We start from the raw sequence: 71,893 nt of genomic DNA, 5'->3' as shown, positions 1-71,893 counted from the left end.
GTTGTTAAAAATACACTTTTTTCCAAATGAGAAATGGCAGCAAGCAAACACAGGGAATGGCTCTTCTCTGGTTCACAGTGTGTTTGCTTTGTCCCATACCTTTGTTTTGGGAGATGCTGTTTTTGTAGAAAATGAGTCCAGAGCTGCATAAGTCTAACTCAGCTCGTTCTAAGTATGTGTTCTGGGGATTATCACACTGGATGAAAAACAAGCTACTTCTCACAGCCAAAAATGTGAACTGAAAATGAGCTCAAGGACCATTGATTTGGAGATAAGCAGAAGCTTTTCAACTGAGATTGGCCACGGTGCTGTAGGATGACTATTACTGGTTGGACACTTCCTGAAATGCAGTAGTGCAAAAATTACCAAATTTTTTGTAAAATTACCAGCATTTCTGTGGGGTTTTGAAAGTAATTCTTATTCTGTTCCATCAGCTACTGTAACAGCAGTGACCAGTATTTCTCCCTACATTGGTACAAGGGGAAATAACCAGAAGAATAGTCAACAAGCTATTTATAAAGATGTAGTGCAATGCACACTCATCTGCTTCTGATGAGTGGGTCTGGCCATCAGCAAAACCATGAGGGATTAGAGGAGAAAATGGTTTTGTGGTTCTTCCTGTACTTTTCACTGTTAATCTACAGCATTTGATCTGATGCTGTTCCAACATCTGAGCTCAAAGCATTTGTGAGGTGAGACTCTCCTTGACTGTCTCACCTGACTGCTGAGGTGGAATGAATGGATGGAAAGGTTCTGCATGGCACATTGGATAATCACATTCCCCATGTCCACTCACAAGAAAAATATCTTTTATTTAAGAAAGGACTTTGTGTGCCATTCCCTTTAACATCCCTGCAACTGAACAGTATACATTATTCCTTTTCCATAGGCTGCAGAAGTTGTGATTGTTAATCACTAATCTCACTCTGCTCTGTTGGCTTGGTGGTCTTGTAACACTTTGAAAAAACTTGGGAATATTTAGTAAGTTTTTTTTTTAAATGGAAAAAAATATTGACTTCAGTGAGAATAGACAACCCTTTGTGCTGCCTGAAGTTGATAACCCTTTTCTGTGCTAAACTAAAGGTATTTGAACTACTCTCTCTGGTTTGTCTAAGACAGTCATTTCATGTTGCATCCATGTTGGATAGTTCAATCTGCATCCATCTTTAGAAGTAACTCTTTTATCCATTCAGGTAGGAATTGGTTAAACCAGGTAGACATTGCCATTGTGGTGATAAAGAAGCAGTGGGGATTTGCCTAGTGAGGGCCCTGCTGTGCTCCCATCTTTATGCACACTCAGATTTATCAAAGAACAAATGAAAATGTCTTTTGGCCTTCAGGCTGTAGTATCTTCTCACACTGGGATGGAGAGGCTTGGGTGGTTGCTGGGATTTGCCTCCTGCCCATAATTATCGCTGTACACAGTACCAAACATTATCTTGTGTCTATAATCAGGACATAACGAGGACTGCCTGTTACCTCTGCTCTTGGGGAATACAGAATGAGCCAAAGAAGTTGCGACTGGCACCCCAAACCAGGTCCCTCTACATCTGTCTCACTCACTGTTCCTCAGCTGGGACCTGGGGCTTTCCACACTGCAGCGTGAGCAGAAGCTGCTGTTCTGTGAGGCCACTGTGCATGTATGCACACATGTCAATGCTGTGGTGATCCAGATGCCCTCCTCCAGACAGCTCTCTGAAAAAAATGACTTCATATAGGAAAGATGTGTTTTTCACGTCTGGCTCTTGAACATTGTTTTTCGCTTACATGGTATTTTCTGCAATTAGCAACAAAAATTCAGGCACAGGAATATAGTGTGTGTTTGTTCCATGAAGAGCTGAGACCATTTTGATATTTTTCAAAAAAAAATATAAAAAAAAATAAAAATGAAAAGCTCATTTAATACCAGCCCAGCTATTTATACCTCTTGCACAAACTTAAACATAACAAAAAGTGCAACATAACTCATGAAGCAAAGGAGCGTCTCTGCCAAGTGTAATATTTGTATTTGGAAACATGGTCTATATTGTATGAAGCAGTAGCCTTCTAACAGCCTCCAAGGTTTCTTTTGGCTGATGTTTATCCAAACAGTCTTGCTCTTCATTCATTTTAATGGCTGAAAGGGAGCTGAGTGTTTTTGCTCGGTGGGACTGGCACGGCTCAGCCCCTGCTCCTTCGGCTGGCGCCGATGCCCGCTCCGAGCCCCTGCGCTGCCGCTCCTCCTTTGCACCTCGCTGGAGTCTCCTCCTCTGCCTTTGATATTGCCCCATGTTTCCTGTGGATCTGCCACGATGGGAATGAGTCACAGCACCCTTGTTTAAAGGAGACGCTGCCCTTTGCTGTCATGGCCATGGGTGACCTGGGAAAACCTGGCAAACCCACTGGATTTCTCCCAGTGGGTGAAGCACTTGCTCCGGAGCCTCAGGGAGTCTGGGATCAGGAAACATCCATGGGCTCCTGCTCTGAAGATGACAGAGCTCAGGTAGGAAGTAGGAATTGTGTCCTCCTTGTGTTTTAAATACCTGATTTTGTAAAATGTGGGTGCTGCCTTATCTCATAAGTGAGGCTGATGTCCTTGTCATTCTTTCCCTTTTAGAAGAGGTTCACAGATTTACAAAATATTCTGAGTTGGAAGGGACCCACAAGGATCATGGAGTCCAATTCTCAAGTGGGATTGAGCTCACAACCCTCGTGTTATGAGCACCGTGCTCCAACCAACTGAGCTTATCTTGGACTAGGAAATATTCCCTAGCTCTTTATTCCCCTTTTTGAGTTCTCTTTTAAAATTAATTATAAAAATAAAAATAAAAGTAACAACAACAACAACAACAATAATAATTCATCATCATCATTGTGATCAACATCACAATACAACCTGGACTACCAGGCTGCACTTAAGCCATTCCCTTTGGGTAAGATGAATTAATTTAGGGACATACAGATTAAGTTAAATTTATACCTAAATGACTGAAGTGGAAGCTCTTCAAATCCATGTCCTGAGCAGCCCAAGATATCAGAATTTATTTCAATAAGTCCCTTAAACACAAAGTAGTAAAACTTCTGAGAACGGTGAAGTTAGGAATAAGGTACAGTTGCTACACAAAGCAGGGGGAGCAGCAAGTGGGGAAGATGCAAGTCATTCACATGTGAGTCAAAGGGGCATGTTAATAAGGGAATATTAGGAATAAACAAAGACCAAGCCTTGTTTTTCCCTCTATTTTTCCCATCTGTCAGTTATATAGCACATTACCATTGCCTCACTGTTCAGGACACTATCACAGCAGCCATTTTTTCATGTGGATGAGTTGTTCCTGAAAAATGCAGTTGGCACAGACCACTCTTATTTTTCACACAAGGAATGTAGGTCTTCCTGTTCCACATATTTTTCTTCAATGAGCGTAGTTATTGTTGTCACTGGGAGGAAAATCCTCCGTCTGTCTGCTAAAATACTTGAGAGGGGGAGATAAAGCATGAAATCTTTTTGTTGTGGTGGAGGATTTCCTCTGCAAGGCTCCACTTCAGTGATTCACAACTCTTCTCCAAAAGAAGTGCAAATCTGGGATGGGTATTAATTACAATTTGCAGCCTGGGGCCACTTCTGTGGCTGGTGTAACTCAAATACCCACGGGCAGCTATGGGGGAGATTTGGGCTGGGTTGGTGATCAGAGCTGGAGTAAATGCCACTCCTCATTCTGCTCTGTGCTCAGGGATGTGCCCTCATGCTGCCTCGGGAGCACTGCTGGATGCCATCGGTGCTGAGGGCATTGCCAGCTGTGGGGCTTAATTCAGGCCTTCCCTTTCAGGGTTTCCAGGGCAAAGCTCAAGCCACTACCTGAAAACTCTCTTCAAAAGTCACCTCCCAATCCATATCACAGCATGGAGTCTGCTTCTGTGTTCTAGTGCAAGAAAAGATGCACTTTTCCCACTGATGGAATATTATTATTAATATTATTATTATTATTATTATTGTTGTTGTTGTTGTTGTTGTTGTTATTGTTATCGTTATCGTTATTGTTATTATAATATTTATTTATTTAACATGTAGTATATATTTATATAATAATAATAAATAATAATAATAATAGTAATAATAAATGTTGGCAGTTTTGAAACAAAAAAATAAGGGCAAGTGTTCTGATTTTTCTCTTAAGTTAGAGCTATTGTTCATCTGGGCAATTTTTGTGTATGAAATGAAGGCAGAGATCTGTGTTTTGGGGGAGAGCCACACTGTGGATAAGTGCAAAGGAATTCTGCCACAGCTTTGCCGTGAATTATATGTTGTCTGAGGGATTTAACAATATCACAAAGTTCATGGAGAACAGGAACACTCATTTTCCTATCTTTTCCTGCCAGCAAAATGAACAAGCGATTGAGCTTCCTTAAAGAAATTCCAGCCAGTAGCCGTGCCAGCTCTGTCTTCCTCATGTTCGTGTGCATTTGCTTTGTTCCTGAGTCCCAGATGGATTTCTGAAAGTGGCACGGGGTTGCCAAAACGCATCTGAAGACACATATCATCAGTATGCACAAATTGTAAAGAATGCAGCCCCTGGAGCGATGGGTGATTTCATCAAAAGTGACTTTCCAGCTACGCTGAAACCTTTCATGTCTCTTGTGCAATCTGCAGTGCTAAAGCAAACAATTCCAGTGCCAGATTGTCATAAGGATATGAATACTTCAGCTTATTAAAGGGCCACAATCTTATCAAGTCAGAGAAGAAATGAAATCTCAAAGAAGGTTGAGCTGCTATAAATACAACCAGGTAGATGTAATTGATTTCTCTCCCTACAAATAAAATCCCCAAACACCCAAACTCTTATAAATCTCTTAAGGAGTTTCAGTCTAAGCGCCAAGATCTACTCATCAAACTTTTGGTTTTCTGAGACCTTGAGCCACATTTTTGGTGCAGTGCTGTGCTTCTGGTGATGTCAGGAGAGTTTTTCAGTGTCTCACCTGGGAAAGAGTGGGGAGATTTGGGATTTTTGAGGGAGCTATATTGTATTTGATTTTTTTGTTTGTTTTTGGATATGGGAGTCTGTATCTTCTTTGGTTATGACAATAACAACAGAGGCAAATGGACTCTGAGTGAGTTGTGGATGGTTTTCCAAAGGGTGGGTTGACAACATGAGAGTGTGTACTGAACCAAGTGCAGGAGTGTGTTGGAACTGTGGCACATTGGGACAAAAACATGTCCACAAAAGTGTACCCTGGAAGAGAAAAACCACATTTTGTGGAAAGTGAATAAAAATGGGGAAATGAGAAGAGAGCAAGAGAGAAAGTGCAAGGAGGTACAAGATTAAGGGCTTGGAATAGTGGCAGCCTCCAGCTCCAGCAGTGCGTGGAGAGAGGGAAGGTGTTCCTGTGTCTGTCATCTGTAGAAAAGGGTGCCTTGGAAGTGGAAAGGAGGAGGCTTCTGCAAAAACCTAGTGCTGAGGAAGATGGTTTGCTCAGGTGTGGAGTAAAACCTCCAGCAGTAGAAACTTCTCAAGATGTATGGAACAAATATCTGCTAGAAACAGTATCTGCTAGATATGGAAAAAAACATGGATATATGGAACAAATCTCTGCTAGAAACAGACCAGTTTTCCTCTCACAAGCAACACTGCTGCAGCTACTGACTCCTGTAGTGTCTGAAAGAAAGCAGCATCTCAACACAGGGATTTGGATATGGTGCCTGCGTTTTCCCCCCTTCTCTCATTTTCCAGGCTTTGGGAACAAATCTTGAGTGCTCATCAAGTTTCAAGACAACAAATTAAGTAGGTCACGTCACAGCTTTGCCAGCTGATTTATTTTAAAAGAGGAAAGGAGTGATGAATTCCATACAGCCTCTTTTGGTAAAGGCACCATCTCCTCCACAACTCAATTTACGGTGTTAGAAGGTTGGTATTTTTGTGGCACTTCTCTTCAACTTAAAAGGAAATTTTTATGAAGACACTTCAATTACTTTCTTCTATTTTTTTTTAAAAAACAAATTAGGAAGTTTTTTGTGCGTATGTGTTCAAAGACAGTGCTTATATTCTGGTTGGAAACTTCTATTTTTTTTTCCCCTTTCTGAGGATTTCAGCTGGATCAGCTTCCTGAATTGAATTGCTGAATGAACACCGGGGTGAACGCAAAGGCTGGCAGGAGAGAGGCAGTGAGCACATCTGGCTGGAGGCAGGGGGTAAGGAAAAGAGACAGTCTGAGCGAGGAGAACAAAGGGGATCCGACCCCTGGTTGCTTTTCTGAGGATTTACCTACACCACCAAGGGCGGTAACAGCCGTGGGATGGAAACTTGTGAGCCATGGTGATGTAAAGGAACAGCTGGCCCTGGAGCTGATTTTAAGTTGTAGCTTTTGTTTTCCTTCCAGACCCTGTGGGGATACAGCAGGTTCCTCTCTGAGGTCAAGACATCTCTGCCACAGCAGCAGCAGCAGCAGCACCCGCAGGTGTTTGCTCCCCCTTTCCTCTCCCCTGGTGCAGCTCCATGGGCATCCTTGTTTTTCCCAAGCACGAGCCAGTCCATCAGCCCAGTGCAGAGGAGAGGCAGGAACCTGTCCTGCTGTGGCTCCCATGGTGGGGCAGGTGTTTAATCCCAGTGAAGGCTTTGCAGTCTGCTGAGCAGAGGGGTCAGGAAAACACTTCCCAGCTGGAGCCAGGACGTGCTGCAGCCTGTGTTTCCGTGGGCTCTGCACCCCACTGGCAGCTCTGTTTGCAGGCTGTGTGCTGCAAAGGTGTCCTGTGCCGGCAGCTTCTCTTGGGGGAGCTGTAGAAGCACTCATCCCTCTTCCCCTCCCTTTCCCATTTCCTAATTCATCTTTTAAAAGGGGTTTGAGGACAGACTGTCTGAGTGCTGTCTGGCACCAGGCAGGAGGTGATGGCTGGGGCTGTGTCCCAACCTGTGCCCATCCAAAGGGACCCAAGCAATCCTCTGCAATGGAATCCATGTCCTGTGTGCTTCCATCATACGTGTGCTCACACAACTGTGTGTGACTAAGGGCTCTGTGACTCGCCCTTTTGCCTTCTGCAGTTGCATTTAATGAGCTGAGGGTTGAAGTTTCACCCCAGAGGGAACAAAGCCCTCCTGGATGCAGGACAAGGTGTCATCTGTGAGCAGCACTTTGCAGAGAGGCACTGAGACCAAATCCTTCACTGTGTGCCCTGTCTGCATCCACCCATTCCCAGTTCTTTGAAGGATTTGTCTGTGCGCTGCTTTGGGGTGTGCAGTGTTTAACATGGGCACAAACTTGTTCTTGCCTCAGCCTGGTGGCTGCTCAGTTTCTGTCTAAACCACTGGTGGGTATGAGACACAATTACCTGAATCTTCACAAATATCAGCATTAATGCCACTTGTGTTTCAGTGATCTTTCATAGTAATAATGCTTATGCTTTTAGAAATAACATGGGGCCCTATGGGAAAAGGGATTTGCAGTCAGGTCTCAGTTTTGCCACAGCCCTTCCTCTCTGACTTTAACCAGATTAATTCTCTTGACACCATGAATTTTCCCAGTATAACTATCACACTTTAAAAGCTATGGGGAAATCAGGTAACGAATATTTGCTGAGCTGAGATCCCCAAGAGGGACTTAGAGATGTTTTATAATGTAGCATAGAAATGTTCTGAGTATGGAGAACCACACCAAGGTATGGTTGTGATCCTGCTGCTTAAGCCTGTCCTGTCCCACTGTGTAGAGGCTGACCTATGGCTCTTAAGATGCCTCGGTAGATCATTAATTTTGGTATTAACACAATGAGAAAGTCTGTGTTAGTAGAAAGGCCTCAGCTCCTTTCCCATTTTGACTGGAAATCCTGCCCATGGTGGAGAATATGTTTTACTGTGATGCCTTAAGTTTTACCTTTCATATTTTTCATATTTTTCATATTCTGCATTGCTTAGGTGTAGTTCTGAGCTTCATATTAAGTGTTAGTGAGCTCTCTTCACTGAGTAGGTAGACAAAACAATTCCTTTTCTAACCTGAGAGCAAAGACAATTGTTACAAGTTTCAGGCCCCAAAGCAGAAACAATTGTGGACTGAAGAGAGAAAACAAGAAGGATGGGACTTCATAGCCTGAATCTGTGATTGGACTATTAACCCTGATATGCAGATAGACCAAAACTTATGAAAATGTGAGACCTGGTGACCAGTCATCCATTTTGTGACCATTTTTAGGTCCATCTTGGGTGTAGCCCTGGCCAGGCTCTTGTACTGCCCAAGGTGTATCCTTTAAGGGCTTTCAATAAATACCTACTTTATTCTTAACCCTGTCTAGCCTCTGCTCCAGGTCAGTCCTCTCAAGGCATCAAATAGACATGGAGGTATTTGGTTGAAGATTGGGCCTGATGATCTTTTCCAGCCTTAATGATTCCAGGATTCTGTGAATACTCTCAGGAAGGGTTCTGCTCTAGAAGTAGAAGTTAACAGCTTAACCCTGAAACCATTTGGTTACGTGCCAATAACCTAAGGAATCTGAGTTACCATGGCCTATGGATACAGGCAAGTTCCTCTGCATAGAAGTCCTAAAACCTCACCCATATGTGTGTGGGATCCCCCCAGACCAGCACAGCCTCCTGTCTGCTCAGGTTTTGAGCCCTTTGTCTACAGTGCTGGTTACACCTGGCTTTTGCAGCGGGGCTTGAACAGGGACCCTTGAAGGGTCCCGGTTAGCTATGGTCTTCTCAGCAGTGGTGCCAAGACACATGATGCTGTTTTCCTCCCAGGAAGAATCTGGAATACTGCAAAATGTGCAATGTTTCTCTTCCTATGTTTTCCTCCCTCAATGACCCCATCTCATTTTTCTCTCTGCATTTCTCTCATTGCCGGGGCGCGGTGCAGCCGGGGCGTGCAGGTGAGGAGCTCCAGCTCCAGGTGAGGAGGTCTGCTGGGCTGACATCTGTCCAAGGAGGGCACGGGATCAGGGAGCCCAGATATTGGGATGCTGCCTCAGTTTTGTTATAGGCTCCTCTGTGACCACCAACAGCTCTGGAAACTGTCCTGTATTTCCAGTTCGTCGTTTCCTAAACCATTTGCTTTGCAAAACTATTGCAGAGCTTGATTCACAAAAGTGCTCTGAGGCCTTGGGTGTGAAATATTGTGACAAAAGAAGGCATTCCAGCTCTTTATTGCATCACACATTTTAAATCATGGAAAGTTGGACAAAAATACAGTAAATTTAGCATAAAAAGGACTGCTTTCCAATTGCCTGTCAGGATCCCTTCAGCCTCATAACTGTTTTCATGTGAAGCAATGAGTGTAATGCCTGTTGATAGTTGTTTGTTCCCTTGCTGTCTTGAAGTTGCTGGAAGCAATTTACAAGTTACTCTTGCTTAATGTCTAGGAAGAGGAAAGGATGGAAAATGTTTCTTCTTACTAAAGAGTTGATTCCCGAAACAGCAGATTGGGCTATGGATGACTTGAGCCTTGTTGGCTTTGGAGGTTCAAAGGCCCTGGCCCTTTGTATCCCCACTGCTTGCCATGGGCAGAAATATGGGTGTCAGGCTCAGGTTCCCTTGCTGTGCCTGTGTATTTCAATGCCATTTGTACCACTCCCATTACAGGAAAGGTTATTGTTGACACAGATATTACCTGGAGGACTGGATCATTTACTCTTTGGCACCATGGGTCAGTACAGAGCGTTTTCCCTCCAGTGTTTGGTGCAGTCCCAATCACTGGATCTGCTCTCCTGCTGCTTGTGCCACTGTCTCTTTACTGCCCAAACACAGAGTTTTGCTCACCTTATGCAAATTTGAAGATAATGTTCAATCCCTTTTTGATCTGTCAGGGATTGTTTTCACACCTTGCCTTCCTGCATTGACTGGCCAGGGTGGATGGGGGCCTGAGCAACCCATCTGGGGTGTCATCCCTGCCCATGGCAGAGGGGGTGGGACTGGGTCCCTCTGAAGTCCCTTCCTATCCAAACCACTCCGTGATTCTGTGTCTGAGGAATGGCATTTGGAACTGTAGTGCAATGAAAGAGTTTTGAAGGTTTTCTAAGCCACAGTCTCCCTTCACAACCTGTTCAGGGATGACAGCTAATGCTGTGGGATCATCTCCTGGGGACTGCACAGCTCCCACAGCACAGAAAGCATCACAGTTTGTTCTGTTCGATTTCCGCCAGACGGTCTAATTATATGAAAGAGTGTCGCTCTCCATTTGGTCAGAAGATGTATTCTGAGCTAAGTTTACCTAATGCTTTCCTGATTTGTGTGGTTTTTTGCTCTTTTTTCTCCCTCCCTTGAGCTGGACAACAATGTGGTCTTAGTCCAGGAATCAAACATGAAAGAGAGCCCATATGTATAAAGTACCCTCCTCATGCTGGAACTTAGCCAGAAGAGACAAATTGTCTTCATACAGGGGGTCTGGATTTGTCTCTCTTCCCATTAAAAGAAGAAAAATCTGGCATGAGAAGTGGGATAGAGGCAGTGTAGTGGCCATTGCCAGTGGTGCCGAGCTGTGCTGCCAGACCCCAGAGCTCAGGGATGCAGTGAGGCCTTTGCAAAGCCAGCACCAGGCAAGTTCATGGTAGGAGAGGGGCTGTCACTTGTCCCCTGTGCCCCAGGGTTAGCAGCAAAAAATATTGGATTAGTGTCTCCTAGAGAAGGCTTTCAAGCCTTTTCATTGAAGTCCACTCCTGGCATGACCTGAAAAACTCCGGCAGTGGGCAGCAAAGCTGGGAGCGCTGGTTCAGAAGGGGCCTGGCAGCTCTTGGTATTTTTGGGGGTGCAATGACATGGTGGTGACTGAGCTATGGGGGAGGAGGTCATATTGCTGCTGTTTCCCTTCTAGGTTTTGCTGCCAATGAACCTTTCAAGGCTGGGTTAGATGGAGCTGTGAGCAACCTGGTGCAGTGAAAGTTGTCCCTGCCCAAGGTAGGGTGGGTGGAACTAGATGACCTTTGAGCTCCCTTCCAGCCCAAACCATGATTCTCTCTAGAGGGCTCTGGGTTTGAAGATGTTGGAGAGCAGCTCTACATCTGCTGAAAGCGTTGGGAAGTTTTGCAGAAGGCAATCTGTGGGAGAAATAGGTGGATATTCTTGAGAAGAAAAAAATTTCACAGTTTCTATTAAATTTGTTATTCAAGCTATTCAAAAACCTATTCAAGCTCTGTTCAAAAGGACTTCTGCAGCTCACATAGAATTGCCAGCCTGGAGCAGATAGTCCTGTGGGATTCCCTGGCCTTGCAGATCTCCTCTACGAAAGCTGGAATTATGTGGCCTCACCTCCTTTCAAACACAGACCAAACACACCCTGACAGTGACTTAGACGTCAAATCTGGGCTCTCCTTCCACATTCTCCTCTGGCCCTAGCTCCCTGTGTGGCTGCCTGGGTGCTGCTTCCATCCCAGGACTGAGATTCAGATTGGCAGCGCTGGCTCTTGTGTCCAGCTGGATCTAAAAGCACACAGCTCTCGGGGCTTCCCACCTTCCTCCTCCCCACCAGTGCTGAGCGCTCAGACACGGAGCACGCCACCGCTTTCCCTCTGGCTCTCAGGCGGAGCCCGCGGGGCAATCCCGCCGGCTGCAAAAACAGCCCTGCCTTTCCAGCAGGCCACCCAACCCAGCAATGATGGATGCGGTCGTGTTTGAGGTTGAGTCAGCTTCCTCCCCTCCACCTCCAGCCGCCCCGGTGGCTCCGTGCCTCCTGTCTGTGTGCTGGGAAGAGGAGGCCAGGTCCCCCTTTCCTCGTGGGAAAGGAGACCCAAGCCAGTCCCCCAGTGCTGTCAGCGGTGCTGGGAGGGGGGCAAACCCGCTGGCCTGGGGCACTGATATGGGGGTCAGAGGAAGGGGGTTGACCTTTTGAGCAAAAGCCACACTAAATTACAGGAGCACTGAGGGCTGTGCCACTATGGGCAAGGGCAAAACACAGTTATTTGTCAAGGTTAACCACCGCCATGGAGCTGTCGCAGGCAGCTGGGAGCTGTGGTGCAGCCACCGCTGCGCCGCGGCCTCCCCGAGCACGCGGCCATGGGCGCTGTTCTTCAGGAAAGCAGCTCAGGAATGTTTCCTCCCCTCACACCTACCAGCTACACCTTTTAATTTGGCTTCTCTGGGATTGTGTACCTAGTGGTGATTTAACACATGGTGCAATATTTGGGGAATGGCTCTGTCAGTAGACCAGGCAAGGGCAGTCCTTGGCGTGCTTTGGACGTACACACTGTGTTTTCTTTGCTCAGCTCCTTTTCAAGATTTGCTTTGTTTTTTCTGACTTGCCCCTCTCTGAGACCACCCTCCTTCAGGATATCATAATCCACATGCTGATTTAAATTGGGATGACACTTAATGAGGCCACATTGTAAATCAATGCACTCCCCATGCTGGCCAGAGGTTCTTTCCATTCCTGTTACTGCATCCTCTCAACCCAAAGAGACTCCTCCTGTTTCCACACTCTTTCTTGGTGTTTCCCAGGCAGGCTGTTAAGATGAGGGATGCATAAGGAGAACTGATGCACTGAATTCAGGGTGTTCAGATGTGGTTACTGCTGCAGGGCAGTAGTGGCAGACCTTGCTGTTTCTCCAAGTTGTCATTTGCTGGTTGTCCTGGAATAGCTGGGACATTTGCACATGAGATGGAGCTGTGCTTCTGCCTCCTGGTGGGAGCTGGCTCCTGGATAGAGTTGTCATGCCAGGCTGGATCTCCTGTCCTTTTTGGCATAACAGGAACTGCAGCAGTCCTGGAGCACTGCTCAAGATTTGCCCTGATAATTTTTGGCAGGCAGGATGTACAAAGCCAGGCTGTCCTGTGGTTAGAAGGTGCTCCCTGTTGACTGCTTGGTGGTAAACACTGCCAGAGACAGTGGGACACAGGAATCCCTGTGTCTGCATGGTCCAGTTCATTTGCACCTCTCCCATTTCCTTACCTGGCTCAGGGAGCCCTGCTCAGGCAGATGGGGCTTTCCCAAGGCCAGCTGTGTCCTAGCTCTGTGTTTCAGGGCTGAGCAACATCCCCTCAAGAGCTGCCCCTGAGAAGCGTGGAAAGGGGAATGGTTGCAGCTTGGATTTGGGGATGAAGGAATGGGCTAAGCATAGCAAATGGGTTAAGCACAGCTCTGCAGAGGCAGGAGCCAGCCTGGAATATGGTGCCTGGAGTGGAAACTGGTTCCCAAACCTTCTCTGCTCCCCAAACTTTCTGACTCACATCCTGTATCCACCACCATGGTGTGCACATGCTGTCCCTTGCTTCAGGCATGTTTCAGAGCCTTACCAGAGTCCTCCTGAAATCCATAAGTGAAGCACTGTTCCACTTCAAGCAAAGCATTGGTCAGACCCATAATAAACAGCAAGCTCTGACATTTAACACATGTAATACTGTTTGCCCAGTTTTAAAAAGGAAATATTATCTAAGCGCTCCTCTGAAGACTAGAGCCACCCACACTTTAGCTGTGTTGGGTTTGGCCACTCTGACCTGTGCAATATTGCTATCACTTCCAGAATATAACATTCTGAACCCCTTATAAATTGTGCAATGTACTGAATGAAAAGTTTCTCTGTATGTTTAAAAATCCACCCCCACTCCCAGATTCTTCTTGTGATAGAGAATAAATAAGGAAAAACTTTATAACTCCCTGAACTGATAGAAAATTAGCACAGTCATAAAAGGCGTCTGTGGCTTTAGCAGTGCAGCTAAAAAGGAAAAATGAATAAACCTGCCACTCATAAAGTAATGAGCTGAAGAATGACTGCTGCCATTTTAGCCTCCTGGCCCTTCTACCCCCTGTGCAAGTGCAAAAAGTAGCCTCATGCCCTGTGCAGGAGGCAAGGAAGTGCTCTGCCCTGGGACCCTTCCTGCAGGCACCGCTCGCCAGCGAACCGCTGTACAGCACATGACTAGAGGATATCCTAAATTAATTTACATAGACATATAAATATATGCATGTGTGTGTTTTCTGTATGAAATATGAAACCAGTGATTTCTTAGCCAACCCCTTAATTTGTCTGAAACAGCACAGGCATAATGGAAACTGCCCACACATTTTTCCATTAAAAGTTACAAAGGGAAAGAAGCAAGGAATTGGTGATAGAAAAACACATGCTCTCTCAGCTGGCACAGAAATACCATGGAGCCAGGCAGCAACACACACTCACTGCAGTTAGCTGGGAAAGGTGTCATCTTCATCCTGGGGGTCTTCCTGTTGATGCTCTCCCTCCTCAGCATGTTGGGTTCTGTGTGTTTGGAGGGGAGGGACGTGGCCGTGCTGGTGCCTGGGCAGGTGGATGCCATGAATGTGAAGAAATCCGAGTTTGTTGTTCTCTGTTTTGCAGGTTTCCTCCTCTGGGTGACAAAGAGCCTTGCCATGGCACTGCCCCTTGAGTGGTGCTGCACGGTCCTGTGGGTGACAGTGGAGCTGCAGAGCAGCTGTGCCTGGCTGGGCTGTGGACAGGCTCCCTGCCCTCGCTAGGAGCAGCACAGAGTCTGTCCAGCCTGAAGGTGCCTTTCCCCAGGGATGGATGAGTGTGAGACTGCTGCTGAGCGTAAGCCAAAGCCGAACTGCTGTGAGCCATGTTGGCTGCTGGGCAGTTCCAGGGGTGTCCTGATGGAGAAAGAAGGAAGGGGAGAAAGGGAAGGCCTGGGGGAGCACTGGTGGCTCCTCAGAAGAGGCAGCTCCCTGGGCCATCCCTCAGCTCTTCCTCACTGCCTTCCCGCCAGGGAGACACCACAGGTAAGACACCGTGGCGTTAAGGCCCCACCATTCAGGCAGGGCAGATCCTTCAACAGGAAAAAGTAGCTTTCCCTCTTTCCTGCCTTCAGCTGGCCTGGCCCCACTCAGATATAAGTGTCAGGTGCATCAGCAACTCATTGCAACCAGCCCTGCAACCTCACGGTGATCACTGTATCTGGAACAGCCCCACGAGCTCACCAGCATTTTTCCAAAGACTGCCTTGTGTTGACAGTGCTAACCAGTCTGCACAGCGGGAGGGGGGAAAAGCAGCTGGTAACTAATGCAGGGCTGTGGGGATTCATGGATGTGTGTATGGTTCTGGTTTTCGCTATATTGTCCTATAACCCATATGCATCACTGTGGGTTATGTTAGTGGAATTTTGCTGCTCAGCAGCTGTCCGGGCTATGTGAAGCCAGGCCCACTCCTCCTTTTAACCATCAAAGGTACAGTTCAATCCATTTATGGCTGCCTCAGGGCACTGCTCCACACATCTTTCACAGCAGCTGTGCCAGCTTAATGCATTCCCACCAACTTGACTCAGAAGCTGTGCTGCAATTTGTATCTGCTGATTGATTGGGGGTTAAAAATAAGTTGGGTGACTTGACTGGTTCCTTCTTTCAGTTTCTCTGTTCAGTTATGCTTGTTTCAATCCCCTCCCACATCTCTGGTTGAGTGTTCCAATATGCCTGTTCTGTGGTAGCATCAGAAACGTAAAAACAGCTTCTCCCAACCACCAACCTGTGCCTGGGAATGTGAGCCACAACACCTTCCTCTGGTCTTGCTCTAATATCAAGAGTTCTATACTTAAAAGATGGAGACAAATCTGGCCGTGGTAAAACTCCAGCACCTTGCCAAAGTCCACTACACAAAGTCATTTCATGTACAATATTGGTCTTTGGAAAGGAGAGAAAGAAAACAGAAAACAAGCAGCACTGCCCTGAATGGATCAGAATTTATTATGAAGTAGAACAGTCTTTGTTTTTAATAAAGACTGTTACTTAGGAGAACAGACTATCTCAGTCTGCACTCCAGGACTCATCCTATGAAACACCTGGTGGGTCCCATCAGAAGTTATTTGGCTCCCTCAGTTTCCAGCCTTGGCAAATTACGAGCAGTAAGACTCGAAACTTTGTGCGTCATTTCATTTATTAGAATAATTTTTCCTCTTCCCTGACACTTTACGTGCTATGTTCTGTATTAATAGTGTAGTAGTGTTTCTCAATAGCACCATAATTTACTAATCCACAAAGGGCAGGGATGTGTTTTATATTTCAAGAATTGTGACCAACAGCCCTCTCATCTCTCTCCCAGAGAAACCTGAGAATGTTGTTCCCCCCTGCATGGTAAGTAAGAAGCAGAACTTTCTCTCTGAAAATACCTGTCTTCCCTGTGAAGTGATCCTGGAGTTCCTTGTGCCTTTCATCCATCTGCTGTCAATTTAACTGGCTCCACGAGCAAGTGGCGCCTTCATATGACCTTGCAAGAATTTACAAAATCTGGTTTCTATAAAAAATAAGGGGTGATCCCCATGTTTACCCTCTTGCTCAACTAACCATGTTTTGTTACTACCAGCTTGTGCTAGAACACATCCACGTCTTCCCCACCAACTCAAGTCTGGCTCTGGGGTGCTCTGATGACCTGGCCAAGTTTCCCAGCTGCCGAGGTTACCTCAGCAGAGCAGAGGCTGGCGCAGATGCTGTGGCTGTGCCCTGGCTGCCGTGTTTCTGGAGAGCTGGAGCACAGCACCGGGGCTCCACAGCCCGGCAGAGCCTCCAGCACAGATCAGACTGGGTGTGCACGGCCCTGGCTGCCTCTGAAGCCTTGGTCTGCACCACCTGGGCAGACCAACAGCAGCCTGGCCCTGCCCAGCCCAGCGGGGTTGTTGTGCCCGTGTTTAATGCCGGAGCACCGCGCACGTGTCCGTCCGTGAGCTCGCAGTCAGCCGGACCCGAGAGGCCAGCAGAGACATGGAAAACATTTACAGAACCATAGGAGGATTTGGGCTGGAAGGGACTTTAAATATCATCTACGTGTGTCTGTGTGTAGCAGAGGGAATTGCCTGGTGTCTGTCTCGAATCTTTGAGCTCAGACTGACTGCGATGCTGGTCGGCTTTACCGCTGTGCGAGGTTCCACATGTGTGTGTCAGAACACATATCCCCAAAACAGGCATTTCTCTAGTGACATTTAGCCTTTGTTTTCCAAATGAACACACTGACTTGCAGCAAGGCAGTCTTTCACAGGATGGAACTGTAAGCATTTATTTACCCAGGGTGTAACTTTTATCTTTCATCAGAATGCAGATACGAGCTGCTTTATGACAGGATTACGTATTTAAACTTGCACTTTATAAAAATTTGGAAATAAAACCTTTGCCTAACAACAGTCATGTTCTTGGAAATCAAGTTCCATCTACGGAAGCCTTTCATGTTAGAGATATATCCCACATGTGAATCATTGTTACAATTCAATAAATACTTTACAAAAATAATGCTAGCTTTTTAAAAAAATTAAGACATTTTAAGACACCAGTAGTTCCTCCCAGAAAGCTTCCCTTAAAGAATAGCTACTTCTGTAGGACACTGTGCACTCAGCATGAAAAAAATGGGGGAAAAGAGCTGGTTGCATCTTTTATCCCAGGGAACTTGTGGATTCCACTTTTACTGTTCTCTAAAATAATAAACTTCTTCCTTTTCTTAAAAGAAAGAAACAAGCAGATCCAAACATTCTTCATATTAAAAACAGGGAAGGAACTGTGATCTTTTTGCTCTTCTAACATGCATTTCTTCTCTGCCCTCACTCCTCCAAAGACCTGCAGCATGCTCAGTTCACAGGTTGCTGCTCTGGAGATGTAAGCCCCGACAGCTGCAGCAGCTCTGTATCAGAGATGTCTCCAGGAGGGGGCTGTTTGTGACTCTTGCAGACACCAGGACATTTTCTGGCCTGTAGGAAAACCACAGCTACATCTTCCTGCAAGCCTACCCCAGGTGGACTGCAAAGACCTGAGCTAGAAGGTAACAGGAAGAATTCCAAGAGAAAAATTGCTAGGGATTTTCTGTATTCACTTTTGACTATTGCCCTCACAAAAAAATTTCTTCCTTCCTTAGATATGACTACTCATGAAACCAATTATAGAGAAAACTGATGCTGTAGGTGCATTAATCTCATAAACCATTCCCATATGGAAGAATACATTCTTCAATCCCATTGTTTATAACAACTTTTAAATATGTGCCTCCTCAGCTGGGGCCTTGGGGCCTGATGGTGATGGCAGCCACCCCCCACCCCCTTCATTATGTTACAGATGGGAAATAAAATGAAATGCACATTATTACATTAATGTTATTGCAGTATAAAATCAGGACAAGACTTATGTACGTCTGTATGCAAAAATAGGTGTGTGTGAGACAGAGAGATATGTGTTTATAAATTACACACACTGTGAAAAATACTTATGTATTATATTACAACTATATACATTCATTAGAAAGGAGCTGATCGACCCCTGTCGAGGAGCCAACGCAGCAGCCAACATCAGTTCTTTGGCATCCAGGAAACGAATGCTATTTTGCATCTGAAGAAAAGGAAAATCTCCTCAGTATTCCCTTGCTTCTTGAAACTGCTTGTAGTAGTCTTCATCTGACGGGTTTTCTGTACACTTCTGCCCATTGTTGGGAGGCCGGGCTTCATTGTAGCGGCTCCAGTCCCCTTTGCATATGATCCAGGGCAGAATGTCCACTTTGTAGTGGAGTTCTGCTGAGAATTCGATGCTGATCAGGTTGGGTGTTCCTGCCCCTTTGCCCCTGGTGATCAGCTGCATGTTGTCATCATAGCAGCAGTGCTGCGCTGCGAGCGTGGTGCTCTCCAAGGACAGCATGGAGCGGATGCAGTAGCGCGCCGTGGGCTTGTAGATCTCCAGCTTCTCCTTCGGACCGCTCGCGTCCTTCCAGCGGAAGTTCTTCCTCTTAAGTCGGTCATAGATCTCAGCAGTGCTGTAGGCAACTTCTCTGGGGTAGGAGCAGGGGCAGCTGGGAAGATCGTTGACCACTTTGTGCATGTATTTCTTCAGGAACTCGCTCTTGCAGCTCATCCATCTCTCACAGCTATCAGTATCTGTTTCAGGGCAGGAAATGGATACTTAAGATACATTAAGCAGCAGTTGGTGTGATCAGTGATAACAAGTGAGTAAAGTGTAGCTGTTCAGCACCGGTGCTCTGCTGCAGAAAGGAAGGGCGGTCACAGCTTGCTGCCCTGCCCACAGTGCGTTACTGCGCTGTCCTGTCAGGTAAAGAAGTCAGGTGTGACTGACTTCAGGGCCTCAGGCAGTGCCAGTCTGAGTTACAGTGCAGAGCCAGGCCAGTAGGAATCTGTGACACTTCTACCTGGCAAAATCCTATTTGGCTACTGATACCTGCATGCAGCGCAAGAGACACAACCATGGGCTGGCAAGCCACAGAAAAAGGGAAATCACAGTGATTTGGTGCCAGCTGGAACCCTTAGTCAGAACACACTCACCAGGAAAAAAGGCAGTCAGATGTTGAAAGATTAAGTTTCAGATGATGCTAGAGATTCCAAGATGACAAGCAAGGCCTGGATTACTCTTTCTGAAGTTCATTTTAGGCCCTAATTCAGTCTTTCTTTAAAAAACAAATAATTTTTTCTATTTGCTATCCACTTTCCAAAGGGATATTTCAAGCATCTGTAGTTCAAACGTGGAGACTGACATCTTAGCTGGCACATACAGCCCAAAGTGATTCAGGTTCTAAAAGGGCGTATGTGACACAACATCAGAGTGGCTGTACATCAGCAGGAGTTTATGGCACCAGAGCCATGACAGACAGCTGGGATTAAAGAGATTTGTAGACCAGTAGCATATTTAATACTAGCACTTTATTATTTTGTAAGACTCTTGGGAGAATCCAGTTAAACATCTCCTACCTAAAACATTATTTAAAGTGTCTATATCATCCTATGGGCTGTCAAAAACCCCTAGCATATCTTGCTCCACACTTACTTAAGAGGACTCTGCAGGAGGGTAACTAACTGGGACCTAAAACTCTTACAGCACACATTCTTGCAAAACATTTACTTAGTGATGTGTGTCCTGTTTTTCTATCTCCTTAAAGAGTCTCATCCTGGCTGTCATTAACTACTGTGCTCTGCCACCATAGGGGGGAGGTGCTGGGTTACACTATTTATCCAGTTAATCCAGCATGCAGTGTCTCTGAGTGGCCACACTATGAATTCATTGAAGGGAGAAATGAGAACATTGGATTGAGTTTTAGATAGTTCAGAATCAAGCCATGCCCTATAAAATTGCTTTGGCTACTCCCACTGCAGCACCCAGATATGATAAAAGCAATGCATTATCATAAAAATCATTGCCCTTTTTATTTTTTTTTTAATGTGTAAATGTATTTAAAATGTTTTTATAGGGTCTTCCATTTGAGGCTATTTCAACAAAATAATAATGTTTGATTTTTTTCCCCCCCTCTGTTAGTGTGGAGTCTTACAGCTCTTCTCTGAATTAGGACAACAAATAACCCTTTAATGATGAGACAAGCACAGGACTTGAGGGGAGAAAGATTTTAAGACCAAAGCAAATGTTCAGATCACAAATGCAAGCAAAACAATAAATGGCTAGCATTTATTTATGCTATTTTATATTAATTATAATTATTAATTTAATTATAATTACTTAACTTTAATGAATAACATAATTAAATAGAGAAATAATTCTAATTATTATATTATAAAATAATATTGTGAATAATAGAAATAATTACATGAATATATAATTATAATAAATTAATTACTAATATGCTATTTTATATTAATTTCAACTCAGTAACTTGATCCCACAGGACTAAGAAAACCCTAAGGAAGTCTCTCATCTGTTACTGAGGTATTGACCAGGCTGCTTACCAACTTCAAACAGTTTGGTTGCGTTGAAGTCTTCACTCCCTGCGAGTAAGCTGACTTCTGTGGCCGCTGTCCGGAAGGTGTCTTCGATCCCTGAGACAAACACCTGTTAGTGGTGCTGGTGTTTTCCCATCACAGCACAACAGAACCTGCCACCCCTCCTTCCCCAGGCTCTGCAAGGTGCTTTGTTTTTGGCAGGGAAGCATTCTGAGGTTGCTGCTGGACTGTTCCTTTAAAGCCATGACTGAGGAATTTGTGCTGTTAATAAGGTAAAACAGAGTGACAGGCCTGAGGACAGGTGGGGAAGTTCATCTCTGCATGTGGGCAACCATTTCTCAAGGAAGAATGATGCTGTTATGAGAAGACTGGTGCTTGTTGGTTTCTCCCAGTGCCAGGGAGTTAAAAGGTGTGAGTAGGCAAGAGATAACCAACCTCTTCAAGCAATTCCATCCCCACCACTTATATCTGTTCAAATAAAATACCAGGATCTCGACATATCAGGATTTACCAGCAGCCTCCAGTTAATTGTTTGCTATCAACAGAGACACAGAGATTGCCAGAAAAATGATCTTGCCAAAGTAAACTTCCTTTTGTTGCTGCTTTAGTTCAGCCTATTGACCTGACAAACATTTCTGTGCCATGTAGGCTTAACAGAAATAGGTTTTAGGGATTTTTTTTCCCTTTCCTCTGCATTGAATTAAAGACCTCTAAAGAGAGCAGAAAGATCTTTAATATATGATAACTATATGGTTAATAATGAAGCCTATGCAGCAGCCATCTTCTTGCCAATGAACTTTCTCCTGATCTCCTGAACTGGGGCATAATAGTGGCTTGCAAATCTTCAAAACAGCCTCAGGCCAATTTTCAATAAAATTATCATAGGGTTTTGCCTAACTCCAGCACTAGATGTAGAATAATAGATACCCAAGAACCCATTACAGGGCAGTAATTCTCTGCTGGAATTACAAACAGCAGAAGCTGAGCTTTGACTTGGTAATTTCAAAAATGTCAGCACAGCCTCAAAGAATAAATATATTTTGCTTGCTGATCGTTGGAGGTCTGTTATATGACATAATATATTCTTTCAAGTTTGCCACTTTTTGGTGCTAGCTGGTAATAAATACTAGAGAATACTGGGTTACTGGGAGTTACTTGCTTTCTTCTGGAATTAACTCCTTATTATTGAGGTTTTAGGATGTATGAGAGTATGCAGAAACTTTTTTCCCCTGAACTGCCTCGCAGCTGTTGCTTTGCAATGGAGACACAAGTCTATCTGTGAGTGAGAAACTTCTCTCCAAGTCTCTCACCACCTCTTCTAAGTCTCTTCTCCAGCACTGCTGACATTTCACTTCCCATTAAAAAAAGCCTGACCTCCAGTTTAAGAATTTCTGCTTTTCTGAGTCATTAAGTAAACCAAGAGTAATGCATACCACCACAATTTGGTTTTTTTTCACTTCTCTCTGATCTTGGGAAGTAATGAACTTGCACCTATCCCCTGCATTGTGGCAGCTACTGCATGACAAATTGGTGTAAATTCAAACACACAGCAACCTTTAAAAAACAGTTTTCCATAGCAGCTTCAAGTTTTCATGATGTAGCCTTGAGTGCTCAGCCCTGATTTTGCCAAAGTGAAGATTGTGCGATGGTAAGGACACTTTAAATGTCAAATCCTGTGAATGGGTAGGAGCTCAGGCAGGGCTCCTTGGCCATATTTTCTGAATCTACTCAAGCTAAAAATGTACATTCCTTCATCCCTGTTCACCATGCAGGCAGTGCCATTCACTGCACACAAAACAGGAGCTCACAGAGGTAACAGCACAACTAGTTTGAATTCTAAAACAACTCCAAATTTGTTTCAAGGGAGTAGATTACACCCCTTAGAGAAGAGAATGTCCATGCACAAAATTGACTGCCATGACCTAAAGAAAGCCTGTACTTGTCTCTTAACTCCCAGGGGATGCTGGACTGCACCTAGCAGCGTGTCATTACCATGAATAAGCGGTGTTGAAAATCAGCGTGTCTTTTCCCACCAGAGCCCATCCTTGCCACGGAACACACGGGCCCCATGCTCGGTGTGCAGGAGGGCTCTGCCCACCCCTGCCCACCTCTCCCTGCTCCCCTGGCAGCAGCTCCCACCAGTGGTTCCCACCTGGGCAGTGGGGCCTGTCGCAGGTGCGGGACTCGGTGGCGGTGCAGGCGTATCCGCAGGACCTGGTGCGCTTCTGGCTGCCGCTGCCGCAGGTGACGCTGCACAGGGACCACGGGCTCCAGTCGCCCTCGCCATCCATGTAATCTGTGCCAGGACAAACGTGAGGAAGGAAATGAGGAAACAAAACTCCTACTACCCAAAACTACTGTGTAGTGGTTTTTATTAAGAAGGCAAAACAAGAATGGAGTCCAGATGTCTCTACCTGAAGCTTGGGCCGAATGCCAGGCGCGAGCCTGCTGTTTAAATGGTTTTCACACTTGATGCTCCTCAGGGAAATGCATGCAACATTATTTGAAAAAATATTTCCTTTCTCTTTTGACCTTTTGGCAGCTGAGGATCCTCAGCTGCAAAGCTGGGTCATGAACTAACAGTGCACATCTATTCACGTCATTTCCCTGCATATAGGAATGTGTTTGTGGACCACAGACTAACCAGGCGAAGGATAAATTGAGTTTTCCTTTTCATCTTTTTGAAACACACAACAATAGCAGAACAATACTCAATTTTTGGGCAAGACACGTGTTGTTGGGCTATGGGAAGCTAAGGATCATGAGTGAAAATCACAATTTTGTTTTTCAGCCCCTTGAACAGAGAACAGATATCCCAGGAATACTGCTATAAGAACAGGGAACTGCATGCTCCTATTGTACCGAGAACAGCACTCAATTTTTAGTGTTTCACTTTAATTATTAAATAAGATCAAATCTGACTATTTACTAGAAGGAACCTTCTGAAAAAGAAACATGATTTTATTCTCTTCTGGTAGGCAGCCAAAGGCACTGGACACCAGGTCTGCAGCACAGAGGCTGATGCCGCTGCGAGTACCTAAACTGCTCAGAACCAGCCTCCTTTGTGTGCTGTGTAAACTGCTGCACACCCCACCATGCCACCAAACCAAGCCCATCAACCCATCCCAGCTTTCTTGCCTTCCCACTGGCCTCCCCAGCTGAGGGAACATGTGGCTTAATGGTTTTCCCTGCAAGCTGCAGAGATATTTGACTGACCCTGTGATGATAACTTGCAGCCGTAGCTCCTTTGGGTTACACCACCACCGGCAGCAAAGCAAAACCCAGTTTAGTGGCTCTGAGTCAGCCCTGCTCTGTAGCTGTAGGTGAGAGTACCCAGGCCACAGCAAGGCCCAGGGAGGATCCCTGCCTTCCCTGGCCTCTGTGCTACACACAATTCCCGCTCCCCCAGGGCCATGCTGTCTGTGGGCTTCCTGAGCTGGTTAGCAGAACACGTAACTTGATTTGTACCATATGTAATGACTGACGACAACTCTGTGGGGTGCTATTAAACATTTATTGCCAGGAGTATGGGAAGGTTATATATCTCTCTTGGAGCAAGCTGCCTAGATGGGAGTTCCTCATGGCAAGGACCTTACGTGTTTCTCCTCCTTTTCTGACACGGCTGACGATGGGGAAGGCACCACACTGGAATCAGGTGTCCGTGGGTGTGAACATGGACAATGCCAGCGTGCAAGACCTGTGGTTCTGGGATTTGCCAGCAGGCAGGCACCATAACAGTCCCAAAAGGCATCATATGTCTGAGGAAAATGTGATCTGCCCTCTCTGCCTGGCCCTGCTCTTCTTCCCAGCTCTTTCCAAACTTTTATCTCCATGTGGTTGGTGAGGAGCAGGGCAGGTAAGCAGGTGCAATGCAAAGCCTGACAAACTGCCCAGCCCAAGAGGCCCGGGAAGGGCATGGAGAGCCCTTGGGAGAGGCACACACAGGGAAAGTGTGACCACGTCAGCGGGTGGAACATCTACACCCCTGATGGGCAGGATCTGCTACTACATCCTCCTGGACAAGGCCAGCATTTCAGGTTAGACAGAAGGCCAGGAGTTGTTTCCAGTTAGTTGGATGCTCTGGTGTGCAGCAGAGAGCTCTAATAATTTTTAGATCATTTTTAGATATTTTAAAATGTATATTAAAATTTATTTTAATAATTTATTTAAGCTTTATTTTGAAAAGTTAATATTTATTTAAAACTTATTTTGAACTATTTATTTTATTAAAATATTATAATTATAAATTAAATTTAAAAAATTAGATAATTTTTAGATAGTTTTTAGACCTACCTACTTAGTGTTTACACTGCACTATGAAGCACACTATTGAATAGACCACGTTAAATTTTCAGCTGCAGCTCAACCTGTTCTTCCTGTTTTCATATTTGTAATTCTTACTATGTTTTTTTTCTATCACAATTATTTGTGAAAGCAATTTAATTTAACTTAAATGAATAACAACCTAAGATATGAATTCTTGTTAGTAAAACCTGCCCAAAAATAAATGTAGGTGCAAAAAGAAGGGATAGACTTTAGTCTTCTGGCCACAAAATTTAATACATATGTATGTGCTTAAACACACCATTCCATAAAAACTCTCCCTTGATTTTTAAGACTCTAGTACTTCAAGTTAGGCAAATGATGGGAAAAATAAGTTTGTTTTACTCAGGCACTCTGCAGCATCTGGGGAATAACAACAGAAACACCAGGGTAAAAGTACCGTGGTTTTGACACCTTGTTCTGACTAAAAGTTGTCTTTGTTTACACACAGCTTAAATTCAAGGGGCTCTGAGTTTCCTGTGAGCACAGCTTAGCTCACCTCCCTTGGGTCATTCCCATGTGGATAGTCACAGCCTGTCTGGGCAGTCAATAGCTGTAGCTCCTCTCTGTTTCTAGTTTCTGCAACTGTTTCATACAACAAGCTGAAAACAATTGTTTTCCCTGTGACACATCTGGAAGAATATTACACACGCAAATACACAATGTTCCTGCTGCACATGCCACTCCCCACACACGCACCAACATAACTCATCTTATTTGTGTATCCACCAAATACTACCACGTTTCAGATCTTGCTTATTTACCCAATAGCTATATTCTGGTTCCCAAACCACCACACGATTCTAAATTTGTACTTACCCTTACTCTAAAAATAAATACGAAACCTTGTTTCCTCTACTTTTAAAAAAAGCACACGTCGGACTAAAAAAAGGCTCTCTTCTGGGATAACTGGTATGGTTTTCAAGATTATAGACTTCCTGGTGGAATGCAGCTACCACAGTACAGCTTGTGCATCTGCACAGATTTGTATTTGAAAGCTGATGAACAAAAGCCACATGTTGAAAATTTCTATTTTGCTTGGCCTGCTCTCAGCGATGCCTCACCATTCTCATTTCCCCCACGCTTGTTTTTACAATCCCAAGATGCCCGTACGGGGCCTGGAACGCAAACCTACCATACTCTGGCTGCTCCTTGGACTCAAATGTCCGGTGACTGGGTGCATGGCCATCCCACCCACCCAGAGGGTTGAGGAAGTTGCTGTCCTCAGTAGTGCTGTCGTACTTGTAGTCCTGGTCGCCGCTGCTCATGCGAGTCAAGGTGGAGGACCTCTGCCACCAGTTCCTCCAGTCGGGTGACGGGGCTGGCCAGCTGGGCTTGCTGCTCTCCTTCTGCAGATCCTTGTCTGGCTCCGTGTCAGGGCCATCCACCACTTCAATGGTAACCTGTGGGATTCAAAACAGACCAGCCTGACTGTCAGTGCCTCCTCTTCATCGTTCCACACAGCAAAGAGAAGGTGCTGCCTGGCAAAGGGGCTGTGCAATACCACGGGGTTCGCACGTTGTAAACCACACGTGGATTACTGAGCCCGGAGATATGCAGAGGCTGAGTGATTCCTTCTGCTACCTCTGCTGAATCAGACCTTGGAACCAAGGCTAGGAAAAATCCTGCACAAAATAATAACCCATGCTGCGCCTAAAACCTTTGCAGCAGAATTTTCTGTCTTATGGGGAAAATATGTTTAGAGCCTGACATAAATGACCAGGAAAAAGAAAACCAAACCTGTACTCTATGCTGAGGCTGAATTTGAGGCAAGCATGAAGCACACCAGTGTGCAGAGCCTGTTCCAAGGACTTGGGCTGACTCAAGGTAAGCGAGGCCATGTGTTTGAAGGTCAAGATGCAGAGCCCAGGTATCTCTGGGTTTGCGTCTGTCTTGCCCCTCTGGTTGCAGCCCAGCTGTTACTGCTGCATGAAACCACACTTTGAGGCAGTGATGGGAGCCAGCAGCTCCTCTGACCATTGCTGAGTAAGCCACTTGCTGCAAAGCCCTCTAAAGTAGGTCCTTTTATCATGCTGGAAGAGTATAATGACCTGTTATGGTCAACCTGTTTATGGTTTCTAACAGAAGCCCAGAACCAAAATTCAAAGTTTGCTGCCCAATTCCCTCACAGACATCACAAATGTCAGTACCATTCTGCATAGGAGCAACCCTTGATTATTGCTTTCTGTGCTGAACAATGTGTAATTGTAAAACTCTTGGATAAATAGTGTGTGCATATAGGTGGCTATTTAGGTAGAAGCAGAGACTAGCCATCAGAAACCTTGTCTCTGTGAGTCATGCAAGCATTGCCTGGCCACAGACAGATCATAAAATGCCCTGATGTTTCATGCTAATGTGGTTCAGTGATTACACCGGACTGGCCAAACAACCAGAAGTGATTGTCAGATGTATCTGTAATGTTTAATAGGTACAGAGGCATTCCCAGACTTTCAAGACTGTACACAATGAAAATCAGGTTGTATAAAACAAAAATAATGTACTATTATGCTAAAAGTCACTTACACAGCTCTGGGGATGTGCATTGTGCATAAAATATTAGTTTTATACAACTGCTTTTAGTAAAACCACAAGATACGCACAAGAAAAAGAAAGAAAAGGTCAGAGCTACCTGAGTCTGACACAGGAAGCAAAGCAGAACTGTCTTATCTTCAGAGCTGCAAACACAAACAATGCCCACACATCCCTTCTGTGGAGACAGGAGCTTTTGAACATATTCCATGCCTTGCATTGACCATAGAATGGTACCAATGGTTACCAGGCCATTGAAATGAAGAAACTTGCAGGCTGCTATGAAACTCCACTGGGAAAAAGAGCAAGGGCAAGGGAAAGTGCAGTTGTCAGCCTAATACCATCTTTACACAAGGAGTATTTCACTCCCAGCCTAAATATGGAACTGGAACAATTACTTCATTAAACCTCAGTTTCTACAGACCAAGAATTAAAATGGATTTCATAAGCTTGAAAACATCAGAGTCAGTTCAGGGATTCAAAGTTGTTACCTCTATCCAAGCAAAACAGAGTTTTCACAATAAATGAAAGGAAATCGCCTTAATGAGCAGCAAACACTGCCAGTGGTGGGGCTTTAGTACTCCCCACCTGGAAATCAGTACAATTCCAATACTTTAGCAGCAAGTATTTTTAGGACCACACTAACTCTCTGAGCAATGGCTCAGCAAAGTGATAAAAAACAAACCCTCTGATTAAATATATATATATAATTGCTCTATTTGCTCTGATAATTGTAGCCGTGTGAAAGTCATTCAGCATGAACTGGAATTATTTCAGCCGGGGACAATTTGAAGAACCACAGGAACTTGATGTTAAATAATGATTGATGATGCCAAGTCAGCTTAGGAAAAGAGGGTTTGCAAGGACAGAGAAACATCAGCTGAGCTTGGTGCTACACTGGTGAGGAAGGGCACACACTCCCAGTGTCGTCAGACCCCACCAGACCTCCAGCAGCACTGCCACGAACTTGCTTCCAAGATGTGCAATCAGCCACTTCAGTCTGCTTTTACCTCTGAGGAAGCTTATTAGAAACGCCTCTAAAATGAGTTTTCCAACACACAGGCAATTTAAAAACCAAGAACAGCAGAAGCAGCATCCAGTGTGGTGGACTGACACATACCTATGTTCCTCTCTCCACTGCTTTAAGCTTTGATTACCAAGGTGTTTATTGTGGCGTAAAAATCATACAGTGAAAGAAATTCTATAAAGAATCCTGGGATTGTTTGAACTGCCACTCTTGGAAATTAGAAGCCAGCTTCAAACAACTCTGGTGTTTTCAGGGACTTGGCTTAATGGACCTTCCAGAGGCAGGGAGGAAATCAGTGCATAATCCTAGTAATCCCTCCTCCACTCTATGACCCAGAAGTTAGGGCAGAACTGTGAGAAGAGGCTGCTGTTTCAGGGGAGCAATTGATTCCCTATCCCAGTCTAAAATTTGGAAAAATGAGCTTTCACTTCCCAGTACTTACAGATAGACTTACAGTGTTAGTCCATGACTGCACTTACACTTGTGCACATACATGGCACTGAAAGACACAACTTGCTTGATCAGTTTCTGTATTGGGGGCTGTTTATAACAAGGAATAAAGAAATCAAGAACTAGAGAATAAAGATCAAGAGCTAGAGTAATAAAAACCAGGCGTTTAGAGAAGCTCTGGAAAAGCTTTCATGCTGTATAAGTATTCCAACAAAAACATGTTCTCTTAAAAATTAAAAAATAGATCTGGTTTAGCAATTCTGTCTTGGAGACCATTCTAGAGGCTGATTTCTTCTTCCAGTGATTATCAAAACTGTAAAGATTCTTTTTTTTTCTCAAGCTTCCCAAAATGTCTGTGGTAACACAGTTCTTGTATAAATCCACAATCATCCTCAGAAGTATTCAAACCTAAAATAAAGCCCCTTCTTTTATGGTTGTTCGGGCTAGGAATAAGGACATTCCTCTGCAAACTGTTAAAAGCGATTGGCGTAGGCACATTAAAACAACAGATTTGCAGTCAATTTCTAATGAAACAAGTGTATCACGCACAGATGTCTCCAGACACCAACATCCAATTTTCTCCTGGCCAAAAATATACAGAAGATAAATATTATCCCAGCCTGCTGGAGTGCACAAAAAGTTCTGTGTTCTTTGTCCTGTTTACTGAGACAATGTTTCTGAATTCACTTTACTGGTGTAAACATTGCCCTAAGTGACTGGAAGATTATGTTTCAGGAAGAACTATATTTGTGATATTGTGCAAGCAGCGGATCCTACAACATTTCTATCCTGTTTCTTTCATGCAATCAGTGCAAATTTTCAATACAGAACTTGCCATTCTGCTAAGATAGACATGAGCAAGTCAGCAAGGAGGTAAGTATAACAGGGGAATAGGAACAAGGTCAGTATAAGAGACTGAAATGGTAAATCTGGCTTTACATCACATAATTTTAATTAAAATGCTATCAGCACTGACACTAATTTACTTCTGGTTGTGCCACATCATTTAGAATAGTTTTCTGGACTTGAGAGGTGAAGCTCTCTCAAACTTTGTTGGGAGAAAAGAAGACAACATGACTTGAGATTTGAAATTTTTGTATTTAATGCTGTCAATCTAATTTGCAATCTCTGATGAGCCCAGTGAACCCCAGAAATAAAAGTGTGTTCTAGCTCTGAATTCTGCACTCTGCAGTGAGCTCTTGTCACAGCATGACATAAAGAAACCTGCACAGCTCTGGTATTGACAGTGGTTTAACCTTGGCCCCCTGGACCTCGGCTCTGCCTACACAAACCTCTCCATCTGGCCAGAGGAACATCCAGCTCCTGCAAGGCTGCACCGTGCTTCCAGCGCTGCACCCAGCAACAACTGCTTTGCTCCTGCCCCAAGGAATTAAACCTTACAGGCCTTACCAGGAACAAGCACTGCTGGAGCCCTCTGCCTCTCCCTGTGCTAAATTAGAGATGAGACTGGTAGGACTGGTCAGACACTGCTGAGTCTTGTGTGACAATAACAAGAGAGTGTTGCCTTCCAATGCAGTGAAACCGGCAGCTTCAAATGACCAAATTTAAATTATAGCTAAAACTTATGTCTAATAACATGTGTGAAAAGTGACATTATGGTGCAGGTGGAGGTGAGGGAAATGGCCATGGATGAACCTGGAGAAGAGTTGAGGTCTGCAGCTCTTTTTTTCAAAGCAGATTGCACAGCCTTGTTTCTCTGTAGTTGTGCAGTTCCTGGAGTGGGTGGTTTTGTGTGGGTGTAAGAGAAGGCAGTAACCCAGTAGGTATCAAAGAGAGAAAACAGGTAACAATTGGATAACAAAGCTAGCACAGCAGCACTGCAGTGGTGTGACTGGTGGGTATGGCCACAGGCCCTATGGCAAATGACAAAGACCGAGCAGGAATTAACTTCTTCTGGTGTAAAACCATTCCTATCAATTAACATGGTTATCAACATGGTTTAAACAGGAATCCCACAGGTTTCTGTGCAGTTTTCACCCAGAACATGTCACCTCATCAAAATCTTTAACACATCCATTACAACTGGAGCTCACCCAGCTGTGTTTCAACTCTACTGGTCATGAAGCTTGACCAAGATCTAAGTTCAGTGAGGAGCATTAATGTCAACAAAAATCCCTTACTGCCCAAAGAGGTTGTGAACTCCCTGTCCCTGGAGGTGTGACAAGGCTGGATAGGGCTCTGAATTACCTGATCTAGTGGAAGGTGTCCCTGCCCATGACAGGGGGACTTGAGCTAGGTGATCTTGAAGGTCCTTTCCAACCCAAATCACTCTATGGTTCTATGAGTTTTCCCTTTTCTGCTCATTTGTGATGGTGTCAAGCACTGTCAGGGAAGCAGCAAAGCATTGTGGCACCAGAGCAGCACACTCCCTGTCCCTGTTACAGCACACAAACCTGGGAAACCAGTAGTAAATAGAAAAGGTGAGGGAAGAACAAGAATTGGGCTGCAGGTTGAAACATCTGGCTCCAAACAGAGGGTTGGCTGTAAAGAGTGGAGAGGTTGTAGAAGGTTGTTTGGAGCAGACAAGAAAAACCCACGAGAAATGTAAAATAGGCAGGTTCCTGTACACCTCCCATGTGACTTCATTCTGCTACTCAGGGGAAAGAACAATTCTGGCTTTGAATAATAACCCTGACCAATTACAGGGTCTGCATAGGCATCCCTTGGCTGGTCTGTCAAACAAGTGCAAACCTGGACAGCAGGGATTTTCCACTTGTGAAAGGAAATAATAATAAAAAAAACACGTAATCAGTTCTTGTAATCACATTCTCATCTAGAAGTCTTCCAGGCATTGACAGAATTGTTAAAATGATGAAACAGAAAACAAAATACCCCAAAACAAGCAGCCAGTCTGTCCTCAACAGCAGCTACTGTGGTTATTCTCAACAACCAGTGTGGAATCACAGCAGAAGCACAAAATTCAGCTTTAAGTGATGGGAGATTTTACAAGGGTAGAACACCACAGGAAGGCCAATAAGGGTTGTCCTGGTCTTGTATGCAAAGAGTCATATTAAATTGGATTACTGCAGCTCTGATTGTTGCTTCTGAGGGTTTTCTAGAGACAGTCTGCTGTACTTACATTATCCTCTAATAAATACAGTGGTACCTGGGGTAATCTGAATTCCTCTGATGGTGTTCTGATATTCACCAGTTCATCACTAAATGAGCACATACCAGGGCATGATACAGCAAGCACCATCTCACAGGAACCACAGATGGAATGGCTCTAAAGAGAACTCACTGGAGTATCTTCTCCATCTGCTTTTTGGGAAGAATTTTACGCCTCTTTCTTAGATTTTTAATTCCCCAGGTATAATTTCCATTAAAAAAATATTATTTTTGGTCTATGCAGTAGAAGGAAAAAGAGGTTTTGAGTCTTTGAGAAGAAAATGTGGCTATTGTGCTATCTTAAAACAGAGGCTGTTTTCTCCTATCCAACCTCTCGGTCCTAGGAGGACTCTCTAAATCAACACTTCCAGGATTGTAACTTACAGGTCTGGGAGCCATTGTGCAAAAAGGAAAATAAGCATCAATTCTGTTTTCACCTGCCAAATACTGATGAGAAATTTGCAAGTCAACAAGTGTCACTATTTCTGTTCAGGTCAGTACAGTACTGTTTAACAAGCAAGAATTCATTATAATCCTGTTTTTTTATAAAAGAGTAGGCCAACTTTTACAACCTTTAGGCAAAAAAATAAACTTTTTCTGACTCTGTAAGGAATTAATGGGAGTTTTATCTCCATGAGGCTTGACCAGCTGTAAGACTGTCAACCAAGAACTTAAAGAAGCTTTGTATAATCACTATTTACGCACCTAAGTAAGCAGAGTAAATTCAGAGTAAATAAAATGCAGAACTTAAGGAGCCTGTTTCTGAAAGGGTTCATCCTTGTGCACAAGAGCTCTGGGATCAGTGTTGCCCCTTTCCAGTTTACAGGACCAGTTTTCCAAGTTCTCAGAGTCTAGCAAAACTGCTGACATAGTTGCTGACACATTTCCAAGATCAGGTGCTGGAAAAAGAGGTCACAGCAGCAGCAGTTACTATGAAGACAAGCCAGGGAACTGTTTCAATCTCTTTTATCCCTGTGTCTAAACACTGTATGCTGTTACCACTCAGGGAAGGTTTTTGTTTCCTCCTGTTCTATTCTCTGGTTTACACTGTTCAAAAAGTGACTTGTTCAAAAAGCATGATTTGCCTCATGCCACAATCTGGGGCCCCTACAGCTTCCAATCTTCCCTTCCTAAAGCTTTCTGGAATGGTTCTCCTAGCACGAGAGATGTGTTCCATCACCAGATGTTGAACATGTTTACTCCCTTGGCCTGTCAACTATTAGACCTTGACCCAAATCTGTGAGACTTCCTAATGTTCCAACTCATCTATGGGGAACTCAAGGCAGCGATGCTGTGGAGGCAGCTTCTTCTCCCCCAGCCACGGAGTCATGCCCTGGTTTGGGTTGGAAGGGGTCTTAAGGATCATCTCATTCCACTCCCCTGTCATGGGCAGGGACACCTTCCACCAGAGCAGAGCCCCATCCAACCTGGCCTTTGACAGCTTCAGAGATGGGTCAGCCACAGCTTCTCTGGGCAACCTGTGCCAGAGCCCTGAGAGTAAAGAATTTCTTCCTAAAGCTACTTCCTCAAACTACTAAACTTATCTTCTGCCAGTTTAAAGCCATTCCCTCTCGTCCTATCACTCCATGCCCTTGTAAAAAATCCCTCTCTGGCTCTCTGGGAGCCCCTTAGCACTGGGAGGTGCTCTAAGGTCTCCCCTGAGCCTTCTTTTCTCCTGGCTGAGCAGCCCCAGCCCTTTCAGCCTGTCTCCAGATCAGAGGTGCTCCAGCCCTCTTGAGCATGTTGGCCTCTCACCAGCAGATCTGTTACATCTTTACTTACGTATTTCTTAGACATATCAAAAGGATGGTAATTTTGTGGGCTGGGGGACTATAAGAAGCCAGGAATTAATTTAACCAGAAAACCAGATCTATTAGTGCATTGTTTTTATAAGCACATCTTAGGCAGAACAACATTTGAATTTATTGTTCTGGTTAAAATGACTGCTTATTAATGCCAATTTTGCTTTAAGGCTCTGAATTAAAAACAAATCACTCATTTTTTCCTCTTTCCGATTCTTGAAGTTTCAAGATGCAAGTGGCTTGTAAGAGGCTGTTCCAAACCCAAGAAGAGTTTGAGGAATAACATATAACAAAGTTTCTTTGCAGACAACTTCTTTTGTACTACAAGCAGCTGCTGCAGAAATTAAATCTAAGTCTCACTTCCATACATAGGAATTTTGAGCTGAAACTGAAAGACTTATTCTCTGCCAGCCATTGGGGATGGTTGCATTTTATAATAGCATACAAAAAGCAAATCTGTTCACAAACAAATTTTACAACAGCAAATTGAAGGCAGAAATTAAAATACCCATTTATTTTCAATGAAGGTAATATGCTCCAAAATGGAAATCACAAAGATGGGTTTAGTATCACAAACAGGTCTACATTGATCTCCACACTCATGCAATCAACACCATCCAAGGAGAAATTCAGAAAAAAATTGCAATATGTGCATTAACTTAGAGAGAAAAAGTATGTGTTATATATATATATTTTATATATAATACTATATTACGTTATACTGTACAGATGGATTGCTCTGCATGTCATGGAAGCCAGGCTGAAAGTCATCTTGGCTCAGTAAAATAACCTTGTGTAAGTTATAAAAAGTCAGATGTTAACATAAATTTGTACCTGAATGTTGGGATTCTGCCCATTGATATCTGCTTTTGACAGGTCAGGGAAGTTTGGGAGGTCCAGGAGAAAAGACCTGGGTCCATCTCTTTGCAAGGACGTGTGCCCGTTCTCCTGCCTGAACTGCTCCTTAGGAAACGGCCGGTGGGCAGCCTGGAGATCGGGGAATTCTCGTCTCTCCTCGGGGTTCAGGGTGAAACTGTCCTCAGGAGAATGGTCCTCTGCAGTCAGCGTGTTCTGGGGAAGAAAAGCAAGGCCCAGTGATGACAACTGAGGGTGTACAGTCCTGCCAGTGCCCCCGTCCCCGCGGTGGCTGCAGCCTTACAGCACCCAGAGCCACGGCTGGCTGCTGAAACACAGATCTGTAACCAGCTGACACAAGAGAAAACTCAGTCAGACTTGGGGACTTGGTTCCTCCAGGCTCCTGAACCCTTCCAGCCTTGCGGTGAGCACCTACACATGGACACAAGCATCAGACTTAAAACAAACCTAGAAACATGAGGCTCTGAAGTAACCCCTGGGAAATCAAATCATACCACATTAAACATGTCCCTAAAAATGCTGAAAGGCATCCATCTTATAAATCATTTTAGTTTGCTTTGTTCCAAAGCAAAGCAAAAACACTGACTGCTAAGGCCATGTTGAAATTTATGGTATTAAAAGATCCTACCGCTGAGCTGGCAACCTCCCCTTCTCTCCCCTCAGTCTGCAGCAACTTCCATCTCATCTCTGTGTTCCTCACCCAATTTCTCTGGCCTTGAACATCTGAACCTTCCTTCCTCTGGGATCTCATTTTCATGTTTGCCTAATGGTGGGATTGAATTTCACCAAGCTGTGGGTCAGCGGTTAATGCTTTTGTTATTGTTGAGCGTACTTTTGGGTTTTGTAGTATATTACAGCAGGCTGCCTCTGAACCAGTAGCACTGCTGCCACTGCCTTTGACCTCACCAAGGAGACACATTTAGTATCAAAACACTGGCTCCCTGGGTGAGGACTGGTCTGGGGACTTGGGGAAAAAACTGCAGAGGAGTCCAGTCTTCTTATGGCTAGGAAAAAAAAAAAAAAAGCTAAAAGGAAAAAAAATTAAAAAAAAAAATCAAAGCATGGGGCAGATTCAGCACAGGTTTTGGGTTTGACTCAGCTGAAAAATTTTAGCTTGAGGTCTTAGTATGACTGCCTGGGGAGTTTTTATTTTCAGTTCATAAAGAGAGCAAGCATGGAGAGGGTAAATGTTAAAGACCTATCTTTTAAAACAAGCACAATTAAAGTGGAATGGCCACATGTGGTTCTGGCTCTGCTGAAGCATATTTTTGCCAGCATTTCTGGTTAAACACAATCTCCATCCAGCTCCCCTGGTTCAAATTAAGCCACAGCATACCTTTAGCTAAGCTCTCAGATAGATAACAGCTCCAATGCTTTTTATTTTGTGTTTATTTGCTTAGTAGGTTCTAAATTGACCTTTAAAGAGATGTTACAATATAACTCATGCACATTACAGAAAAATATTCAGTGAGTTAAAATAAACTAAGCTTGAAGAATTAATCTTGGACTAAGTGAAATTGTCTTCAGTAAAAATGATGGTAGTTCTCCTCTGTCCTCCTCGCTGCACTCTCCTTATAAAGAGCAAAATCAATTTAGCAGAACGAATATTGTCGTTATATTGTCATGCCCAGAATGGTTACAATCTGAAAGTGCCAAAAGGGTAATTTTATACATTTATCTACAGCACAGATACAAATTCTGAATTAGTGTATGTCTGTAAGTACAAAAATGTGAGTGCTCCTGACAGTCTGCTTTGCTTGAAGGCTAAACCAGGCTCTTCTTTTTGCTGGAGAGCAGGAAGGACTTTCAGATGCCTTTGGTGGCCCACCCATTATTCAATATAAAGTAGAAAGCAGATCACACAGCAGCAAGCTCTGGGAAATGAAACTGAGGGCCACTTAACTAATGTTAGGTTCCTTACTCATATGCTAGTGCTTTAACTTAACACTTTTCAGATAGAATTTAACATGCTTGGTGCAGGAGGATTAAATGGCTTTTCAGTTATGTCTGACCACAGGATGTAATAGTGTTGTGATTAAATTACTTCAGCTAGGAACATAAAAAATAGTGGTACTTAACTATTTTTACTGGGGTATCATGCCCATAATCTTACCTTTATTAAAAATAAAGTAAGATTTTATTAAAAACTAATAAAATTCCCACATACAATTCCATACTTTCCCTATCTGTCTGCCCCTCCAGGAGCATCCTGGTTCTCCACACCAACATAGCACACAGTTAGAGCTGGCCAAGGCCTTTGGAGAGCCACATTTAACTCTCTGCCAGGACTCTGTGTGTGATCCTGACAGGTCACAGTCTGCCGGTGCCCCGGTGGGGACAGCAGCACTTCCCTTCCTCACTGTGATGTTTGTGGGGAGCACAGCAACTAGAGTAATAAGGGCTATATAAAAAGTTTTTAATAGTGTCAGACAGATGGAATATCACATGGAGTTAGTTAGGAAATTGTCATGGTGAAGTAATGACATCAGGCTGATCGGGCCCACAACCAAGCTGCTTGGGGCAGGGACTGTCATTAATTACAGACCGAGCCAGACGGGGCTGCTTGACATTGGGAAGGAAAAAAGGAGGGAGGACAAGATAACTGCTCCATCCCATCACTGCAGGCAAGGGAGGATGGACCACTCTGCTTGCCCAGGGTGGGCACAACCCAGAAACCCCAGGGACACATCAGGTACACATTTCTGCTGGCAGCGACTGCCCAGCCCCAGAGCAGACACGGAGAGGGACGCGGAGCTTGACTTCAAGAGCAGGGCTGGCTGATGCCTGCTGGGAATGACCCAGGTTAAACAGTGCCCCGTGCTCTGCCTAGAGGCAGTGCTGTCTCTCACAGCCCCTTTGCACTAGGAAAGCCCAAAATTGGAGTCCCTGGGCCTCTGCAACACGGGCAGGTGGAAACGATCAGCGTGCGTGATCATTCCAGTTATCTGCTCATGGTACCACGAGTGAAAGGACATTTGTTTCCAGCTATTAAAATGAAGAGAACGTCCATTTTTTAGGAAGATACTTCTTGGTGTCATGTCTAAGCTGACCTGAAGTATTATTAGAAATGTGCATTTCTGGTAAAAAGATTAAGGAGGCTGCTGCAAATAAAAGTGAGCTTGAACCGCATGTGAAGAGAAGACTATGCTCACCCTGTGCTACAGCTTAGTTCTGCAAAGGCTCTTCCAAGACCCATCTAGCAGGAAAATGTTTGTCCTTATTGCAGGGCCAGCATTCTCCTCAAGAAAACAGGGTTTGTTCCAAAGCTAATAGATGAAATGTAATTTTTTTTTTTTTGGGGGGGGGATATTATTCTCTTCTTATTTTTATGATTTTTCCCATATTTCTATTTCACACTATTTATCTTTAAGTGTACATAATTTTATTCCTGATGCTTATGGGAAAGCAGTGTTGCTTGCCTTCCTTTAAAAGCTTCACTTCATTCAGAACTACTGTTCAAAAAAATGTCAGCTTTTTTAAAGTAATGACATTTCTAATTCAGGCACACTGGTTTCATACTCAAATGATGCATCTGCTCTAAATATTTTAAGATAAAACACTTTTTTCCCCTTCATTTAAAAGGAATATTCACAATGTTTAAACTTTCCATTAAGATGATTTTAAGAGGTTACTCATACTGGCTGTATGCTACAGTTCTGCAAGCCCCATGGGATCAGATAATTAGAGAAGTTCCTAACACAAAAACAGCTTAGGATTTTTGAGTGTTCCAAGTGTGGACAATATATAAGGGCAGGAACACAGTTATATATATCTATAATATATATATATATATATATATATAATCCACAGTTGTGTGACAAGGCAATGAAATAAATCCCTGGGAGAGAATCTGACACACTGTGTGCATTACAGAATAACACACCTTGCAACACCCATCTCTGAAAAAGGGGAGGGCAATAGGTCAGAACATATCAATGTCTTTGTGTCCATCTATAAACCACAAAAGAGCAATTCACAGGGATTTTGAGAGGATAATTTTCAGTGGTGATGATCCAGGTGGGACTTGCACTATGGCAGGGTTCAAGGCCCCAGGAGACAATCCTGCAAGCAGGAAAAAATGTTCTCCCTGATAGTGCAGATTAACTCTCCAATAATCAGATTAGTATTTTAACACCCTCCTTGGCCTTCCCATTATGTTTCTCCCTCTATCATGGTAGACACGAGCTGCAGGGAAATGTGCTGGTCCTCTTCCCCACATAGAAGCTAAACAGAAATGGGAACTTGTAAAAATACCAAACTAGAAGAAAAGGGAATTTCTCTGCAATTTTGGCAAGCAAGGAGTATGTCTCCCTCCTCTCTTCCTTATTTTAATACCATTTCCAGTTCTGGAAAAAAAAACAAGGCAGAGAATAAGTGAGGAATGACTGTAGCTACAGAAAATATTCTGAAGCAGTTGCTCTTTCTCTGCCCTTCACATTTATTACTTTCCTACATTCACTCCCCACTTGCACATTTGCTAATTATGGAGTTGAGAGGATTTTGGAAAACTGATACAGCTTATATTCTAATAGCTCCCAGGCAGCAAGGGAATTATTACTAAATCCCTGCTGCAGCAACATTGCTTTCTTATTTCTTGTATACTCCTTTGAAATTTCTTGTAAAATGATCTTGACAAGAGGTCTTGGATTGAAAACCGAGGGTCTGTCACTGTGCTTTCATGATGCACCTGTACAGCATCTTCAACCACCAGCAACAAGGAACTTTTATTTATTAGGAAACTTCACAGATGCTATAAAAGATTATATTGCTATCAGAGACAAAATGAGGCCTGGGGCCTTCACAGAAAACCATTATAGCCATTAGGACTGGTTTCATTTCCCACCTGCCCAAACAGATTGTTTTCATTTTGAAGGCTGTCGTGGGTTTTCAGGTTAGTGCTAAATGATCAGTTTAAAATTAACCAGTCTTGGGAGGCCAAATAACCCACCAGGATACTACATGAGACTCTTTCCTCCAGAGATCCAAGATGTGAAATAAACTTGGGTGATCTAATTTTCCTGGAGTTTATTTATGTTTTTCATCTATCATGAGCATAAGCAGCGCAGGACCTATCAGGTGAGGTATGAGGACAGTGTTAGAGAGGCAGGCAGTGAAGGTAACAGCTGAGAAACATTATCAGAGAAAGATTTCTTTTATGATTAATGCCACATACAGTCCAGGTAGTCAGACAGAAAGTCAGACCAGAGGGGTGTCACATCAACCACTCCACTACTAAGGGATTTTCATTTTTCCTTAAAATGAGCTTGCCCCTCACTCACATATAGCAGTGAAGTAAAAAACCTTACTTATCTTCAGAAAACTGCATAAACTAATTGTTCCAATAATAAAGAGTGCATATTAGATAATCACTGCTAATAAATAATTTAAAACAGATGGCATTGGCTTGTATGTACACAATTGTTTTCACTAAGCAGGTCCAAAACAGAGCATCTGCTTTAAACATCGTGCAAGTAAAAGATGAATCACTGGTAACAGTTGGTAATAATTACAATGATAATAATAATAATAATAATAATAATAATAATAATAATAATAATAATAATAATAATAATAATAAAGTTCTGTTAATCATGGTCTATGTTTTAACAGTTCTCTGTTATTCTCCAGTTCTCCAGCAAACCTGGTAAAATGACAGTGTATGCAGTTCTAACCTGCAGTAGAAATAGAAACAGTTTTTGCCTGTGTGACAAAGTGGCTGTGGCTAGACCAAATCCAGTCACCCCACAGCTTCCAGCCCTGGGACACATGAGCTTCAGGAGCTGTAAGGCTCTTGAAGAGATTTTGTCTCTGTGGAGAACAGGATGGAGTCACAAGTACTGTTGCAAGTAAGAAGTTCAGGGCAGACATCAATCCAGTCACTGTTGGAGGAGTGGTCTCTGTAGATGATGGGTGCCAGTGGCACAGTGAGGTGCTTGGGGTGCCCCACACACACCTGGCTACCACAGCTGGCTGTGTGCCTTATGCTGAAATAGCTCTCAGGAGCTGCATTCAGCAGAACCAGGATCTCAAAGCACCTGGGCACATTTATCACACAATCACACCTTTTGAATTTTAGGCTTTCTACACTAAAAACTTCTCTGTGCAGCCCTCATGGCTACACAGAAAAGCTTGAGGAGCGAATGTGCAGCCAGGACATGTGTTATGACTGCAGAGATCCTCGGGCTGTAGGGCTGAGGGCCCCTTCACATCTAGGAAGTCCCAGACAGCTCTTTCGAGGCACTTGGCCAACGCTACATCAGGACCCTCCGCGGTGGAGGAAAAGGCTGCTCCTTCTTGAGCCTTGTGAGCTGATACATCCCAAGTGCCAGAACAGCTCTAAAACCATTATGCCCCCCCTGAGCCAGTTTATTCACCTGCAGTAGTCAAAGTTTGATCCATCCTTTGCTCAGATTCTGCTTGGGAGTTTTGCTCACCGAGCTTCCTGTCCCACCACACCACCAGCAAACAGTGGGTCCACATCTGAATGGTTCTGGCAAACAGTATTTTTAACTCTGAGCTTAAGGAGAAAACCAGCCATATTATACTCAGATCTGGCAACCTTTTGGTACATGTTGTGGACACACATTTCACATCACAGCTATTTTTTATGCTCTGTTGTTTGCTTGTATTTCATGTTTTCATTCAGCTGGAAAATACAAACGGTATGGTTCAGCTTGGAGGTGAAGACCTGCCAGTTTGCATAAACACTTTGATAACAGAAACTTGGTGGTGATTACAGCTCAATGTCTGCTGGAAAAAAACAGAGGCCCTTTAGCAAATTTTCTAACGTAGTACAACACTGGTGCTTTGTTCTTCAGCAGATCCTCAGCCATCCAGGGGACAGCCAAGCACACAGAATTAAATTGTGTAGGGCTTTGTCATATGCTCAGTGCCAAGTTTTGCTTGTAGTTAACAGATATTTTCAGTTGCCTAAGCTGCTGGTAAACATTTAGTTATTCTTCATGGCTCTAAAGATCTTCCCTGTAATCACTGCCTGGCTGAGCTCTCCACACAGGACATAGTGATTTAGTGGCTGAACAGGCAAAGGTACAGCTGAAGAGTAGCCCAAGTATTCTTTGCCAATAACCTGTGGTGCCAAAATGCAAATTCTTTGAAAGTTCTAATTCTTTTCAGGCCTTATTAAAGACTTGCATAAAATGAGTAGTAAAATAAAGCTTTAAATAGAATTTACTTATACCCTCGCTAAATTTAATTAAACAGGCTTAATCTCACCCCTCATCTGAAATCTGCATCATAATTTACACATTAGGTTCCAACAGAATGGGAAAAGCTGCCTTAGGCTGCAATCAAAATTGCAAAGGAAATCCAGAATATTAATACTTTTTGTACACAACCCTTTAGTCAGGCTTTGCAGGTCAGCACACACAACGTCAGTGTAAATGAAAGAGAACAAACATACATCTTCAGTTATTTTCCTGGGTTTTAAACTATGCCCTTTTGCAAGTTTATTCCACTAAATCACTACGGCTAGGATTTCACTAGGTGAACCAGCTTTAATAAGTGAGGTTTTCATCCCTCCCTAGCTAAAAGAGTAACCTTACTTGAAGCCTTTTCAATTTCCAAAGTTGCCTTCAGCTGTTAGTTTCCAAGAAACAGCTATTCCCAGCCTCCGTGTCTCCCTCTCATATGCCACTGAATATCCACCCTATGCTTTCAAAAGTGTCTATGACTCTGGCTGTGTTAACTGGCAGATGTTTTTAGAGACTAGAAAGTGTTTAGTCCCTGTGGACTAAAAGTTACATGATGACTTCATCACATAAGCAAAAGCTAATAACGGGAAAGCAAGAAAGCAGACAAGTGTTATATTCCAAAAACATGATGTTTCCTGTGCTTCTGGCAAAGCTACTTCTGTGCCTGAAAAAAGGCAAATCACTTGAGTTGTGGTGCTCAAAACACACACACGCCACCGAATTGCTGCGAGATAATTTATGTGCCTCTCCCTCAGCTGCCTTCCCCACCAATACTCACTTTGCTTTGGATGGAAGTGAGAGGGTGAAGGCAGAGGAAAGGCAGTGTTTGTTTACCTTCAATGCACCATGTGCCTCACAACACTCGCTGGAAGGGGTTACTGCACCCAGGAGTTTACAGCAAAGCAGCAGCAGAAACCTGAGCGGCTGCCCCAGGAGCACACACCTCTGCTCCTGCAGGGAAATACTCTTTCAAGTGCATGGCTTTACCCTCTCCGTTTAGAAAACTTTGGAGACTGATACAGGAGCAACTGGAAGTAATTAGCATAAATGGCATCTGCACACAGAGGCAATACTTGCTGTGGTTTCATATCAAGCCATCAGCAGTGGACATCATGTGCCCTGTCTCCCACCTCCCTGAGTGAGAGATCAATGAACCAGAGGATGTGGATTCACAGGAGAAAGCCTCCCTCCAGTGACACGATGGGGAAGAAGAGCAAGTGAGTAGATAGGCAGCACACCACGGCAGGACACAGTGAAGACCCTTCTCTGTCTAAGAGGGGAGAAAGGATCTGCCCTGGAGAGAAGCATGGGCTTTTTGTATTAAGAATTCAATGCATGTATATATAAATTTTCCTAAGTAAGGGAGGGGGCTATTTCCTAGAGCTGATTAAAGAAGCATGACTCGATTTTCAATTTCAAACGACTCGGGGGGCATTCCAATCGGCTGCAGACAGGAAATGAATTCCATACATGCACTGAACAAGGCAGATGCTTTTGAATCTGACACTTACGTGAAATGAAAATATCTTCATTTCTGTCTCCCTTCCACCCCATGATCACTAGTTAGTTCTGAGCTATTTTTAGGATAAATGGTTTCATTTTTCAAACTTGTTATAGTCTTAGCATGTGCTTGAAGCCACCCAGACGCCACTGACAATAAAGTGCAAGGGAGCAGGCAAAAAGCATCTTTAGATTAGTCCCAGCAGCCCATCACAGCAGCAAGGTAAGAGAGGAAAGATAAGAGGCTCAGTTTTGTGTATTCTCACCTCCTCTGGTGAGGAACAGAGATAGGACCCTGGTGGATAAACCAGATCCAGTGAGTGAGACCAGATCTATACAAAGAGAGATCCCAAAGCAGAAAACAGCAGCGACACTGAAGACTATGGGTCAGAACTCACTTCCAGCTCTTTAACTCTGCTAAAGAGATAAATATATATATTTTCTCCTCATGCAGCTCTCACAAGCAAGCTGCAATAGTTGTCATGGTAGCATTATGGGGTTTATAACCCAATATAACAATGTAATTATGGGTCCTTTCATCAATGGCAGCAGTGTGTTTCAGAGAATTGGCATATGCAGCTCTTTTCCCCCACTTCGTCCATATGTGTGCAAACACATGATTTCAGCTGCATCCTCCCCTTGTATTTTATTGTAGGAATAGGATAAAGGAAGAAAAAAAAAAATCAGAGAGGTGGTATTAATCTGGCCCTTACTCTGATGTTATGCAAATAATGAATTTGTTTTATCTTGATGTTAAGACAGCCAAAGCTGTATTCCTAAGAACATGAAAAAATGATCCTCTCAGGAGACAGAAGAAGAAAGAGGGATGGGTAGGTGAGAAAGGCAGCTTTGATTTACATTATTCAAAATGCCATGAACACCAGATCAAAGAAGAGCAGGAATGAAGTTCACATCCACTGAAGGATTTCAGCAGCTTTTTCAGAGCTATTGATCTCTCAAGGGCAAACCCTTTTAAATGCTAGGTGATGCCTCTAACTAGCCAGAGCTCCCACCTTATACTGGCTGAGCCTGGCGTGGTTTGCTTTCAGCAGCTGAGGGACGCAGAAACAGCAAAGACAAAGCTGTGTCTGGGTTTGATGAAGGACACGCAGAGCTGAGCACAGAAATGGAAGGTGTGCATTTTCTGCACCAGATCTTGCCTCTCTAATGGCCATCAAGATAGATGTTAACTAAGAACCAGATTCCCCACTGACAAGCCATGTGTTTGCTGACCATGGAGTGCCTGGTCTGAGCACAGAGTTATGTCACCCTGATGAGAGCTCTGGGCAGGGCTTGTTTGTGTGGTGCTGACTTGCTGAAAATATAAAGTCACCTCGTATTTTGTATGGGATAAAGGTGGAATAAGACATCTAAGGAGCTACTGCAGCTCAGCTGGCAAACAGTGACTTGTTCATGAGCTTGTACTCACCAGTGTAATCTGAACACCTAGGAGGCATGGGATCCAACCCTAAATCAAGTGCTGAACTGTCAAATGCACCACAGATCGGCATCTTCACCCCACCCCTTCCCTTCCTTGGGACAGGTGTCTTTGGAGTCAGGTAGACGAACTCCCAGGTGTTTTGCCTTGTCAGTGGACTTCTGGATCATGCCTAAAGCAAGAACCACTGGAATTGGGTGCAGTAAAGCAATTTAATGTGATGCAGCCCCAGATGGTTTCCTAAGAGCTGCCTTTGGGCTTCTGATGTGGATCCCCTTGCAGCAGGCTCATTGCTGCTGCCATCACTGCATCCCTGGGAACACTCCATTCTGCCTTGCACATTTGCCATGCTGCACACACGGCTGCAGCAACACATTATGGATTATTTGTCTCTTTCCAAGCTCTGCTCACATTTTGAAGCCTATCTGCTCTCACCAGCACTCAGCACACCTTGGTACCTTGAATGTTTTCATTCAGGAAATGGATGACCCTTTTCCTCCTGCATGTTTGGATTGAGAGCCAGTGCTGCTACCATTTCAATACACATCAAAATTCTCCAGGACTCTACCAGGCTAAACAGCTCATTTGAAACCTCTGGCACTACTCTTTTGATACGTCTCAAGTCACAGGCAGTGGGGCTGCCCTGGGTCCCATTTGAGATATATATTCACTAATGTGAGACACACACATATCAAGTCCCCTTTCTTTCCCAATAAAAGCCTGGACTTTAAAGCACAAGGTGAGGAATAGATACTCTATTGGCCAGCTGCAGTGAGCCTTTCATAAATAACACGATGATCAACCCCCATAATGGAAAGTGATACTCCAGAAGCTCTGTCCTGACAAACATCTGTTTTCCTATTGTAGAAAGGAATAACAAGATAGGAAAAGTTAAATGCTGAATGCCTAAACAAACTGAATTAAGAAGAGATGGTAGGAGTAATGATGGATGAATTGTAAGCCACCTGCAAATGTTAAAGTTGCCGTACTCTTCTGCAGAACATTAAGCCTATACTGCAAACCTCCAATAGACAGGGACTGTGCTCTATAAAAATCATGATGAATGCAGGCTTGTTTTTATATTATGGAGGTCCTAATCCTCCTCCTCCTCTGCCTTTGCTCTATTGTTACAACATCAAAGACCAACTGCTGGCCAAGATACAGTCAATATGAAAAGGGCGACCAGCAAATTTACTGCTTGACTTCATTCCCTTTAAATGGAATAGGCACCATGGCCCTTTTTCAAAGTCCAATCACAGACATATATCTTTTTTATTGGACATCATGTACAATAAAGTGAAGCTGTAACTTGGAAAAAAAATAGAACACCTTAAAAAAATCCCATGAGGTGAACATTCCTTTATAAAAATATCACTGTGGTTACATGTTTTGAAAAACTCCGGGCACTTCACAGGGCAAAAGGCATGGACTGGCTAGGTTATAGTTTAGCTAAGATGCATACCCATGCTTAATATTGAGCTGATTTCAAAAAAAATACCCCAACCAACTAATAAAAAGCGATATATTTAAGACAGAATGCCAGTGTCATTCAAATAAACTGAAATGGCTGCATTCATGTCATGAGAATCATTAACTGCTTTCTGCCTGCTCTGTGCAGTGAGCCTTTACAGACTTCTTCAGTCCAGAGAATCTTAAAACCAGGAGCACAAAATGCTGATATACAAACTACATCTGAAACAACTCCAGTCTGAATACTGAGGTAACTTCCAGAGGCACTTTCAGATGAGACATCAGCAGACATTAAAGACAATGGCAGTTTTATTGCTCTTCTGTTGCCAAATAGAAGATAAATAATTTCTGGCTATGAGATTAAATAGTGCACAAACAATTTACATGATGTAGGAGGCAAGTATAGTGGGGTGTTACAGAATCTATGCTAGACAGCTATGGTTTTAATTTTCTTTTTAAACTATTACTCCTTTTTGTTTCTTTGGGTAGCTTGTGCAAACAGACATTAGTAAGTATCTGGTTACTAATGTCATATCAAGACCAATCCTATACTGATTTTAAAACCCTGCTCTGATGCATATGGCAGGTAAAACCATGCAAATTTATGTTTTATCTTTATAAACTTCTGCAGCTGCTTCCAGTGGAGTAATGACGGTTTCTTTAGGCAAAACCTGCTGCTGCTGGGTTACTTCTAAGGCAGTAAAGATACCAAAGCTGTGTAACTAATTTTTGAAGCACTAGCTTAAAAAATGGTTGTCTTATCACTAGGTCCTCTTCCCTATTATTTTTGTTACAATTTCTCTGCCATCAGTCACCTCCTTCCACCACAGCCTGCAGCACAGCTCTTCCCATGCAAGGACTTCTCCTCCTGCTCAGCATTCCTGGGCATTCCTCTACCAGAGGAAGTGTTTCAACTGAGTGTCCAACTCCATGGGAATGCAAAGGCAAGATGCCTGAAAGGAGCATTTGGGAAGTTAAACCTGTCCCATGGATGACATGGACCCAGTGACTGCTCCTTAGAAGAGGAGAAATCCACTTTTCCTAGAGTGGCCTCAGTGGCAGAAACAGATGGGGCATTATTTGGCTTTTATAAATACCCAGAACTCACTGGTTTGGTCCCGAGAACTGGTCTCAACAGCCATGGTGAGAGGAAATCAAAGAGGAAATGTTAATCTTCCCAAGGAAGAAGAACTACTGTGGAACAAACAGTCCTGGATTTTTCAGTTCAGTGAAAACATAACAGATGGAAATTAATTCATGCAGCATGAAGAAAACCACACGCCAGGGCCCAGCTCATCTTTGAGGATGGAGGTCTCAATGACATGTGCTATGTGCTTATCAGATATGTGGAGAAACTGAGCTGTGAAAGATTCATATTCAAGAGGATCTTGGTTCTGCAGCTGACACAAATCATTGACTTGTCTTGCTTTGTGGAATTCAGTAGAACGAGGTCAATTTAAACACACTGAGGATGCAGATATAGCACAGAAGCATAAAAGCCAAGGGATGTTTGAGCTCCTCCTGCCTTTCAATGTGCCCTGACTCCACCAAGAGTGTGAGAGAAAGATTTCATCTCTGATTTTCCCCTCTCACCTTCAGGATCACCTCCCTACAATAAAGGCTTAGAGACAAACAACTCCAGGCCTGCTTTCGTCTGGCTAGACTGCTAGAAGAGAGGAATTAAAAAAGACATGACCCATGGCTATGAGTTCTCCAGGCACTTAAAAAACAAGGACAAAAGGATAAAGGAACTGCTTACCAGTACCGCCCACAGCAGCTCCTCTAACCAAGCATTCTGGTGCCACAGAAGTGACCACTGTGGTGAGCCATCCCTTATTGCAATAATAAGTTACATTTCACTTTGTTTTCCTTCTTTTTCTGGTATTTCAAATCGAAAGTACATGGAAATACCAACACTGGAAACATTCTGCTCTTGCTGATGTACCAATGAGCTCACTACGCTGCTTCTTGGAAATGTTATTCATCTCTATGCTTTGGACTATGAATTTAGCCTGGCATTTACTGTCTTTAAAACTTGTAAAATAGGCACAATAAAGTGCAACAGTAACCACTGCATCACTGAGTGCTTCATTCTGCCTTTTACTGAAGCACTCTCTATTTTTCCCCTTAAAGTTACACGTCATTATTCATTCCTGACAGTGCCTCCACTCAGGCTGCACATCGCTCACAAGCTACACCACAATACTGGAGTTCAGCCTCCATAAGCTTGGGCTGAGATCTGAAAAGCAAAACAAGGAAAAAAAAATATGACACCACTGAAAAATAATACTTTTAAAAAGTCATCTTTCTGAAAACTGAACATTATTCAGTCAGTTCAAAGGGCTTTTATGTAGTGCAGTCTAAAAGCAGACAGCAAGGTAAGAGTCCTAACAAAAGGACCAAATAAGCACTCACCAACACCGTGAAGAGAACAAATGAGGCACAACTGGGTACTACCACATCTGTTTGCAAGGAAGACTGGCAAAACACACAGAAGAGCATAAAGCAACCAGCTCTGACAGTTAAACCTGCCAAAGCTGCTAAATCAGGGTGTAAGCACAAAGCAAAACTATATTGCTTCAAATTTTTTAGGTTTATGCTTGTGTAAGGAAACACCTCAACTGTCTGTCTTTATATTCAAAATATGAGTGTATTTCAAGATTTTAAAGTGATGCAGGAGAATGTAAGCATAAGAGAAGTATGGCAAAATAATTCCTAGCATTACTTGCACCCTCTGCACTTTTACATAATAAAGGAAAACAAAGAAAATCTTAAGCATGAATATTCACAAATCAGTGCATCTTAGAAAACATAGCAGATTTGAAAGTTGATTTTTTCTTCCCACTGGAATACATACCAATGACTGGGTTTTCAGAAGTCATCTTTATCCCAATGTGATTTCAGAAAGCTTTTCAAACATACACATTACATTGGCAGGCCAAGTTTGCACTGTCTGCATCATTATCAGTACCACTGTCTTCTGCACTTCACTTTCTATGAAGTTTTCAGATGCTGTGACATAAGACAGCTGGAGTTTCCACCCTATTGACAATTCTTTCACTGGTTTTTTTGAAGGTGTTTTCCACCATTTTGGAATGATTTGACATTGATTACTGACACAGACATATTGTAGGTATGAGCAGAGACAAAAGAACAACGCTGAATTCAAACCACAGTTCCCAATTTGCAGCCAACATAACCTGCATTGGTTAAACAGATGTCTCCTCAGCAAAGGAATTCCAGAGCTCAGGATGCTGAACCCCTAAGTACTGTGGCTTTGTCACCTGCCTGCAGGTCATGACAGCAAAGTTACAAACCACAGGGGAGTACACACTGACCAGCACCACACAGCACAATGAAGAAATGAAGAGGAAGAAATTGCTGAGGCCACCAGCAGAGCTGCAGCTCTAGGCCTCCTGTTTTTGTGGACAGGTGGCACTAAGAAAGGACAGAACAAGGAAATGTGACTGAGTTTAAGGGTTGGCAACCAAAGCAGAAGTGAGTTTTGTGCCAATCAGGTCAGTAGCAGTGCCCTGTATCACTGTTACAGCTGCTGTGTAGAACAAACTCCTCTACACAATCAGCAAGAGCAAATAATAAAATAAAAAAATTAAAAGTTTCTCCAGAACTAGTGCTGGTCATCCAAGTTAGATGAACCAAAGAGGAAAGTACCAATGCAGCTCCATCCAGGATCTCTGTACCTATGCCTGGCCTCTCTACTCTCAACAAGGGCAATCACTACAGCTCTAGACTGGCCCAGGAGCCAATTTCAAACCTACCCCTCCTTGCACTGCCATGAGTCACCTGTTAAGCCATAGGGCTCAAGCCCCTGGTAGCAGGTTTGCCTTTAACCCCTCTGCTCTCTCACACAGCCCCAGAGCACAGGTAAGGATCAGCTGAGAGAAGAGAAAGGCAAAATGAGGAATGTCACTGGACCTCTCCCCATAGTAGCCACTGTGTTTTGTGTTTGGATCCAGGACCATGGGAATGGACATGAAGACACTGTGATGGCCCAGAATGAATTCAGAACAACACACACTCTGCTTTTTTCTTACAAATCGCCCAACACTATAAAGAGCTGGAAAAAATCCTAAATCTTGCTCGAAACAGAAATAAATAACTCAAAGAGACTCTTCAGTATGAAGCAAGAAACTGCTCTCACCTATAGTTACAGAAAAAAAACAGAGGCACCTTGTGATTTAATGCCAGGTATTTATCAGTGATGATCCAAGATAAGCAGTACAGTAACTGTTAGCTGTTGAGCTGAAGAGATGTTTAGCAAAATATGCCTCGTCCAAACATCTTGGTAAAATTTAACTCAGGAAGTTACATCCGTACCTGCCTAATATTGCTCCTTGCAGCCATAACTAAATAAAATATTCTTGGATACCTGTTCTGAATTATTGCAGTAGTCTAAGATACTAAAAATCTTGCCATACACTGAAGGTGTAGTAGCTCTTTTCCACCAAGGATACTTTAGCTTGCTAGGAAATTAATCAAAGTGATAGGTATGAAGAGAAGTTTAATTAATGCTTTCTTTAATGATATCTGTGAGCTAGGTTTGAAAGGTGAAAGAATCTCTCCTGGGAGCAATGGATACCAGAAAATGGTCCTCTTCTCAGTGCAGCAGTCTCAGCCCTTCACCCTTGTTTCCCATTTCATCCTTTGCTTCCAGCAGCACACGAGAAGTTAATCACCCTTCCTTCCCCCTGGATCCTGGAACAAGCCACAGCCCAACAGCAAAGCCACTAAAGAGCACACATAATTCCCTCCCTTGGGAGATGACAGAATGAACTGCACATGGTCTAAGCCATTGCTAAATCTAAGTGCATAACTGGAGGAACATATGCCAAAGGGTGAGTCTTAGTTAAGAACCTACACAGAAAAGCTGAGAACAGGCAGGTTTCACTGTCACTGCCAAAAAGCACAAAACAGGAGGAACCCCCTCACCAAAAGAGACTTTGGGTTGCAGAGGATCAGCCTGCCCAGCTCACAAGCCACCTGCTCTGAAGTTCAATGTATAAACTTCTTTTAAGGCAGAGAAGGATTTAGTGTTCATAGTAAATATATGATGTACATCCATTTACTGGCACCTTATGCAGGGTAAAGGCAGTCTGGAAAACAAGAAGGCAGAACGTGGAATCGACAGGTTTTCAAAGATGACTTAGACGATCGGTTCCTATTAGAGCAAACCAAATGTAAAGTTCCAGAGCTCAAATTAGTTTCAAAAAAAATGGGTCTAAAACGCTCCCAAAGCAAACAGCTTGAGTCCTACTTAACTGAGGAAGCCAGAAAGCTGAACTAAGCCACTGTATCCGACTGGAGATCGTTTTGCAAATTGACTGAATGCAGTACAAGGGTCAGCAAGAACGCACAAGCCCTGAAAAGGCTGAAATGCACCCCAGCACAGGTAGCAGACAGCACACCATTGCTAGAATACTCATGGCACTGAACTGGGGATCTTGGGAGAAAATTACAGGGCTCCTCAGGCAGCTTGGAGAGCGACTTGTGCAGCCATTTATAAGCAGCAGAATGTGTTTTTTCTGGGAGGACTCAGAGAGCGTTTCTGACACGCTGGAATTGCTCGCACGTTTATTGAAGAGGGGGGAAAGGACAGGAGCAGGGTGATTTAAAGGAAAAAAAAATCTGTTTACAGCATTGTGCTGCTTTTCAAACGATGTTTTCTCACACAGCTCCAGTTTTAAGCACAACTACTGAGTTTCAGGCTAATGTAACACTGCTGCAAGTTTCGCAGTGGAGAATCTGACTTCATGTGCTGTGGCATATATTGTTGGTGGCTCCGTTACTGCACTTTACAAGGTCATTTTTCTTGGTGTGGGAACACTGTTTTTCTTGGTGTGCAAGGCCTGCTATGGAAAAATTAGAAGTGATGGGGATAAACTTCATGATGAAATATTTTCTCTCAGAACGAAAGCACAGATTTTAGAGCATCGTAAAGTATTAAAAATGTCTTTCAAAGTTTATGTTCAAGTCTTCCCTTGGTTTTAGAACTATGTAGAAAGATAAAAACATACCCAAGCTGCTTTTTTTCCATCTCTTATTATAGCTTCATTTGCTCTTCTTCAGAAAAGAAAGTTTGTACTTTATTTCATAAATATGCTCCAGAACAGCTTCTGGATGACAATAAAATTAGACCCAGTAGAATTCTCAGCAGAAAAAATCTCCCCCCTCCCCAATTGAAAGAGATGGAAGGAGGGAAATAAAATCTGATTAAGCAACAGAAGGCTGATTCCCTCTCATAACTCAAGACTCGGAGCTGTTTTACAACTCCAGTGTGGATTTCCCATTTTGTGTTCGTTTGCCCTGCCACAAGCCAGTTCTAACAGCAGCATGAAACCGCAGCCACGCGGAGGTCCAGCAACCATCGCTGCAGCAGAGAACCCAGGGAGCCTCTGCTTGTACCTCACCCATCCCAAAGAGGACCACAGGAGTACATTGGGATTTTCTCCTCACTGCTGCTCCCTTACAGCCACTGACAGTGGAACAAGACAATCCCAGACATCTGGAATCTCTGGAGACACACACAGCATGGGGAAGGGCACCAAAGAGAGGGGGAACACAAAATAGAGGGAGGAAAAGATAATTTGTTTAATTTTAGGATGGAAGGGGTTTTTATCTGTATTTCTTTCCTCAGTCTAATTAATTGCAGGGGTTAACCCAACTTAGAAAGACCAGAAGATATCAAAACCTATCCTACAAAATCCTTCCTTCATTTGAAGGATCAAGGGATTGGAGAAAAAGAAGCTATTCCTCCTTTACTGAATCAGACTTCAAATGCTTACAAGTGTTTTACACTATTTAAATCTCCAACAATATTTTAAGATTACTAGGGATTCTTCCTGAATCTGTTTTATGTAAAAAGGACCCAATTCTGACTACCTCATTTGTACAGACTGCCTAAATCCTAGCACACCTTATCCTCTGTTTGCTAACTGCCAGGGACTTTTGATACAAATTTGCCCTGTGGAGAAAAATCTATAAACAGTTGTTGCAAAGATTACTCTTTCCTGGATTTGTCACACTTCTTCAAGTGAAATTTCATCAAATGCAACACTTCTCACAATCACTCCTCTCCACAAACAGAAAAACCCTGAGAGATGTCTAAGTGCTTATATCAACAAGTCTGAGATTGTGCAGTTTCGTTTCCCACACTGATTCTCTCCCTGTGAGTGCAGTGCACTAGGATTTTACATTTCACTTGAGCACATGCCATGATACAGCCCAAAACCTGCCGAAATCAGAAGATCCCAGTGCAAACTTCTCGTTGAGATCTATATTGTGATGCTCTGAATGAAAGCATCTGCCTGCTTAAGTGCAACTTTCTAAAGCAGTGGAATCCAGCTAGCAACAGAATCTCTGGAAGCTGTAAAACCAGGAAATTGATAGACTTCCATCTGTTTAACCAATTGCTCTAATCAATATCCTTTCCCCCCGTAATGTTTTGTACAGACACAGCCTCTCAAAAGCATAACTGCAGAATCCATTGAGTTGGGAAGTGTATTAAAATCTCAATTCTACAAATGGCAAAACGTTATGAAAATATGAACTGCTAAAGCTATCACGGTGCTTAAAGGCACAGAGTTTATTAAGGTGATCTGTAAAACATCACCAGACAGGAAAAAATTCTTGAAGTCAACAATCTACAGGTTTTCATGAGACAGCCAACTACAGTGATAATAATCCAGGATAATTATCTGAAGATGATTTTCCTCTTGTTTCACCCTAACCTTACAACAGTGCTCTAAAAGGAGCTCCTCAGGGAAATGGCATCACCCAGAGTTCCCACTTGCCCAGATGTTTCTCTCATTATGTTACAAGCCTGTCAAGAAAAGGTAAATTCAGGGTTATTCTAATGATAGCAAACACCTCATAAAAAACCTCTCCAAATTTACTTTTCCAAGGAACATCATTTTAAAAGGCATTCCCAGTGCCCATGAGGAAAGAAAGCATCATTTATAAAACATTATTACCAGAAATCTTGCAGATATTAAAAAAAAACATCCTGGAATGTCAAGCCGGTGATAAAACTGCAGAGACAGCACGGTGGGGCCTTACCCGCAGCGCACGGCTCAGCACTCCCAAGCAGGACTCCCACCAAGTTCAGCAGGAGGTTTTCTGACTTAGGGGGACCTGACTCCAGGCTCTGACTGGGATGCTGAGCCTGCAGCTCTGGGTTCCTTCCTGTGGCTAGTGGGTTCATTTGGTGGGCCACCAGCTGGGGATCCCATGCATACAGTACAGCCTGTACTCTCCTCGCTTTTCCTTGGCTTTTATACTCTGCTGGTGCTATGACTCTTACCCAGATGATGGAGGGTTTATATAAATTCATGGTGATAATAATTAGACGTTTTTCTGTCAGTTCATCACATGACTTGGTATTTGATTTTATTTTACCACTTGGATGCAGGGGAAGGGAGCTGGCCAGGGCACATGCAGCTGACCAGAGATTTACAAGCTTTGCCTGGGGATGTTGGTGATTCTGCAGCTTTGATCACCGTCTCCAACCATTATAAATGAATGTCAATATGTGATACTGAATAAAAAGAACGACCTGCAAAAATACCAAAACATGACAAAGGAAAAAGTCCTTTACCTCTGTTGGACAATACACAGCTTGGTTACACGGGGAAAGTCTTCCAAAACACTGGAACGGGCTAGCTAAATCACAAGCGCTATCCTTCACATCACAAGCACTTATCACCCTAAGTTTCATGCCTATTTCAGGACTGAATGTCAGCCTGTCTCTTGATGCTTTCCAAGGAAAGCCACACACTTAGCTCCAGTACTTCCCGAGGCCACACACCTATCTGTTGCCCTCTCACTCTAGGGAACGCCGCGCCCCCACGAAGAGGTTCCCTGAGTGGGACACGCTGTGCCTGGCACGGCTGCTTCCATCCCTTGCCTGCCCCACAGGCTCTCCCGGTGCTTCTGCCGTCGCCCGCTGCGGGAACACGCGTGGGAGCCGCCCCGACGCCTCCCGCACGGCATTGAGGGGCGCCGGAGCATCTCTGCCCTTGCCAGTGCTGCCCCCAACAGCGTAAAGCCAAGGGGGGCGGGGGACACCCCGTAAGCGCCCGGGGAAAGCCCTCGGGCGGGGGAGCCCTCGGGGTCGGGACGGGCGCGGGCGGCGAGAGGAGGAGAAGAAGGAGGAGGACGAAGAGGAGGAGGAGGAGGCGGTCGGGGCAGGTGCACGGCTCCCGGCAGCCCGGCCAGCCCCGACGGCCCCGGGGGACGCGGGAGGGTGGTGGGGGAGGCGGGGCGGCACTCACCTGCCGCTGGCTGTGGTTGCCGGAGCCCGCGGGGGAGTGGGGCTCGCCGCCGCCGCGCAGCACGGTGATGTGCAGGGTGAGCAGGAGCAGCCCCAGCAGCAGCAGCAGCTCGGCCGCCAGCCGCACCATCCTCTTGAGCCGGGCGGCTTTAGGGCCCCGCGGCGGCGGCGGCGGCCGCGGAGGAGGCGGAGGAGGAGGAGGAGCCGCGGCGGCCGCCGCCGCAGCCGGGGCCGCCGCCGGAGCGGCCCCGGCCCCGGCCCCAGGAGCCGCAGGACGGGCGGCGGGGACCGCGCCGCTCTCGGCGTCGGCGGGGCGGGCGGCGGGCGCGGGGCAGCGGCGGCAGCAGCAGCAGCAGCAGCGGGGGCCGCCGCACCACGGCGGAGCCACGTCGGGGCGGGATGCCGCGGCGGCGGCGGCCAGAGTCCCGGCGCTGCCCGGCGGCGGGCGGCAGGTACCCGCGGCCGGCGGCGTCTCTGCGGGCAGCCCTGCAAGCCAGAGGCACCGCGGGCCGTCGGAAGGAGGGAGCGGGCGGCCGAACCCCCGCCGCCTCGGGGAGCCGCGGCCGGCGGAGAACAGCGGGGCTCGGCGGCCGGCGGGGAGACGCTGCGAGGACGGGGGGAGCCGGCGGCGTGTGTGCGAGGGAGAGGGAGGAGGGAGGGAGAGCGAGGCGGGGGGGCCGGGAACGAGTCTCACATGGCGGGGAAGCCGGGACGCTCCGAGGGGAGGAGAGAGCTCGGGGCTATCGCCTCCCTCCGCGCGCGGGGATGGGGGTGGCCCCTGGACCAGCTTTCCCCGCTGCCGCCGCCGCCGCCGCCGTGTCCTCGCCCGCCCCGCCGCTCCCCCCTCCCCTCCCGCCGCCCGTCGAGGCGTCGCCCTGCCCTGCCCGCCCCGCCGGGCCCGCGCTGCCCCGGCCCCTCGCACCGAGCGGGGCGCGCCGCCACCCCCGCCGGCTCCCAGACCTCGACGGGGCGGCTGCGAGCTCCCCGGGGAAAAAGAGGGGCAAATTGCGGCTTCCCTCTCCCGACCCCCTTTCTCTTCCTCCTCCTCTTTTCCCCCTGGCTCAGCCGTGCGAATAGGGGGCAGAGGACGAGGGGCTGCAGAAAGCGTCAGCTGTCCGCTGCCCTCCCGGGGAGCTGGATACCTGGCTCCATCTCTCCTCTCTCTTCCCTCCAGTGCCCTAGGGCTGGCAGGGGCAGCGCCGCACTCTCTCCTGCCACCGTGCGTGCGTGTTTGCAAGCGGCTGCCGCTCCTGCTGCTGCTGCTGCTGCTGCTGCTGCTGCTGCTGCTAGTGCTGCTTCTTCCTCCAGACCCACTTTCTCGCCCCCTCGCTCTGTGTCGGGAGAGGTACGTGTCGGATGCTTTTATACCGCCCTGCCTCCTTCCCCTGCTGTCCTCCCTCCCTGCTCCCCCCCTTTTCCTTCTCCCTCTCTGCAGCTCCTGCTCCAGCCTAGCGTGTCCCCCCCCACCCCGCTCCCCTCCTCCCCGTGCCGACCTGCTCCTCTCCATGCCCTGCTTTGGGAGGACACCCCACTGCTGCACCCGCACCCCATCCCAAGCACGGCTGCACCTGGCGTCCCGACTGCCATCTCTGCTCGGCTGGGATGGATCTGCCCTCGTGTGACACGTTCCTCTCGGTCGCTTTGTGCGTCCCTGCTGGGACTCCACTGGGGTTTGACACTCCTTACTCTTCCTCTTGCTTGCTGACCCGTGTCAGAACTGTGGAAAAAGCTTTCTCTCTCGGATGGGAGGCCATCAAATTTAAAAGTAATGTGGGCTTGAAAATATGTGAAAATGAGGGTTGGATTTTCACTTGCTACAAGTCAGTATCTCAGCATCTGGTCTGAGGGAGCTGGACCTCTTTGTGAATGCTCAAGGTGCAGCTCAGTGTAACAAGAACAAACACAGCTCAAATAAACTCAAAACATAAATAAAGCCGCCTAAAAAAAAAAAGAAGTTTTGGAATCTTTGTTGTAGTTCTTGCACGACTGTGAATGTTATGTGTAAAAATGAGGATACGAACAATCTGTGAGTGTGTGACAGCTAGGAGGTTGAATTGGTCTAAAATGTCTAAATTGGGAAAAAGTATCCTCCAGTCTGAAGCATTTTCATCTGGAGACCAGTGTCCTCCACAGGGTTTTCTGCAAGGTAAGGGTGAGATGTTCTTCCAGCGATGAGTGCCAGCTGGGACCGAGGCACAGGAGCCTCAGCCTGCACTGTGCCCTGCCTGGCACTTTTTGGGGCATGAGGAGAATCAGAGCTCGCAGGAGGCTTCTTGCAGGTCTTGGAGCATCTGAAGGCTGTGGTCACGAGTGAGTCAGAATGACGTCTCGTACCCTTCCAGTGATAACCACTGTCAGTGATTGCACAGGAATCAGGCAAGAATATGGTTAAAATAATTGCACTGGGGTATCATTAAAGACGTGACCAAAAGCCACAAGTCCCAAACCTTCAGATTTAAGGATTTTTAAATCCACAAACATATTCCATGTTAGCACTGCAGTAGGAATGATCAGCACAGATGATTGTGCAGGGTAGGGACTCCCATGGCTCTGCCCTGAGGTACAACTCCCATCTCCTGAAATCACTTGTCAAAAAAGACCTGGTTATCGCACCGATGCTCTCAGACATCTCACACAGAGCTAAAAGCCATAACAGCCTGTGGGACTGTTTTAAAAAATGTGGTGCCTTTTTTTTTTTTTTTTAACCCAAACATTCCTTGAGCTAATCAAAATATTGAGAAGATAAAAACACTGATTGTACTTCAGCTGCCATCGCTCAGTCTTGGCTCTCCTCCTGCCATCATTGCTGTGATCCTGGTGGCAGCAGCAGAAACAGGGCAGCTACACGAGGCAGGCTTGGCAGACAAGAGGCACAAGTGTCCTCCAGGTTTTAGCCAAAGTCTGACCATACCTAGTGGCTGTCAGTGGATCCTGGCTCTTGAAGAAAAGTGGGGACCTGGCACATGAGTCTATATTTCAGAGCTTAATAGTACAAATCGACAGCCAGAACAAGACTGAAGGCTCATAATGTGAAACAGTCTGAGTGACAGTCTGGCTTAAAACACACACATGGATCTGCAGCCGAGCTCTGGGTAATGCAAGTTCTCCCTTGCCTTATGAAACTGAACAAAAAGACATCTTTAATCCAGATGAGATGGGCCCGTACTGGTGCGCGTCTCCTCGTGGCACATTCGTGCGTTGAGCTGTTGTGCAAAGCTAGGGAGGACAGAGCAGTGCTGCTCTCAGCTCCGAGCAGCTGGCAGCGAGGAACCAAAGCCTCTTCCCACTGGAAAAAGTTGGTGTAAAACTTGGGAATGGCACTGCTGTCTATGTGGGGCAGCCAGGCAGGAGTGTGCACACACATGGTCTGGAGATGCCTGTTCACAAACACTGTTCAATCAGCAGATGACTTCATCGATGAACCCAGAAGGCTGAATCAAGACCTGTTGAGGAGATGGATTTAAAAGCAAAGGGAAAAGTTCTCTTTCCTCAGCTGGATGGACACTTGCTCAAGCAGTCGCCATTTAGTCCAGGGAAAATGAAGTCAGGGTTCACAAGGAGGAGGAGATCCACAGCTAGCCTGAGGAGGATACTGCTCCTGGGATGTGGTTATGGACACTCAACAGGGCGGTGGATCAGCAAGTGGGTCTGACAGTGGTGCTGGGGCAAGAGGTGTGTTCCTGTGATAGCTCCTTCCCTGTGAAGGTTCACAGCTCACACCTCAACCCTCCACCTCCAGCTTTTACCTTCCATTTCTCTTCCCTTCAGTGATAAGGGCAGGGTCAGCTCCTGGGCACACCCAGCTCCTCACCAGTGCCATGGAGAATGCCCTGAGCCCAAGCTCTTTGATGACCACCATGGTGCCCAGCTGGGTGGTGTAGCTCAGCTCATGTGATGGCAGTCAGTAAGCTGTGGGAGCTCCTCTGATCCCTGCCTCTCCCACACCTCCCAGATCCCATGTGGGAGCTCCTCTGATCCCTGCCTCTCCCACACCTCCCAGGTCTCATGTTCCTCATTGCACAGCTTCAAGAGTGGGTAGTGGCTGTTGATGCTGCAGCCCCCACCATGTGCTGAGGACTCTCTCCTGGGAGGTGTTTCAGGAGCCTGTTGGCTACAGCTGTGACACTGCCAGAGGAAGGGCCCAGGGTTTCCCTTACACCAACCTGCCAACAAAAACACGTCTGTACAGCCTTCAGTGCTCCAGGCCAACAAACTCTGCCCAGGGCTGAATTTGTGATGTCCGTGCTGACATGTCCTGATGGTGATGCTCCTGTCTCCTGCTTCTCACCCCACATACTGTCCACGACACAGCCCAGGGCCAATCCCTCTTCATCACTGTGCAGGCACTTGGTGTTGAGTCCTGAAAACCAAAGTATTGCCTGAGACAAGCACATTGCAGAGGCTGGGTGGTCCTAGTGACTGAAATGAACATTTTGGTTTGTTTAATTGATTGTACCTGGTCAAGTGTGAAAAATCCTCACTTTGGATGAGTGCCACCAGGTGACAACCTTCAAGGCCAACATAAAAATCACTGGATAAGAAAAGGAGAGAAAAAAAATAAAATCAGTGTGATATAAACCAACATAACTCACTGTATATGCTTTATCTCAGAAGTGAGAAGTGTGGGTTTTATGTCACAGTATCAAGACTTACTGGGGTCCTGTACTGAAGCAGTCCCAGCAGTTAAAAATTATTGGTGTTTACCTGATTGTCCACTTTACCCCTTTACTGTCCTGTCCTGGTATTGCTCCAGGACTGTGAATTCCTCCTGTCTGTAAGATCTGACAGCTTTTCAGAGAAGCATTGCTGGTCCTCAGCCTGCACCCACTCCCAGGATGCCGTCGTTTCATCTTTAAGCCTGGGGGTTGCTTTAAATTTATCAGGGATGAAAACCTGGCTCCACTGAAGTCGTTGGCAAAGCTCCCATTGACTTCAGAGGAGCCAGGATTTCACCCTAAGATGCTTTGTAGATTATTGGTGAATGGAAAGCATACGTCTGGCTTCTCCAGGGTTATTATTGTTGGTGGTGACCTCTGCTCTGGCAAGCATTGAGCAAGGCTGGGTTGAGACAGATGGTTAAAGCTTTCCCTGCCTCTTCCCCTGCTTCCTCACAGGGGCTTTGCTTTACAGCTCATCATCTTGGATGCTGCTTATCAAGGAATACCTTCCCGTCGCCTGCCAGTGGAATTTAATGCCTGTTTGCCCACATTCCCCTTCCCCCAACGCCAGGAGATCAGCAGATAGGAGACAGAATGGCTGATTAGCTTCTAGCTCCAACCTCTTAGCTATAAGCTGCATGCACACACAAGGGTCTTCTCTTAAAACAAAAAAAAAAAAAAGGAAAGAAAAAAGAATAACATTCCCCTGCAGGCAACCTAAGTCTTTCTGTGACTCATGGTTCCTTTATCTCAATAAATTACTACTTGAATAGTAACCACCCTCTTTTAAAATGAACTGATTAGCTTAGAGTTCTCCATTTTCCTGCTTCTCCTAGACTGGTGTTTTTCTTCCCATCTACATATTTTGCCACCAGCTGGGGTCAAGATTTCTGAATTCTGCAGTGCCTGTGTGACAGGCTGGAAATTCAGCAGCCACTTTATTAAAACTCGAAGCCAAACCGGAAATGTATAACAAGTCTGGATTATGGAATATGGAAATGGAGAAAACAGAGAAAACACTCCAGCCCAGTTTCCCAACTGCTAGGTTGGTTTTTTTTTTTTTTTTTTATACCAAATTCTCTTTATTTTACACTCTGCCACATTTTCACTTTTCAATATGCTGTACGTTTTTTGTACTGACGATGTGCTACTGCACTGGAGCATTTGCCAAGCTGTGGCAGTATGGGACTGTGGGAACCAGCATGCCAGGCAAGGTTTTTCAGGAGTGCCCAAACACTCTAAATTCTGCTGACTTTCACAAGAGCTTGCCACAAGGCAATATTTGCCTCTTTGGAGAAACACAGAGAAACCAGCAAACGCCTTTCCTCTGAAGAGACTTTTAGCACTGTGGAAGTGCCTGAGTTGGTGTAGTGGAGCTGAGTGTTTCAAACAGAGTAACTCCAGACTGAGTTACTGTGGTTCCCAGTGCTTTTCTGGCAGCCCTGTGGCAGAACTGGCCCCCTGGCCCAGAGCAGGGAGGCAGCCCCCTGTTTTGGCAGCAGTGAGCCATTAGATTGGCTCATGCACTAACTTGACTCAGACAAATTTATCACTAAATTCAAATTACTGCATAAAATAACAAATAAGGCTGCAGCTCACCCTGTGTGTCCCCAGGCTGTCAGTGGGTGCAGGGCATTACCCAAACAGGTCTGGTGGGAGCTAAGTACAGAGGAAGGAGGTGATCCTGGCACAGCTGACGGCTGGAAAAGCTGTAAATTACCCTGAGGTGTTGTTTGACTGAGGCTTGAATTTCTTGATCACTTCTGACAGGTCTTGTCCTATGTCCAGCAGCGTTTTTGAGTTAAAAAAGAAAAAAAGAAATAAACAGAACAATTCACACCTCCTGCACCAATGGTTTTCAACCTTTCACTTCTGCCGGGAAAAGATCACGTTATTGGCTTGAAATTGGCTTTTTTCAAGAATGCTTTTGTGACCCTGGAGATCAGAAACATAATGATAATAATGATAATGATAATGATAATGATAATGATAATGATAATGATAATAATAATAATAATAATAATAATAATAATAATAATAATAATAATAATAAGGCCAGTTCAGGTTGTAGGACAGCTCTGGAGCAGGAAAGGGAAAGGATGATTTCACAGTGAATCCTGTGATGGTGGATGAGCTGAAGACCTGTCTCCTAAAAGAATTTACCTATGTCCGTTGCAAGAAGGCCTTCATTTCCAGAGGTGAGGAAAATAGAGGTAATTTCTGGATGGCTTCAGTGTCACTTGGCTTCATACTGGTGATTTAACACACCTGTAGCACAGGGACTTGAACTCCTGTTGGTGAGTTGCTGCACTGGCACAGGTAAGGATCTGCCTATTCTAGCTGTACCTCCTGGGAAGGGGATCAAGGGACTTTGTTGTATTGGTTTTGCTCAGTCAGTTCCTCTGCTTGGTAGCCAACACTTTGTATTTCCTAATATCTTTGTGCTTTGTCAAGTCAAAATTATGCCACATCAGTGAAACATTTGGTTTTGAATCCTGCACACTCTAATACTCCAGTAATTAAATACTGAAGTGCTGAATTTACACTAAAGTTTCTCAGCCCAGTTTTGAGGCAGTGCTTTAGGAACCAAATAGTACTAATGATAAACATCCCTTTGTATAAAGCAAAAGTTTCCAGATAAGCACTGCACACCACAAGCTGATGTAGGAGGAACAATGCCACAATCCTGTCATTAGAGAAGGACTTTGTTCAACAAAGGTGGCAGAAACATGGAGAGTGAGTGCAGGTTCTTTCCCTGCCATTTGCCTTTCTCTGAGAGCCACTGGTACCCCAAATCCGAGCCTGATGACAAAGGCTGTATTCCCTGAATACTGAATGATCTGTGACCAGTCTTTTAAAACACACATTTTCTGAAATGCAGAGAAAAAGCTCTCATGGGAATTAAATCTTTGCTCTGTAGGGATTGTGACAACGTGCTCAGCTAAGGTGTTCGCCTGTAAGGAAACAGCAAGAATAGGCTCAGAGTTACTACAGCAGGCAAAGAAATCATTTAAATTAGCAAGTGTGTTTAATGCTTTTTATTAAGTTGCTGAGGTGTCAAAGTAATTTCGTCCTGGACTAAGGATGGGCAGTTGGATTAGATGCTCCTTCCAGCAGGGTTGGTGTGCAGGCTGTTTTTGTGTCCTCCCCTAGTGCAGTGTTTCTTATAGCAGTGGCCATGTCTGTGATAGCTCAGTACCTAAAATAATAATCTCAACATCAAATAGTGAGGGACTCCCTGGGGGAATAGCCCAGCTAGGAGAGGACAGGAATAACTGAGGAATGTGCCTTTAAAGGAGGATGACTTCATGTCAAATAAGGAAACAGAGAAAGAAAACAGAACCTGGTGCCTCTCATGTGAAGTATTTAATTCTAAGAAAACCCTTCTCTGCTACCCTGACTGACAAACAAGTGTGTGCAGTGCTGGTGCTCTCAGGCACAGCTTGGATAGCAACAGCTTCACCTGCTGTCCACAGAGAATGCTGGAAGTCTGAGTGAGATGGTCAGAGCACAGAGAGAAGCTGCAGAAGGGTGCCCAGAGAGCCTTTGCAGAAACCTGATGGGTGCATGCCAGTAAATAGCGGGAGGGAGCACAGCCACTCACCAGGCACTGGGGAATCACACCAACATCTCTCCTGGGCCTGCCAGAAGCAGATGTTTTGGGCAAAGTGCTGTGGTTGGCTGGAGACACCTGGGTTGGCTGGAGCCTCCTCTCTACACAGCCATGGTGGCTTTACAGCCACGCTCAGCACTTGGAGAGAGGGAGAGATGGAGGGAGAATGGTTTGAATGTACATCACTTTGGTACCTGCCACCGAGGAAATCACCACAGACCAAAGTATGTGTTTATTCAAGGCAGCTGGCCTGTCTGCAGGAGATTTTCACTCCTCTAGTGCCCTGAAGACAACAGCAAGTGTGAAACACAACTGCATGGAAGAAGCAATAGCTGGAGCTCCACCTTGCTGACTGAGACAGGTACTTGCTGCTTATGAGCAACTTTAAGATTTTTCTTTATTCATTAGTAACATCCTTGTGCAGCTGGAATTGGCTTCAGGAGGTGGTGCAATGCTACACAAATCCTCGTGGAAGGGTTTAGAAAGACTGGTACAAAGAAGGGGCACGCATCACTGTAAACAGCACAGCGCCCTCTGAGCAAGCCTTTATAGAATTGCTCATTTTATGCAGTTATATCACAGAACAGTTTATATATTTCCAGTGCATTTTCTTATACATAATGTCATTCTTTTAAAATGTGACATGTTTGGGCTTATTGTTGCTGTTGAAGCTGCTGGTGTTATTTTTTTCTGGATAGCCAACCAGTCTGTCCAGCTGGCAGGGTAGTTGGGCCAGCTTCTTGCAGTTTTAGTTCCAGAGCCACCTTTTTACAAGATTAAAAACTAAGGCAGTTTCTAGCCCTAGATCCACAAAGCAGGTTGTTGATAAGATTGTTGGCTCAAGAAAATAGGAAATTTGTGGCTGGGCCCACTATAAAAGGAAATTCTTTTCCATGATTTACAAATAAATGAACTTCAGTGCAAGCAGGATCAGACCCTGTGCATGAAGAATCTTTTTACTGTATATGGAGACACATACAGTATGAGACATATAAGCAGAGAGATCTTTTTTAAACAAAAAACCACTTGAAACAGAATGAGAAAGAGAGAGAAGGAGGCCAGGAAAGCAAATTAACCCTTTTTTGACTTCTGGTTCTTAAACTCAAGTGGCTTTTTAATAGATCCCCGGGGAGTTCTTCTGTAAAATACTACAATTTACAAGTGGGTTTAACTACAACATGTTGCTTTTCAACCACAGACAGACAGGAAAAGATCCAATTGACACCTGCTTCAGAGAACAAATGGGACACAAAAGATGAAACTCATTTCAAAGGGTCTATTTGTTTGTCTCTTGTCATGGATTAAACCAGGGGCGCTACTATTTCAGGATGGATTCTGCTCCCATTGCAGTCAATGGGAAAAAAAAATCCTATTTGAGTGAATAATGCAGAACCAACCCCCTTGGCAAAGAAAAGAGTTGGTCTTTGCTGAAGTTTTACTGACAATTCTGCAGTAAGGGGGGATATAGAACTTCTGAAATACTCGATTTTAAAGCCAGATGTTTGAAATTTGGATATTCACACTTGCAGAACTTTAAACAGACCGATGAAAGTTTACTGAAAAACAATTGGGAATACAAGAATTTTTTTTTTTTTAAGAATGCAAAGTACCACAGTGTTTTTTAAAAATAGGTTTTCAATTATTTGATTCAAGTCTAACTCAATTTAGAAAATTCTTCCTGTCTAAAGCAATTTCTTCCTGTCTAAAGCAATTTGTGTGTGTGTGTAAGAACAGAGAAAAACTGCTGAAATTATGCTTTTTAGAAATTCAAACCAAAGGAAAAAAAATGTCTACCTCACTGCCAGTAGTTTCATTAAAGGACATAACGAGATGCCAAAGCAAAACCTCCAAATCCTGATGGTGTTTAACAGTTTGTGTGCAGGGTTGTGCTTACAGAGCTCCCCCAAACACGTGCCCATTGTTGCACTCTCTGTTTTGGTCCTGAGCTGCTCAGCAGCAGCCCAGTTCTGCCTGCCCAAAGCAAGAGAAAAAAATCCCTGACATGAACATTTTGGCAGCCCTTGGTTTCAAAGAGAGCAGAACTTTGTCTCCTGCTTGCTGTCCTTTGATTTTCGCGGATGTGGCGGTGGCCTGGCTTTCCAAACCCCTGTCCCTGCCAAGCAGCAAGCCAGAGTTTATCCTCACATCCCTACCTGCCTCTTAATCCCCTGGAGCTGCGCAGAGCTTGGTCCACACTTGAGCTTTTGGCTGTGTATTTAATTGCTGGGGGGCTGTGGGAGTTAGAGCCCAGGCTGTTTTCTGCTGTTCTGCTCTCACCACAAATCTCACAATCCCTTTTTTTTTCCTCCTTAAAACCTTCAAGCTTTGAGCTGCTTAAGTGTACTGAATTAGTGGGATATTTTTTGAACTGGTATTGCTAATGATGACACGTACAGGGGAAATGATGAAGTCAAAGGGGATCTAAAGCAGAAGGCAAACACTGGTTGGTAGCTGCAGAATTGAACTCCCAGCTCCTCAGCTCTGAGCACAAAGAGGCCTGAGAGCTGCATTTGGGAGTGTCAGCCCTGGTGGCATTTGCTGCTGCAGAGCGCCCAGAGTCTGGAGCCAGAGGAGGCTGCAGAAGCTGGACTGTGTAGATGATAGAGAAGCAGCCAAACACAGAACGTGTCACAGAGCAGCAGTTCCAGCACACAGAAGGTGATGGTGCTAACTTTGAATTTCCTGCCTTTTGTAGTGAGTATTGTGCCCCTTCCGACCACATTCAAATGCCATTAAGAAATAATTTCATGTTAAATGCTAGGTTTTAACATGCATTTACTCACATGTTTGAAATCTGAGTTTCTGCCTTTTTGACTTCCCATTGCTCCTCGAGGCTAAAGGACACAGGGGTTTTACATCAGTTGAACTCTTCTAGTTGGACACTGGTGTGACTGGGGTGTAGCTGCCCCCTCCTTGCAGGTAGGGATGATGCAAACAAAGTCTTCACCAATCTGCAGGAATAATCAATACCAGTATAAAGCACTTTTTGCTGTTAACCTCACTTCTGTTAGGGTTTTCACTAATTTAGCAGTTTCAACTAAAAAAACCCATACTCCCCGACTAAAATAGAGAATGTATGTGTAAACCAGGTACAGGATATAAAAGGACTGGAAGGCATGGTCATTCCTGCTTAATAATGCAATTAGAGACATTGGGTGTGAAGAGATCAATTGTAGGTGTGTGAAATTCAAGCTGCTGATTGTAGATCCACAAACAGAAATAGCAATGATTAAAGATGCTGAGCCTGCAAATTGCCCCAAAAATCCCAAGCAAACCTATGTTATATGACTGCCTGAAAAAGTGAATATAACTGGACACCATCTTGGGGGAAAAATGAATCTGTAAATGTTTAAATTGCTCTGGTTTGTCTCCTTCTTGTGGTTATCAGATGTAAAGTATCTTTACAAATGAGTTAAGTATGGCAGCTTTAATTCTGTCTCTAGTAAACACATGGCAATCCTCTGGGAAGCAGTAGGACTACAAACAGTTCTTGTTACATCTGTAATGGCATCTATGCATTGCAGAAACCAGTATCAAGTCAAATAGTTGATGCAATCCTTAAAGAAATAGAGGACTTGCAAGAATGTCATAAAAAGAGATCTGATACCTATCCAGTTCACTGGCATTCTTTGATTCTTTCAGCAAAACACCAGACAACGCTTACCTGGCCTTGCAGAGAAACTCCTGCTAGAGCTGATGACATGAACTGAACAATCAGGGCTGAAAGGGCAAAATTCTACCACTGACTGAAAATGATTTAAACAATAAATAAAAAAAAAGTCTACCAATTGGAAAAATTAACACACAAACATATATATATGTATATATAAACCTAAGAAGTGATTGCTAAATGTAGCAGGTAACACAAAACTGATAAAACTAAACAAAGCTGAAGGAAAGTAGGAATTTTCCCAAGTGAAGAAAGACCAAAAGGAAGGAAGGGAGCAGATACAAGTGGATTGAAAAAGATGTAGTAAAACAGCAACTGGTTTGCACAAAGGGAAATTACCTCTTCCATACTGTTGGACAGAGAAAATGCAGCATCATTAATTGAAGTGAATTCTGGAAGGAAAAAGGATCATGCTTTTAAATAAATAATGCCTAACACTGTAGAAATGAGTAGTGGGATTCAGACAGAAGAGCATTGAAACCAGAAGAACAAAAAATTTCTCTGCAAATCTAAGCATTCTTATGTGACCAAAATCTCTCTCCTGTATAGCAGAATATTAGCAAAATCACTGGTGTTCCATCTGTTTTTTAATGTGGAATGCTGTTCTTGTTTCACATGGATCCCTGTGCAGTTCCTGAGCCTACTGACATTACTTTTGCTTTCTTCAGCTGCCTGTTGCTGCCCCACAGATTCATAAACTGCAGGCTGAAAATCTCCTTTCTAAAGGATTTCAACCCTTGGAGCTCAGGACACGGTCATCTCAAGACCAATTAAAAAAAAAACAACTAGTGATGGGAATGGAAAGATTCTGCATTGGACTTAATTATCTAGGGCAAGGAGAAAACATCCCTTTCATCCAGGAATTGCGTAATTGTCTATTATGGGCTACAGTCTCTGCTTTAAAATGAGTGACAAAACTCATACTGAAATAAACAGAAGAAGGATTTGACCCAGGAGGGTTCAGATGTTTTAAGGCATCTGATTTGCTGATGGCTGACAAAAAAGAGCATGGGAAAAACAATTCAGTACTTAGACAATATACTTGTAATGACTGATAAGCCTCTCTCTCCCTCAAAAAAGCCAAACCAAGCAAGAAAGCTGGGCTGATGCTGCCTGTCTCCACAGTGCACATGTGGATTTATGAGAGTAAGTTTGCTTGTTGCCCAGGTAGAAGTCCAGGCCATACAGAGAAAATAAATTTTGTGTGTAATTTGGGGGTTTCCTTGAGCTCAGGAATGTGTTTATTTATATATTATTGAATAGAGGAACAGTATAGGAAATCCGGAAATAATCAGCACTTGAAGGACTGGTCAGGGCTATCATTACAAATAAAGAAACCAGGCTAAGAGACCAATGTGTTAGGCTGACAAACTGGATTTTAAATTAAGTTTTAGCTGGAATGAGTTTCTAAAGCTATTTTTAGCCTCAACCATGTGAGAAGCACATGGCTCCATAAATACATTCCCCTCAAGAATAAGTTAATGGGGGCGGGGTGTGTGGAAGGAAACAACCTAAACAATTCATTTAAAGTTAATAACTGAGTCAAGAATTTTATAGCTTTGTTTTTGAAGCATTTGTCATTAAAGTGTGATTCACTTTTGCAATTACATCCATTCCCAGACCAACAGCACACGGGACAGTGGCTGATGGGAGGGTTTGAGTGGGGCTCTCTCAGACCCCCTGGGCCCCCCTGGAGCCCAGCAAGAGGGGAATTGCTCAGTGTTCTGGTGTATTCTGGCTCTGAAACGCCCCACAAATGAACCTGCCTTTTCCTCTGCCCTTACAGAGAGGACTCAGGGAGAATCAGCTTGCATGCATGAAACCCTCCAGGCATCGTTTTGGAAAACTGCACACAAGCAGAAGAGTAAAGAACAGTCACAAAATAATGCCCAGACATTTTCACTAAATATACAGGGAGGGACCCACTGAATGCCTTAAACACATTTGGTCTTCCAGCAGAAGAGAACACTTCCCAGAGAAAGGATTTCTGCAACAGAGCCTGCTTTCCCAGCTATATCAACAGACCTCACATAAAGGCCATAGCTCCTCTACAAACCTCCTCTCCTCTGGGTAGAGATAAAGATGACAAAGGACTTGTGCAATTAAAGGGTATCATTATGTCCTCAGTCTTCAAGCATTTCAGTCAGGGGATGCTCCTTAGCTTTAGAAAACAAAATAAAGAGGCAAAAATTAGAGAGAGATAAATGGGACTATGGGGCTTGTTTATTCTGGTTCATCCCCTGACCCAAGAGGTCACAGGCCAGTTGCTTTGGTGCTGCAGCTCCCTGGGTCTGAGGGTTGATGAGCAAATCCAGTCCTGGTAGGAGAGCAGACACAGAAGACTTGGCTGCTTCTTCAAGAAAGAGTCATTTTGGTTGCTTTGTTAAGTCACCGTAAACATCAAATTGCTGTTGTCATGGTGAATTTGGCTCCCAGTCTGGAGGTGACCCTCTGAGGGGTCCCCAAGACCATCTGTGGCCAACAGGGTCATGAAGCAAGAGCAGCTGGACCTCTGTGCTGATGAAGGGTCTGGAGGAGTTAGCTGTCTGTGCAAGTTTTGCAGATTCATTATTTATTTTTGTCATGTTGGATGGGAAATGTAAAGGTTTGCCCCTCATTTTTCATGACTGCTTTGTTATGTGGGGCTTTCTCTGGTACATGATCCACATAAAGGTAAAAGTAAATGCAGAAATCCAGAAAAGAGGTTCCATTAGCAGAAATGGCAATGAACTGTAGTTTTTGGCACGCTGAAGCCTGGGTTTCACCTCCCTGCTCTATATGTTCGTGTGTGTATCTCTGACTATGCACTTATTTTCTTAAACTGTACAGAGAAGTTTATCTTCGGTTACTTCTACTGTGGACTACTGGCTTTGCCTCTTTTCAACCTATAGATCAAAGACATTATGTAAAAACAGTGCAATTAGGACTAAAATAAACACTTTAAACTCTGTTACTGTGATTTCATCCAGTTTTTTTTTTTTCCCCCTACGTTTGTATTAACATTCATGTGACTCAATCAGCATTGGTAGCAATAAAATACATATGATAATCCCCTGCTGATCCATCATTTGTACCCAGAAGACTTAACTGGTGCAACTTGTGTTTTATTTCCTTTTTCCAGCCTCTGTCAAAAGTACATGGCCTTATGAAATGTACATGTGATACTTAGAAATCAAAAGAACAGCTAATTAATTACATCCCACCTCCTCATATGGAGAATGGAACTAAACTAGCATCTAAAACACAATGTGTTTGCTTTAAATAGCCAAATGCTGAGGGACCAGAGAGATCTGTGGGGAATTTTTGGCACCATATGAAGATTCTTTCAGCCCTCGAATCCCCCACCCTTGAATTCTGTGGTGGGTTAGTAGGGAAAGGATATAAAAATGTGGAATTTTTTTTTTAAAGGCTTTTCTTTTTGTTTTCTATTCTCCTTGGCTGCGCTCTTATATTTTAATACTGTATAATAGTAAGGAACAAGGAGGGTCATTGAAAAATATTTTTTAATCTTTATTAGAAACAGAACTGCCTTTTGATGCTGCTGGACCACATTTACCTACAAAGCCCTAAAATGGCTGAAAGAACTGCAACCATAGCTTCTACTTAGGGGTTTTGAGGGGTGCCCACACAAGTCTGAATGGCTGCTGGCAGTGGGGAATACCAGGCTCTCACTAAGTTTGTACATGGTGCTGACCACTTCAGTGTTGAGGCATTTCCCTGGGGTCCAAAATTAGATACCAGCATTGCTCTTTTGCTTCGGAAACAAAAAAGATGCTGTGCTTAGGCCTGACTTTTTCCACTTAACCCCCCTGTCATTAAGGCATATTTGACTTTAATTTACCATGATGGGACAGTGTGATGGATTTAAGGGTTTTGGTGAATGAGGAGGGGATTGCTCATGGATTAATAGCTATGAAGTGGAACAACAGCAAGAAATGGAGTGAACTTCGGTCTCGGCTGTGATGGGAGTTAGTTCTCTTTCTTCCAAGAGCAAATGTACATTTGGGCTTCTTTATGGCTCTATACCTTGCCTTGTCAGACTTCATTCTACTGCCTGCACCAGAAAAGGAAATCTGAAAGTCAAAAAAAAGCTTCTGGAAGGAACAAGAAAGGTACAGGGAATATGAGGATTTAGAACTGAAGGTTTCATAACTCAAAAATATGAAGGCTGCCCCATTCCATTCCAGTAGTGGGGGTGGATGCCTGTTTGCTTTTCCTTCCTCCCACACGCTGTACAATTCCAGCATCCATTGCCATTTGCACAAATGAACAACAGAGCCTCCCATCACTGGAATTCATGGATTTTGTCCACCTGCGGTCTTTTCTATTTCTTGCCATTTGTAAAGCATAATCCAACCC

At 44.5% G+C, this 71,893-nt stretch overlaps 1 protein-coding gene and 1 long non-coding RNA gene across 2 annotated transcripts; both read right to left on the bottom strand.

Moving 5' to 3' along the window:
• Window positions 1–15,565: 15,565 nt before the first annotated feature.
• Window positions 15,566–55,758, bottom strand: ISM1 (isthmin 1). Its single transcript, XM_015623495.2, has 6 exons — window positions 55,595–55,758; window positions 34,644–34,880; window positions 26,008–26,275; window positions 22,702–22,845; window positions 20,556–20,645; window positions 15,566–18,743 (listed from the first exon to the last, which is right to left on the bottom strand). The coding sequence occupies exons 1-6, from the start codon at window positions 55,721–55,723 to the stop codon at window positions 18,226–18,228; spliced, it is 1,386 nt and encodes a 461-aa protein (XP_015478981.1). The 5' UTR covers window positions 55,724–55,758; the 3' UTR covers window positions 15,566–18,225.
• A 4,004-nt stretch (window positions 55,759–59,762) lies between these two features.
• LOC117244022 lies at window positions 59,763–62,015 on the bottom strand. The gene is made up of 3 exons (XR_004496318.1): window positions 61,851–62,015; window positions 60,050–60,124; window positions 59,763–59,972 (listed from the first exon to the last, which is right to left on the bottom strand). It is a non-coding gene; the product is annotated as an uncharacterized LOC117244022 (long non-coding RNA).
• Window positions 62,016–71,893: the final 9,878 nt, after the last annotated feature.

Source organism: Parus major, chromosome 3 (assembly GCF_001522545.3).
Source record: "Parus major isolate Abel chromosome 3, Parus_major1.1, whole genome shotgun sequence".
Classification (NCBI taxonomy): domain Eukaryota; kingdom Metazoa; phylum Chordata; class Aves; order Passeriformes; family Paridae; genus Parus; species Parus major.
Note: the sequence above shows the minus strand (reverse complement) of the source record. Positions and strands in the feature narration are given on the sequence as shown.

Excerpts from the sequence above, each read along its gene's own strand:
- ISM1 (XM_015623495.2), bottom strand. The coding sequence starts at position 55,723 with ATGGTGCGGCTGGCGGCCGAGCTGCTGCTGCTGCTGGGGCTGCTCCTG. Across the intron at positions 22,846-26,007 it reads CAAGGAGCAGCCAGAGTATG|ATTACATGGATGGCGAGGGC; the intron begins GTAGGTTTGCGT and ends GTCCTGGCACAG. Across the intron at positions 20,646-22,701 it reads CGACAGGCCCCACTGCCCAG|GGATCGAAGACACCTTCCGG; the intron begins GTGGGAACCACT and ends TGTTTGTCTCAG.